We start from the raw sequence: 71,172 nt of genomic DNA on the forward strand, positions 1-71,172 counted from the left end.
GAGGAAAAGGTTTACTTGAGTTACAATTCTCAGGTCTCACTCTGTAGTACATTGAATTGTCCCCATCATCTCAGGGAGTGGCACTATTCGGAGATGTGGGTTTGTTGGAGTGGGTACGGCCTTGTTGGAGGAGTGTGTCACTGTGGGAGTGGGCTTTGAGGCTTCCTATGCTCAGGAAACTTCCCAATGAGTCAGGCGACTTCCTGTTGGGGGCAAGATGTACGACTCTCAGTTCCTCCAGCACCATGTCTGCCTGCACCCCGCCATGCGCCCCATCATGATAAGAATGGATGAAACTATAAGAGAGACATCCTCGGTGAAATGTTTCCTTTGTAGGAGTTGCCATGGTTATGATGTCTCAGTGAGTTGACTAAGTTGAACTTCCAACCCTCCTGCCTCGAGCCCCAAGTAGCTGGCATTACAAGCGTGAACCAAACCCTCACGGTCTTCTAATGGTTTTCTTATCTGCATGGGACGATTTGGGAGTCAGTTGGCTCTGGGAAATATGGGTGCCTCGTGCCCTCCCCTGGAAGTGATGCTGAACACAGAATGCCACCTGTCTAGACAGCAGACTAGAGGAAGGCCTAGGCAGAGAGGGTTGAGAAGGGCAGGTAGCAATGCTGTGTTCTTGGCTCAGTAGCACCCCAAAATCATGTCCTTCCAAGACCTTAGAACTTGGCTTCATTTGTGAAGTAGGGTTGTTGCCAGTGTGATTAAGATGAAGCTACACAGGAGCACAATGGGCCCTCAGCTCCATAAGACTGGCGTCCTTATCTTAAAAAAAGGAGATGCTGGGCCGCTGAGCTGGCTCAGTGGCAAAGTCGCTTGCTGCCCAGCCTGATGACCTGAGTTCAGTCCCCATGACCAACACTGTGGAAGGCGAGAACTGACTTCAGCAAGCTGTCCTCTGACCTCCACACACATGCTGCTGTGGCATACACATCCTCCCTACACACTAAATAAGCAAACAAAAGAATGTGGTGAAAAGAAAAGGCGTTGCTGAGGGAAGGCGGCTATGGGAAGATGGGGTTGGTGTGACTGGATTTCCACCCAAGATAACACATAGATCGCTGGCAGGCACCATAGCTGGCGTAGTATCACAGCACTTTTCCTGGGCCTTCCTGAGGAGCCAGGGAAGCATGCACCCTTTTAAAGGCTGGCCTCCAGAATTGGAAGAGTATCTCTATTGTAAGCCACCTAGCTTGCGGCAGCTTGTTATGGTAGTTTGCCACTTGTGGTGGCAAAGAGCAGAAGTCAACAGCGCTTCTGAGAGTCTGAAGTCCCCTGTGTCACCAGATACCAGCCACTGCAAAGGCTGGGCCTCTTTGGGTCAGAGTCCAGTACTGTGTCCTATGTCCCACGCTCCTTGGAGGCTGTGCTCACTCAGGTGTGCAGACAGCTCCCAGCTGGAGAGACTTCCCCTCATGAAGAGCCAAACCAAACATGCTCCCCTCCTAGGCCTCAAGTCACCTGCCACTTGGCAGTGAGAGGACCTCAGCCCAGTTCCTGGCTGGCAGCACTGACAGGCGCCCATCTGCTCCGGAAGAGCGTGCCCTGGATAAACAGAGCGTGTTCTGCCTCCCACAGCCACCCCAGCTTGGCGGGGCGGAAGCCCTGGGCCTCGGGCTGCGGGCTCCACGCCCTCTCCATCACTTTCCACTCCAATCCAGCCACGGCTGGTTGCTGCAGCAGCGCCAAGCTTCCTTGGGAATGGGGGTCAGACAAGAGAAAGAAAGAGCTGGTCTTAGTGGGACTTGGCCCACTTCCTGTCACTTCTGAATCCCTGCTGGGTTGAAGGCCACTGCCCCCTCCATCTGCCTCTCTCCCACCCCCCACTCCACTCATGCCCTCAGAGAGCCATCTGTCACTCTCACCCCCTGGCAGGCACCATGGCCTTATGACTCAGCACCCAGCCTGAGCTGCTCTGTGGGTGGCCACTCTGGAACTTTGAACGGGGGGGGGGGGGGGTGGAGGGGGTTAGGAAGGGGGGTGAGCTGGGAGTGGGCAACGGGAGAAGGCACGTGCAGACCCCAGGTGGCCTTTCCCAGAGCGTCAGGTCCTGACAGTACTGGCTTCATCCAGTTTTTAAGGCATACCACGTAGCCTTGCCTCAAATGCTAGAACCTAAGGAGGTGCACTCAATTCTCGCCTCCCCACCTCTCTACCCCAGCCCACCTCTGCCAGATTCTACCACCTGACCCCAGGCTAGACCGTGCTTCTCTCCAGGGATTCAATTTGGGTTTCTTCCTGTGTCCTCAGGTCCTGAGCATAGCCGCCCCATCCCCACCCCTGCCCTGACCGAGTCTCACTGAGTAGCTCCGACTGGCCTCAAACTTACAGAGATCTGCTAGGGCGAAAGCTGCCCACCACAATATCCAGATCACCCACACGTGTTTCGAGAGGACATAGAGATTCCGCGTTACCTCTAATGAGACACTTCACCCCCAGGGCTCACTTCAGTGGATTTGGGGGGAGTGATGAGGTTTCAGGCAGCCTTCTGGGAAAAGGAGAGCGTGCCACCATCACCCCAGAGGAAGCACAGGGTCTAGTCCCCCAACCTGGCATCCTGGGGAAGTGGCTCCAGGTTTGTCCTGAGTCAGAAGTGCCTTGCGTCTGTCCGTTGCTCCTAGTCAGGGTGTTTGCCTTTCCAGGAAACCCCACAGGCTGGGTTTGTCCTACAGTTGGAAGATCAGGAATTGAGGTCAGGCCCCAAGCCCAGCGTGAGGACAGTCTCTGCCCTGCAGGAACCTCCCTGAGACAATGGCTCCATTTTGCTCCTGCTGAGGCCTCTCAAGCCAGAGACCCAGTCCCTCCACTGTCTGGCTTCAGAATAGTTCAAGATTTGTCCTGCTTGTCTCCCTTCCTGGGTGACCCTTATGCAGTCCATTTTAGATTCCTTCATGACATTAGTGGCCCTGCGTCTTCCTAACCCCACTGTCCCCAAACCAACCCTCAACACCATCTCTTTTCTTTGTGGTTGTTTTATTTTTGGCAACCACAAAGAAACAGGGCAGGGCTAACCGAAAATAAGAATCCTAGGAGGGTCCTAGAAGCCTCAAAACTGTAGCCAGCAAACCTAGCTACACTTGCATCTGAGCCCTGCAGCTGAGTGAGACCTCGGCAAGATCCCTTCCTGCACCCAGGTTCCCTCAACCAGAGGAAGGGCATGGCAGGAATATTTGCCCAGCGGGCAGAGCTGGCACATACCTGTAGTCTCAGCTACTTGGGAAGCTGAGGTGAAAGCATTGTCTGAGCCCAAGGGTTCAAGATCATCTTGGTAACACAGCTAGACCTTGTCACAGGCAGGGAGGCGGAGGTAAGTGAATCAGCCCAAAGGTTTGTTATAGAAGGTAAATGAGGCAGAGAATTCAGTCTAAGGTAGTCTGGCTTGTTCCATTGGAACAAATCCTATGTATGCCCTCTATGGTATGATCTTGGCGACCATTCACCTACGCCCTCTGTGTGCACACAGTGAGTTTGAGCATGGGGCTGAGGCTTCCACCTGTACCAACTTCCCTGTTTGTCTTCCCTGGCCCAGTCTTTCACCTTCTTCTAGGTCATCTCTCCCAAAAGCATCCCTCTCCTTCCTCTCCATCTCCCACTTCCCCCTTCCCAGGCACTGGGCTATTTTCCTGGCCAACCCTCTCTCCAGGGAGAGCCGTTCCCAAGAACAAGTATTGCTTCCCAGAACAGGAAGGTGGGCAGGAGACAGCCCCCGCTGGAAAGCCAGAGAACGTGCTTCTGCACCGTTTTAGAATAACAGAGTTGGTAGCAAAATCGCTACTGCTACCCACAGCTTGCCCTGTTTCCCTGCTTCAGAGCATGTGATGTCTCCCCCAGAGGCACACAAGTAAGTGGCTGAGATTCTGCTGACATGGAGCACCTGCTGAGTGCTCTACAGGCTCACCACCCATGCCAGTGACATTCTGTCCAGGCACGGGTCGGGGCCTGGAACACCGGAGAGATTAAAGCTAACAGTGCCCCAGGGCCTCCAGCATTGGCATTCTAAAGGAAGAGATGAGAATTCCAATAAGACAACCAAGGGGCTCTGAGTGGCAGCTGGATTTAGGGAAGGAGCATTCTCTACACCAGCATCACCAGGGAGGTTTCTCTGAAAGGTGACTTTCATCTGGGAGCAAGATGGTGAGGTACACTTATAAGGAGAAGAGCGGAGAGGCATCCAACTCCTGGGAGCAGGGGATGCAAAGACTCCAGGGGAGGGAGTGGGCTTGGCTCCTCTGGGGCAGGGACAAGGCAAAGATGGTTAGAGTAGACAGATGACAGGGAGCAGGGGCTGAAGAAGTGGATCAGGGTCAGACCAGGCGTCTTTGTCAGGGTGTTAAGTTTGGATTTTAGTTTAAGAGCAGCGACCTATGGGTGGTACTTTCTTTCCTTTCCTTCCCTTCCTCCCTCTTTCCTCCTTCCCTTTCTTCTATATAATTGCTCATGTAGTCCAGGCTATTCCCTAACTCAAAGATGACTTTGGACTCTTGGTCTTCCTGTCTCCATCTCCCAAGCAAGTCCTGGCATTGCAGGTATTCCCCACCTGAATTGCCACTTTTTTTTTGGTCTGATTGCTTATTTGTTTGTTTTGAGACAGGGTTTCCTTTGTAGCCCAGAATGGCCTTCGACCTGAAGATCACCCCCGCCTCCATCTTCCCAGTCCTAAGATTATAGGTATGTGCTTCTATGCCCAGTTTGATCAGGAATTAAGCACTGACCCTTAACTACTTACAACTGAGATAGCTCGCTCTGGCATCTGTGTGAAGAACGGACAGAAGCAACAAACATTTGTTAGGCCGCTCTGGTGGCTGTGAGGAAGTAAGAAGGCAAAGCCAGAGGCCGGTGTATGAAAATGCCGCAGCATGTGGCACGGCCTGAGGAGAGTTAGCAGAGCTGGAGCCTGAGAAGGGGGCTGGGGGCTGTATGTGGCCACAGTGAGTTTCAGTGACTGGCTTTCCTGCCTTAAAGTCACGGGAAACTTCTTTTGGAGGCACACTCACCGGCACCATCTGTGAGTACACATCCTTGCTTGGTTCCCAGAAGTGTGTGGTAAATTTCCATTCTCCATAGGTCACTGTCAGAGCTGCTATCTCTGTCACACGAGTGTTCTAGAAATAAACGGGGGGGGGGGGAGTCAGAACAGAAATAACATACGTGCTTTTCCTTCCCTTTTTAAAATATTGGTTTGTTTGTGAGACGGGTTCTCCAAAATGTAGCCCAGGCGGGCCTTGAACTCTCCTCCTCTGGCCTCCTCCACCTCATGGGTGTTGGTATGATCACATGGGTATGATTACAGACATACACCAGCACACCAGACCTGTTTACCCTCTTTCTTCATTTCAAAATTTTGCTTACACTGCGTATATTTGCATGATAAAAGTTTCAAGGTACAAGGGCACACAGTTTAACACTCTTCTACCCTGTGTCCTCTCCCTAGGAAACATTCTCTGATTTCTGTTTATTTTTCAGTTGTTTCCAGAAATAATCTCAGGGTGTGTGTGAGTCGGTAGCTGTGCAGGCATCACGACCTGTGCTCACCACTGGGACAGCGACTTGCTCATCCTATCAGAAGGGACAGAACAGTTTCTGCTATGCCATTAACACTGTAGCAACAAAGATATGTGGGCCTTTGTTCTCCCTCCTGGCTAAATTCCTAGAAGTAGAATTCCCTGCTCCGGGATAATTATACCGTACTTTCTGCTTTGATAAGTGTGGATCCATTGCTCTTTCGTGAGGCCTGGAGTCTGTTTTCTCCCTTCCCTGCCCCAGCTCGCTGACAGAAGCCTTTGCTGTGTCAGTAGGAGCCCTGAATTTCTATTTTACCTGTGCCGCTCCCATAACCTTACACTGGCACTTCTTAATGTAAGCACGCGCACATCAGCGCTGTGAGCATCGCCACCTCAACCCTGCCACTCAGAAACAGCAGGACTTGAAGCGACAGAGAGAAGACAGAAGCCACAAGCTGGAAGACCACAGGAACAGAACAAACAGGCAATGCAGGAAGGAGTGGCTGTCTCCGACTCTCAGACCCTGGCGGCCCGGATGAGCCAAGGGTACACAAGCCACAAACCAAGAGTCAGGGCAGGTCTGTGAAACCACCACACCAGGACCACTGACAAGGTGCTGCCTGTCTGTTCATTCTTCTGCCTGGGCCAGCCAGAGGTCTGGATGTGAGTGTCCAAGAGTCAGATTAGGGTCACGGGAAGTCGGCCACACACTGGAGGAGCAGGAGCAGAGATAAGAATGGATGCTGATGTTAGCATCCAAAGCCAAGTTTCCATTCCCCATAAGCAGGACAATGCAGGAGAGAGAGAGACAGAGAGAGAGGGAGGGATGGAGGGAGGGAGGATAAGATAAACTGCGGTGGCTAATGAGACCAGGTTCAGCAGCACTCTGAGTCGGTTGGAAATCTCCTGACTGCCCATTCTTCTAATGGGGCTTCACTTCCGCACACTCGAAGGTAATGGAACAGGCATCAGCCAAAAGAATGTTCTAAATAAAGACACTCAATCAAAGCTGCTGACCTTACACAGAAAATTCTTACAGGCCGGAGAGAAAGAATGGGAAGAATGTGTCTTGAGAGGGGTGGGGTAACATGCTTGTTCTTCTCTCTTTGTATGTGTGTGTGTGTACACGCATGCGTGTGCATGTGTGTGTGCATGTGTGTGTGTGTCTAAGGCATGAGTGTTAACAGTGAGAAACTCATACCACACAACTAAGAGCTGCTCCTTTAAAACACAGCTACTAAAAGGATTTGGTACATGTGAATACTCATAGCACCCAGGAGGCTGAGGCTGGAGGATCAAGAGTTTGAGACCAACCTAGACTAAACAGGGAGACCGTCTGGGGTTAAGGGACAAGGAAATAAGAAGTTTCTTTTTTTTTCTTTTTGGTTTTTCGAGACAGGGTTTTTCTGTAGCTTTTGGCGCCTGTACTGGAACTAGCTCTTGTAGACCAGGTTGGTCTTGAGCTCAAAGAGTTCCGCCTGCATCTTGCCTCCTGAGTGCTGGGATTAAAGGCGTGCATGACTGCCCAGCTAAAATGGACATTTTCTAAGGAAATCATACAAATGGTTTTAAAACTTTTTACACCAAGAAATAATGTACGAAAAACACTTAGACAATGGTCTGGTATATCGAGATCTTGGGCTGCATAGTGTTAAACGTCCCACCTCCAACCCCTCAGACAGGGTCTTACTGTGTAGCCCAAAATCTTGGCAGTCCTCCTGCCTTAACTGTCCAACTGCTGAGATGAAAAGTTTGACCAACAATGCCAAATTTTTCTTATTGGTCACTGTGGTGGTTTGAATAAAGTGGTCCCTATAGGCTCATGGGAAGTGGCTTTATTAGGAGGTGTGGCCTTGTTGGAGGAAGTGTGTCACTGGGGGTGGGCTTTGAAGTTTCAGAGCTCAAGCCAATAGTGTGGCTCAGTTTCTGCTGCTTGCTGATCCAGATGCGGAACTTTCAGTTCCTTCTCCAGCACCACATCTGCCTGCATGCACCATGTCTGCCTGCATGCACCATGCTGCCTGTATGCACCATGTCTGCCTGCATGCACCATGTCTGCTTGCATGCACTGTGCTGCCTGTATGCACTGTGCTGCCTACCATGACAACAAGGGACTTCTGAACAGTAAGTGTCTTAGTTAGGGCTTTTTATTGCTGTGAAGAGACACCATGACCACAGCAACCCTCATAAAGAAAACATTCATTTGAGGTGGTGGCTCCCATTTTCAGAGGTTCAGCTCATCAGCACCATAAATGGGAGCATGGAGGTGTACAGGCAGGCATGGTGCTGGCTACATCTTGACCAGAAGGCAACAGGAAGTTGCTTGGTTGTCACAGTGAGGGAAGTTCAAACAAAAGAGACCTCAAAGGCCACCCCCACAGGGACACACTTCTTCTAAAAAGGTCATACCTCCTAATAGTGCCATTCCCTTTGGGGCCACCACAGTAAGCCAGCCCCACTTAAACATTTTCCTTTATAAGAGTTACCACGGTCATGGTGTCTCTTCACAGCAATAAAACGCCAAGACAATTACCTATTTCATACCCAAAACCACAATTTCTGGGCATAGCGGCACAGACCTGTTATGCCCATGCTTAGGAAGTAGAGGCAGGAGGGGCTTCAAAGTGAGACCCTGTCTCAAAACAGACTGAAAAAACAAAAGAAATTTAACACAGACCTATGAAAACAATAAAAGGACCATCTTAAAGACTTGCTTCACGACTCCTGCTCTGAAGGGGAGGAGAAGACTTCTGCCTCAAACACATTCGGTGTGTCTTCACACAAGATCCCTGCCCATGATGGGGCATGCTGGGACTAGTGACTGCAAGTGACAGGCACCAAAGACTAGTCCAAGCGACAGTAACAAGTCGGTGAGTGACTAAGAGGAATGGCATCACGGATGAAAAAAAAAACTCTAAAATGAGTTGCTTACATTTTCACTCTTTCTGTCTCTCTTTTTGTGTCTGCTTCAGTTTTTCCCAGGATGATAGCAGTCCCTCCCCGGCAAGGAGAAAGGACGAGCAGCCTGTATCCTGTAATTTATCAAATCCAAAGGAATGACATAGACCTATTTTTGTCCCTAGGGTCCTTTATACAAACCCCAGGCCAGTTCTGATTGGCCAGTATGAGTCACGTGTCTCTTTCTGGGCCAATCACGATGGCTGAAAGAAAATGCGTTGTGTGATTGGTGACCCCGCCTAATCTCAGGAAGTTAAGGCTGAGCAGGGTCTCAGGGCCACTAAGTGCAGCCTTTAGAGAAGGTGGCAGGGATGCTGGGCCAGCTGACGCATGTGTTCCCTAGTAGTTCAGACAGCTCGGTGGAGTCTGGATGGTGTCTTCTGTGGAAGAAAAGATCTTAAGAGTGAAGCCGAAGGAGGGCTTGAAGCCTTTGGGAATAAAGAAGGAGGTCCTTGTCAGACACTGGAGGCGGGAGAATGTGTGACGCAGAGAGGGCTCTGGGTACCTCAGGGGAGCCATTTTAATTGTTCTGTGCGCTGTTTGGCTCCCGGGTGAAAAAAAGAAAAGAAGAAAAACGATCCTTGATGGGAGGAATTCCTGGGAATGGAAAATAGGTATGCAGAAGGCAGAACACAGGATGTTGCCGAAGACCAGCGGACGCCCCCACGCAGGCCTTGGGCTGACTCAGGCGGAAGTCTGGGCTGTGGAGGGGGCAGACTGGAGGCAGCATGGGAACAGAACACAGCTCTGGGCCAGGAACTCTTCCTTCTGGCACAAATTGCCCAGCTGAGCTGCTGTGGCTCACCACCCTCGGCAGTCCACACTCAGCAGTCAGACAGGCTAGTGGGGGCCGCTCACGGTGGGAACCAGCAGCCAGAAGGCCTAGCGGGCGTCTCATGGCCTAAGGGTACGCTGTGACCTCCAGACCCAATAGTTCGTGCAGTGGCGTGGGAGAATGGGTAAGAATGGCAAATTATATCAAACCAAGCCTATCGTGTATCAACTGACTATTGGAAGGAGGTGGTTTGCCCTGAACTCAAATTTGCATTACTCAGAGTCAGCATGGTCCCAGTCAGTAAAATTCTGTGAGGGTTAATCTTTACTGTCAATCTAACAAGGTTTAGAATCTCTGAGGAAGCAGCCTGTGGGGCGTCTGTGTGAGCGTTTCCAGAGAGATTTAACTGCGGTGGGAAGAACTGGTCTCGGTGTGAACAGCTATGAACCCTGTGGCTGGGGTTCCAGTCTCAATAAAGGAAGTGGGGGGCTGGAGTGTGGCTCCGCTGGGGTCACCAGCATAAACAGGTCCTTGGATTGGATCCCCAGCACCACACAGAACCGCATACTTCAGCAATACCCGCTCTGCAGAGGTAGGCACAGGCAGGAGGTTCTGATGTTCAGGTTATTCTTGGCTACATAGCTAGCTGTAGCAAGTCTGGGGCTAGCCTAGGCTACATCTAAAGACGAAAGAACAGAACACTGTGATACTCAAGCGAGACAGAGTTGGGTGTTGGTGTGTTGTTCCACTGAAGCTTGCCACACTCACAAGCACTATTTTATGATTACAGAGCCTCTGAGTTAGAGCTGCGGGCCCTTAGGCGATGCACACAGGTACAAAGGGACACAGTTACCTCTTGCTCAGGAGTATCTTCCTACTTCAGCACCTCTGGGGCCGGATCCTCAAACTCAGGCTTAGCTTAAAGAGATTAAAAAAGAGAAACAAGAAAGTAGAAAAGGCCCTACTGGGGGCGATGAGAAGGGACCTAGTGGGATTGGGATGGAGCTGAGAGGGGGATGGGTGGTATGATCAGAGTACAATTTATACATGTGCGATAATATGTCAAAATCCATAATTCCATATTAATAATTATGCTAAAAATATCCAGGGGCAAAACAGGGAGACCAGAGAGATGGAGATTACCTTTGGCTACCTGAGATCTGTGAGACGCTGTCTCAAAAGAAAAGGAGAATACACGCCATATATATATATATATATATATATATATATATATATATATATATATACTATTAGTAAAAGAAATTCAAATAAGCGTTGTGTAAGAATAAAAAATCTTAAACCAGGTGTGGTGGTGCATGCCTTTAATCCCAGCACGCCTTTAATCCCAGGGGCAAGGGCAGAAGCAGGTGGATCTCTGTGAGTTCAAGGCCAGCCTGACCTACAAAGTGAGTTCGAGGACAGCCAGAACTATTTGGAGAGATCTTGTCTCAAAAAAAAAAAAGAATGATAATAATAAAAATTTTAAAGCGAAAAAGGAAAAAGAAAAGGTGTGGTCCCCAGTGCTCCCTGCCCCCGCCCTATTACTCAGTTCTGTCTCTTTCATCATCTCTGAAACTAATTCTGTATTTTGCCTATTGTCTGACCTCCCCAGTACAGACTTCCCATTGCAGCCCTTGTCTGGCTGGGCCCATGGTAGTTGCTTAATTACTTGTTTTGTTTGTCTCTACAAAGCTGTGACCACAAAGCTGAAACTCCTTGCTGTCAGGGCATATATAAGTACTTACTGAGTAAACAGCATTGGCCTGTAACGAGCAGGCCCTGCATTTCAAGCCAGGGACAGTCTATTCAGGCTGTAGAACCACCCCTCATCCCCAACACACACATACACACACGTGCACGCGCACACACACACGCACACACACTTGCGCACATTTCCCGTGGCCTCCTTTGCATCTGAATTCTCTAGGCTCCAGGTTATGAATTCCCTATTCCAGTCATGCCACGGAGAAACAGAGCTGGGAACCACCTCCTAGACCCCCATTCTACGCAATCCTCTGGTTCGTGTGGACAATTTATACCCTTTCTGTGGGGTTCAGTCTAGCCAGCTGCAGGGGTTGGCTGGAAAAATCCTCCTGTACATCAGGACATTTGTTATAGGGAGCCTCTTCCAGGTTCACCCCAGGCCTAAAGATGAAGAGAGGGTGCTTGGCATTGGTGGTTGGAGAATATCTGGTATGGCCTGGCAGAGACATGGCCTGTAGGATGGACGCCCCCTTCGGTTGTGCTGTCTTCTTCATGGCACTTACAGAGTGGCTTGATGTCTCAGTGTCTAACCTCCCATGGTCGTTAGAATGAGAATGGCCCCTACTGGTTCATATATTTGAAGGCTTGGTTCCCTAGTTGATAGAACTTTGGGGGAAGAACTAGGGGGTGCGGCCTTGTTGGAGGAGCTGTATCACTGGGGGCAGACTTGGAGGTTTCAGAAGCCCACAGTGTCATTCACAGATAGCTCTCTGTCTTTCTCTCTGCATCAGGGTTGCTGTCTCAACATGCCTGCTTGCCTCTCTGCTGCCATGCTCCCTGTCGTGATGGTCATGGACTCTCCTACCCTCTGGAACCATGAGCCCCAAAAGAAATGCTTTCTTGTGTGAGTTCCTAGGTCATGGTGTTTTGTCACAGTGCTAGAAAGGAACTAAGACACCTCCAGGAACACCTTCTGATTTCACAGGCAGTGTGATAGCCCAGTTTGACCATCTCTGCCTGGTGGTCATTGGTTTTCAACATGTGCTCTACAGACCTACAGACCTTAAGCAAGTAACCCTTAAGATTCTTGTAAAAATGCCAATTCTTAACCAGCCCTGACTTGCCAGACCAGAACCTTGGCACTTAGCAGATAGTAAGTAAACATTTCTGTCTCTCTGGTTTCACCTTCCCCAGTGGGGCAGCTAAGACGGCGTGGTGAGGTCTCCTATGCTCAAAGACTGGAGCCCACCTGATATTTCACTTTCACCTCTGCCCCAGGGCCTGATCCTGTAGAAGGCTATTCGGCTCAGGCCCAACTCTAGTCCACCTGGAGAACACAGAATCCCGAGAGTGATTGGCAGCCCATTTCAAGCCAGTTCCCATTGTATGCACATGAGTCTAGAGTTCCAGCCTCACAGTGTCCCTGGGGCTAAGGGCAACAACTCTCCACGTGGGTACCTGTTTCCTATCTACTGTAATAAGGCCAGGAACTTACTGTCTTAAAACAACATCAACACAGTATCTTACAGTCCTGCAAGTCCAGAATAGATTGTACTGGATTAAAAGGGAAGGGGCCAGAAGGAGTATCCTTCTGCAGGTTCTTGCCAGCTCTTGGATGTCTGCTTCCCTGCCTATGGCTCCTTTCCTTTACCTTGTCTTTAGACATGGGCTCATCAAGCCGGCTGGCTGGCAGGCCTCAGACTATGGATCCTCCCACCTAAATCTCCAAAGTGCTGAGATTACAGCTGTGCTCCGCCACACCTGGCTTTCCTCCTTCTATCTTAAGTAAACGCAAAACCAAGCCAAGTGCAATCCTTCTCTCATCAAACCCCTCTGACTCTGTCCCTCCCTCTCTGGTTTTAAAAGTCCCTTGTGCTTACAGTGACTCACTGAGATAATCCAAGATAATTTCCTGCTCTCAAAATTCTTTGTTTAATCGCATCTGCAAAGTCCCTTTCTCTAGGTAAGGCCACATGCTAGAGAGAGGCACCGTTGGGCCCTTGTGCAGCCTGTCACTGTCAACATGAGCACACTGGAACTCTTGACCTTTCTCCCCCTCATTCTGCTCTTGCCTTATTTTCGCAGTCTCAGGAAATTTTACTCCCACGAAGCCCTTGATCTTGGAGATTTGCTTGATTCCCCCCTCCTGGGTGCCCCTGCCTGTCATTGCGGCCTGAAAGGCTTGCAGGCTGCTGCTCTCAAATTCTTCCACTACTTCTCTCCAAACCACCATCAGGCCTCATCCAGACGGGGACAGTGGCCTCCTGCCTGTTCTCCGCTTCCACAACTTCCTCTCTCCTGCCGCTGTCCTGAGCAGCTTGTGAGGTCCCACCACCATTCTTTCTGTTTTCCTTTGCTTTGCTTTGTTTGTTTTCTTGTAGCCCAAGCTGACCTCAAACTCTCTATATTAACACAAAAATTACTTTGGGCTCATTGTTCCTCCCTCCCCGACTACTTCCCAAGTGCTGGGATTACAGACCTGGGCCACCGTACCAGTCTTATGCCTTGCTGAGACTGATCCCCACCTTCAGGCGTGCTAGGCAGGTGTTCTATGGACAGGACTGCACCCCTAGCTCATGGCTCTGCCTTTCAAACTTCTCTAACGACTTCCCGGCTTGGTCAGGAAGTCTGGTCTCTTTGCTATGTCCTTCAAGGAAGACCCCATACAATCCTACCTGGCAAACATCTCCTGGTTCCTCCTCCCCATCCCTTAATTCCTGAGCCGTAGCCATATCAACATACATAAATCCTAAGCATGGCCCAGACCTAAGGACCTGCTAGCTCATCTTGGTCAACCCATGGCTGATGTGGGATTCTTCTCTGTATGCTGTGAATATGTTTTATTACTATTGGTTAATGAATAAAGCTGTTTCAGCCAATGGCTTAGCAAAGCAAAGCCAGGTGGGAAATCTGAAAAGAGATATAGAGAGAAAGTAAGTGGAGTGGAGGAGACAGACACCGGATCCTTACCAGTAAGCCACAGCTCATGCCGACACACAGTTATGAGTTAGCCAAGAATAAGCCTAAACTATTGGCCAAGCAGTGTTGTAATTAATATAGTTTCTGTGCTATTATTCGGGTCTGGGTAGCCGGAAAATGAACAAGCAGTCTCCTTCTACATATGGCCATTTCAGAAGCTGACTCCTTAGAAAGGTCTCTGTGGCCTCCAGTTCTAATGCACCTTCTGGACCCAGACCCAGAAGCTGGTTTTGCTGAGTATGTTCCTCTGTCTTTCCCACCACACAGAAGCACCAAGACACTTAGCTCTTAACAAATTAAATACAAATAAATTTAAGTCAGAGAAAGAATATGTGTGTGTGTTTGTGTATTCATTGATTTATGTTCACAAAAGTCTGGAGTCCTTTTTGAAGGGTGGTGGGTTTATGTGTGTTTACAAAAGTTTGGGCCTATGTATGCATGTGAGGAGGTCAGAGGTCAATTCCTTAGTTTTTGTCTTCTTCTGAATCTGGGCTCACCAACTTGACTAGCCTGGCCAGTGTGCCTGAGAGTCTGCCTGCTCCCACCTCCTCAGTCAGGGCTGGGATCGCAGTCATGTGTCACCACATCTGACTTTCTCTGTGGGATCTGAACTCAGGTGCCCATGTTTGCACAGAAAGGGCTTTACTTACCGAGCCCTCTCTGCAGCTCCCAAGTCTTAATACTTAGGAGTCGGCGCGCCGTGAGCCTACAGTGTGCTCTGCGGGGACAGCTCTGGGCCAGCTTGGAAGGAAAGGACTTGTCAAAAGGAAGGGAGACCTGGGCATTCACATGCCAGAACCCCAGAAAGTTTCATAGAAGCTCCACAGGGCAGAGGACTTAGGGGCTCTCAGTCCAGTTGTCTTTCTGGGCGACAATCCCAGCCCATTCAAGAAGCTTTGATCTGAAGAATACAACCACGAACTCTACTTTTGCCAAAGTAGTTTGAATATAAAGGCTAGGATAAACAATAGAAAGTGAACAGTTCAACAAGATCAAAGTAACTCAGGGAAGGGCCAGAGAGCTTGGGATTGGGGTCAGATGAACCTGTCTCTCCGCACTCCACAGGCCTGATTTCCTTACAGGAACTTTAATTTCTTCATCAGCTTGTTTTAAAACTTAAGGAAAAGCAATAAAGGTAAAATTATCAACCTGGAACATTCCAGCATATGGCTAAAATGCACAGATGTGACACTAGACTGAACACCTGATATTTCTGTAAATCTAGGGGCTTGAGGCTGGGGCAGTGCGGCCAAAGGTGGGTGACTCCACCACGGACTAGGACTATCGGAAGGCCCAGTTCAGCCCACAGCCCAGCCCCCATCCAGGAAGCTGTGAATCAAAGGGGAGTGGTGGGGTTCGCACGTAAGTACTGTAAGAGGCTCCTCCGGTCATACCTGAGTCACACGTGTGTGATGTGGTCGTGCTTAGCAAGGCAGCTTCTTCAGGGGTTTGCTTTCGGCTCTGGGATTTCTTTCTCTTGGAAGAGCCATGCAAGGCTGGGTGTCCTAGACCTGGGCTTTGTAATGTGTGACCAGAGCACCTGGCTTTGCAAGTCTCGAGGCTGTGAAGCATGCCCTGTTAGCACTAGATCTAGGCCTTCCGCATAAACGTGACAATTTGCTAACAAAACAGTTTTGTTTATTTATTTGTTTGAGGCAAGGTCTCATGTAGTCCAAAATGACTCGGAACTTATTATGCAGCCAAGGATGACTTTGTGTTTCTGATCCTTCCGCCTCCAGAGACCTCCCAAGATTTGGGATTACAGTCGTGCACACCCAGCTATTTCAGTGCTGATGCTGAACAGGCACCCAATATGCAGTCCCTGCCATAGGTGGATGGATGTGACTGACAGCCCCCCCCATGTGACTGACAGCCCCCCCCCCCCCACTTCTGATGCTCCCTGGCAAGAGAGAAAACAAACTCCTGTCCATTCTTCGGTCTTCCCAAAGACTCCCACAGTGGGAGTCAAGACTGCCTACTGGCTCTTTATTGCCTGCAATAGCAGTGTTTCTCTTAATTGTCTTTCTGGAGAGTAGAGTGGTTTTCACAGCTCCCGTGCGGTCCTTCTTTCCAGCTCTTTCCTTTTCCCTCTTTTTAGTGTAGTATTAAGGAGCAAAGCTATTGCCTTGTGCACACGAGACAAGCGCTCCACTGGTCTACATCACACCCCTTGTCTATGTTTCTGTGTGTGCATGTATGAAGGTGAGAGCACACACATGCACACACACGCACACACACACACACACACACACGTGAGGATGTAGAGGTCAGAAGCCAGTGACGGCTATCTTCCTCAATTGCTCTTCACCTCATTTTTTGAGACCGATTCTTTCATTGAATCTGGGGAATATTGATTTGTAGAAACTGAGTGTGTATGTCTTAGTCACTATTCTACTACTATGAAGAGAAACCTGACCAAGGCAACTATTAAAAAAGAGAGCATTAGCCGGGCGATGGTGGCGCACGCCTTTAATCCCAGCACTCGGGAGGCAGAGGCAGGTGGATCTCTGTGAGTTCGAGACCAGCCTGGTCTACAGAGCTAGTTCCAGGACAGGCTCCAAAGCCACAGAGAAACCCTGTCGCAAAAAAGCAAAAAAAAAAAAAAAAAAAAAAAAAAAAAAAAAAAAAAAGAGAGAGAGAGAGAGAGCATTTTGGGCTGGAGAGACAATTCAGTGGTTAAGAGCGCTCATTGCTTTTGCACAGGTCCTGAGTTCCATTTCCAGCGCACATGGCAAGCACCCACGTGGCAGCTCACAACTGTCTGATGCCGTCTTCTGGTGTGCAGATGTACATGCAGACAAAGTACCCATGTGCATAAAATGCATAAATAAACCTAAAATAATAAGTAAGTAAGAAAAACAAAATACACTGAAAAAAAGAAAGCAAGCAAGCACACATTGAATTGGGGGCTTGCTTACAGTTTTCAAGGACTAGCCCATGATCATCATTGCAGAAAGCCCAAAGGCATGGTGCTGGAGCATGGAGTTGCTGAGTGTTTTACATCCTGATTCTTGGGCAGCAGGCAGAGAGAGAGACACTGGGCCTTGTATGGGCTTTTGAAACTTCCAAGCCCACCTCCAGTGACACACCTCCTCTAACAAGGCCATACCTACACCAGCAAGACCACACCTCCTAATCCTTCCCCAACAGTTCCACTATCCTAGGACCAAGCATTCAAGCCTATCAGCCTTTGGGGGCTGTTCTCATTCAAACTCCTACCCACGTGTCAGACACACATTTGCAGGTGCCAGATGTTGATGCCTGGGGTCTTCTGCAATTGCTCTCCACTTTATGTACTGAGGTAGAGCTTTTCCCTGGACCCATAGCTAGCTGATTAGCTAGCAGCTTGCCCTGAGGATCTCCTGTCTGCTTCCCGAGACCTAGGATTGCAGGCAGGCACTCGACCCACCCAGCAATACCTGGGTGCTGGGGATCCTTACTGCAGTCCTTGAGCTTGTATGGCAAGCACATTGTCCATTAAACCGTCTCCCTCCTCCTAAAGCTTTTGATATCTGGTCTCACTGTGTAGTCCAAGTTGACCCCTCACTATTCATCCTCCTGCCTCCACCTCCCACACGCTAGGATTACAGGCATATGCTGCCATGCTATACAGCCCGGCTATACAAGTAATATTCAGTCCACTTTTGAGTGTTTACTGAGTGGCAAACACTGTGCTGGTGTCCAGCTCCAGATTCTCCTCGTCGGCCTGACAAACAACCTCACGGGGTCAGTTTTATCATTGCTGTCGTCTTCCTTTGTTCCGTACAGTCCAGGCACTGATCGCACAGCTACACTCTAGGTTGTGAATGAGTGAGTTTATTAAGTACACAGCCAGCCAGAATAAAAGAACAAATAAAAAGGGATAGATAGATGGATGGGTGGATAGATAGCAAAACATCTGCAGATATCGAGTGGGAAAACTGGAGCCCTCCCCTCCCCCCCTCCGCCCAGAGATCCAGGGCAGAGGGAATTGTCCCGTCTGGTGAGGTCTCCATGAGCAAGAACAAAAAGGGACAGATAGAGATGTTATCATCAAATCAGGTACTCATAATACCCAGCAGACTGACTGGGGAAGCTGAGGCAGTCTACTGGGCTTCCCACTGGGTTTGCTCTCCATGGCTCTGCTCCTGTGCCTGAAGTTCTGGCTTTGCTTTCTTGCTACAGGCACTTGTACAACATGGGATAAACAACAGTCACATCTGCTGCAAGGGATTTACCTTCTGGCTGTTTTCATGAATGCAGTGTGGGTTTTCTTTTTAATTTCTTCTTTGTTGCTGTTAAAATTTTACCTTTATTTTTTTAATCATGTGTATGTGTGTGGGCAGTGGTGTGTGACCCTCAGAGGCCAGAGGCATCAAATTCCCTAGAAATGAAGTTTAAAGGTAAAATTGTGAACTGTCAGGTAGGTGCTGGGAATTGAACCTGGGTCCTCTGGAAGAGCAGCCAGTGCTCTCATCCAATGAACCATCACTCCAGCCTCCCCTTTTTTGTCTTTAAGATAAAATTTTCAATATGAAACTCAGCTGGCCTCACACTCCAGGCAATCCTCCTGCCTCACCCTCCCAAGGGAATACAGGTGTGCGACACCCAGCTTTTGATTCCAATAACACATCTTGAACATAGTCTTTAAGGTTCACTGAGTTGATGCCTTTCTTCTTGGGGACAGACTGGTGTTCTGGCTGCTGATGCTAAGCGGAAGAGATCGGAGTAAGATAAAAATGAAAAGGAGATGGGACACAATGTCCTGGCCAGCAGAGAAGCAGGACAGGTTTGGACTTTCGTTTGTTTAGGAACTGCCTTCAAAAAAGTGTTTGCTTATGGTCGGTTTTGTCTTTTTGCTTATGTGGCTTCAAGCTGCCATCTCATAGACTGAGAAATGAGAAGGCTTTCCAGCCTGGACCAGAGGTTCTCAGACAGAGCTCTCCTCGGGGATAAAGGAAGGCAACAAGGCTTCCTTCCTAGGACACATGGATTGAACCCATGACTCATCATTAGTCTCCGATGTAGACAGGGTTGACTAGACACCCAATGGCAGTGCATTTACTCCATACAACCTTATCAGGTAGCTTCCACGAGCCCTGCCCATAGACGAGAAACTGGCTTGCCCAAGATCACACAGCCAGTTGGACCCCCAACTCCAGTCCTTTCCTTCACATAATTGAAACAGCAGCGCATGGCCCCCAACAAAGCTGGCTGCAGGCCACAGGGCAGGTGTAAGGAATTGGCTGAGGTTCCCGGGTTTTCAAATGACATTTGCTTTTAAAACATCTCCAGGGAAAGAGAGGAAGTGAATGAAGTGGAATCACATTTGCATCCTGGTGCCCTGTGGGCAGCAGAGTAACTGTCTTTCTGAAGAGGATTTGCCCAAAGCTAAACAGAATCAAGCTGCTTAGCCGGGTGTGGAGGTACCACGCTAATCCCAGTGCTAGGGAGGCCGAGGAGGACTGCCAGGAGTTCCAGCCAGCCTGGGTTGTGTTTGGAGCATCAAACCTTGAAGGTCAAGAAAAAGGGCTAGGGGTGTAGATCAATGGTAGTTTACCTAGCGTACTCTAGTTTGTGTGATGCTTGGTGTTACCATTACGTACACATGCATGCATACCCACAAGTGTATGCACATACATGTATGCATGTCCACGAGTGTACACACATGCACGCATGCATGCCCACAAGTGTATACATATCCACGAGGGCTCACACACACACACATGCATACTCACAAGTATATACACACATGTATGCATGCCCACAAATGTACACACATATATGCATAGCCACAAGTGTATAAACATACATGTATGCACGCCCACGAGTATACACACACATATGCATACCCACAAGTGTATACATACATTATGCATGCTCACAAGTATACACACACATTGCATACCCACAAATGTATACACACACATGTATGCATGCCCATTAGTGTACACACACATGTATGTATTCCACGAGTGTACACACACATATGCATACCCACAAGTGTATACATACATTATGCATGCTCACAAGTATACACACACATTGCATACCCACAAATGTATACACACACATGTATGCATGCCCATTAGTGTACACACAGACATATGCATACCCACAAATGTATACACACACATGTATGCATGCCCATTAGTGTACACACAGACATATGCATACCCACAAGTGTATACACATACATGTATGCGTGCCCATGAGTGTACACACACATGTATTTATTCCACGAGTGTACACACACATATGCATACCCACAAATGTATACACAAATGTATGGATATTCACGAGTATACACACACATGTATGCATAGCCACAGTGTACACACACACGTATGTATACCCACAAGTATATATACACACACGTATGCATGCCCACGAGTGTACACACATATGCATAGCCACAAGTGTGTACACACATGTATGCACGCCCAGGAGTGTACACATACCACACACACGCACATACACGCCAGAACCACATGCTAATATCAGTCAAGGGGTGGCTGTCAGAGATGGGATGGGGGTATCCAATCTCTAACTTCCCTCAAGGAGAAAAGCCCTAGACATGCCCTGGTGAGTTCACCTGTAGGGGTGTTCTGAGGGGAAAGGTGAGGAATAGGTGGGAGGGGGATATGCTGAGAAGCTGCTGCCTTAACCACATCCTCACCTTTGTTGGATCCTGGCAGTAACTCCAGGGCCTTCGTGTAGCACTGATGCACCCCAGACCACCATTTTAACAATGGCAATCATCTTTTCCCATGTGGGTCCAGCAGTGAACTTTCTGCACCCTCAATCTGTGAAAGCCCGTCTTTTCTCTGAAAAGCGAATACTTTGTTTCTAAAGGAGGCTAGCCCGGACTACTTGAGACCTTGTTTCAAAAACCCAAAATAAACCAATTAAAAAGTTAGAAACCTCAATGTCCTTCAAGGTAAATAAATTCTGCCAAATCCACACTTGAAACAGCCCGTGTTTCCCCTAAACTCCTCCCACAAAAAAGGTCAAAAGCATTGGAAGAGGATAACTTCACCAAGACCTGCAGGAAAGGAAAAGCAAAGCGAACTGCAGACTGACAAGCACAGTGGACAACTGAAAATCGGGAAAAGACACAGAAGATATCACAGTTCCATTAGGAAAATTTTAGAAAAATTGAGCTAGCGAGATGGCTTAGGGGTTAAAAGCAGCTGCTGTACAAGTCTGAGGACATGAGTTCGATTCCCCTGAACCTAGATAAAGGTGGGGGAACCAAGTCACTGAGCTGTCCTCTGACCTCCACACACACACTGCACCATCTGCTTTCCTCTCTGAATAATAAGAAATAAAGCTTTAAAGAAACTAATTTAGAAAATGAAGAAAATTCGGGTGTGTGGGGGAAACTGTACTTCCTTTATCTAAGAAAGAACCATTGCTGTAGTTGATCCCTTCCCCTCCCCCGTGAGGGCGGGGGTGGTCTTGCCGCTTCTGGGCCTAACACAGAAGGTAACAGTGGAAACACACTGTTGGAAATTCTCAGGCTCAATCCACTGTGTGCATCCCCTACCTGGGTGAGCCTCCGTCTCTAAATCCGTGACGTACGAAAGGTCCCACCCTCTCTGGGGTGTGAGTGGACAGTCGACGGAAAGCCCCCGTCAGTGCAGTAGACAGCAATAGCCAACAAAGGGCCGCTACTGTTTTGCAGGCTGTCAGTTCCCTTACCGTGTTAGCGTGATTGATCGGGAGCATGGTGCCGTTTCTGAAGGTGGCTTCTGAATATACTATTTGCCTTTCTTTGAGATATGTTGGCTGCTTCCAATTTTATTCTTATAAATAGCTCTCTGATAAACACTCTTGTGGATATACTTACTTCCCCCTCCCCCGGATTTAGATTTTAAGATTAGTTCCCAGAAGTGGAATTACTAGGTGAAAAGAGAATAAACATTTTTAGCCCTGGTATGCGTGATGCTTGGTGTCACACAGCAGGTGCTATGTCTTCTGTCTCACCTCCCCCACCTTCTCAGCATTCTGGAACCTCCCTGCCCCCCACCAAGGAGGTTTCATCCTCCCAGGAAATGACACAGGACTGCTTCCTTCCTCCCACTCCCTGTGGGACAGTATCTCCTTCAGTTACAGCCTTTCCCCTCTTTCTGCAGGAGCAAATCCTCCCCGCCCAACCCTTCTTCTAGCCTTCCCAGGTCAGGACGGAAGTCTACCGGTCCCACTCAGCACAGGGTGCTAAGACTCAGTCCTCAGGCAGCGCTTTTCTTGGGTAAACTGTCTTCTCAGGGCCAAAATAGACTATGTGAGCTGTGGCAAAGAAGCTTATCAGCTGACTCCTTGGGCAGTGGGAGAGTGGAGTCTAATGGTGACTGTGAAGGACAGGGCCTTTGGCACAATTTCCTGACAGGAGCGAGAAGGCACTCAACTGGCTGGTGTTAGTTCTCGGGGTTGCACTTGTCCAACGTTCTATGAGACAGTGAGCAGGCCACTCTGGCTCTAAGAAAATGAACCGTTTCACATTGGTGACATCGCTGTCTCTTTCCTGGATTGAGTATTAGCTTTGTTGGGTTCTAAGATCCTGGGAAGGAGAGGTGGGAGTGGCCACAGGGAGAGAAAGGCATATACACTATAAATAGTACTGATGTGCTGCGGGGCAGCAGAGACTCCATATCAGCGATCCAGACCTTTGATTCCTAACAGTTCCCTTTCCTTCCTCTAAGGTCAAAGCAAGGTTAGCTCTAGATCTGTCAGCTGAAAGAAGCTGCACCCTAAAAAACAAAACAAAGGCTGGAGAGATGGCACAGCTGGTCAAGGTGCTTGCCACCAACCCTGACAACCTGAGCTCTGCCCCCAAGAACTCCACACGCATGCTGCGACATGCTTGTGCCCACCCCCACCGGTAAACACATAAATGTAATAAAGAGTTTTTAAAAATCCCATCCATTTTTCACTTCTTTGCATTTTCTACCTCATCACTGAAAATGCTGTCGTCGGCAAACACACATTTCTCTTACAGTGCAGAGCAAACCAGTGAATCGCGGAGGAATGGGGCAAGATGCATCCTTCCAGGAGGACTGGGCCTGGGCTCATCATGGATTTGCTCTGAGCTCTGTACTGTGGACACTCGTTAATCCACCCCCTCCATCTGCCTGGCCCACAGAGGGACAGGCAAGAGCCCCAGGGGCTCCTGCAGAGGATGCCATGAGCCCATACTCACCACAGTCCATGAGCTCTCTGGAAGTGTTAGCTAAATACAGTGTGTGCTGTGTTCCAGAGAGAGACCCAGGGTTGACAGGGGCCTTCCAAGTGCAAGACACCCATGAACAAAGCATGAGGCTCAAACACAAGTCGGAAACCCTCAGAAAATAGGAGCTTACTCTGGAGATAACTGGCCGAGGGGAGAAAATAACAAATGAGACAAGATCCTGCCTTGTGGCTTCGTCATAGTAAATTCCACTTTTGTCTTTAGTCCACCTTCATCCCATTCCAAATTGGGGGTGGGGCATGATTATTATGCCATTAAGTATCGCCTGACTGAGACACCTCTTCCTCTTCCACTGAGACTTGTGGCTGTGGACGATGGATCTTCCACCTTGCTTCCTTCCCAGCGTCTCCAGCTCTGATTCCTGTTGCCGCCAACTTGCTCTCCGGGTGCCTCCCACAGGGTCAGCTGCTCCACGTCTCTCAGCAAGCAGCGAATTCCATTCCATCAGCACTGGCTGGCCGGCACCATGTGAGGGACACTCAGACGTCAGACAGGCCCTGAGTGTGGCAGGAGAGATAACACTCAATCAGGCTGGGAGAGGGGAAAGCTGAGCTGTGGCTGCAGCTGTGTGGAGGGGAAGCATCCTTGCACAGGGACGGGAGGAGAAAGGAGGTTACGTGGCATCTGGACTTGTTTATTTGAGACCAGCCTCACTGCAAACTCACAGACACTTGTCTGCCTCTGCATCCCACCCTGCCCAGTGGAACTGGATTTTTATCTGTGCACCACGGAAGGTTGTGAGGCACCTTAGGTGCCCCCCCCCCCCCGTTCAAATTCCTTCTTAAAACCCTGCCAGAGAATAAGCATCCAAAAGGCTTGGAGAGTGAGGCACAGAATGCTAGTCCTGTGGGGTGGGGGGAGGACGGTAGTGGCCCAGCTCTGAGAAGCATCAGCCACATAACATGGGATTCAACTGCAAAAGAAAAATATGAGGTTCCTTGTACAAATCTTAAACATTTCAGAATGACAGCCTAGGGTTAAAACTCTGGGGCAAGCTTTTAGATACAAGACTGTATGGCAAACAAGCTGTGTTGGAGAAGCTAGCCGCAGTGACATGACAGAAGAGGACAGGTCTAAAGACAGACCTGCACAGCAGTTCCAGGACCCGACCAGGAGGAGAAGAAACAATATAGCAAGGCAGCTGACAGACCTTTGTACCTTGTTTCTCAGGCCACCCTACTGCTTACCAGACACCCCTACAGTAGCTGTGACAAGCTCTAACTTGTAACTATGTCTACATGGCAGCCCCCCCTTTCCCTCCAATCCCTCAGTCTGTGCTGTAGGTCTCTGTCTAATGGAACCACCATCCATCCAGTCATTTGATTAAACTCTGATGTCACCGTCCCAGGTGTGTCACCCACCCCTTGTGATAAAGATGATGAAGATCACACCCCCTTGGGCCATTTACGTTTTACTCTCTCATCTGTGTGACTTCTTTTTTCTTTTTCTTTTCTTTTCTTTTTTTTTTTTTTCGAGACAGGGTTTCTCTGTGGCTTTGGAGCCTGTCCTTGAACTAGCTCTGTAGACCAGGCAGGTCTCGAACTCACAGAGATCCACCTGCCTCTGCCTCCTGAGTGCTGGGATTAAAGGCGTGTGCCACCACCGCCCTGCTTCTGTGTGGCTTCTTCACAGCTATGATCATGGCCAAGTTTAAGAAAGTCCTTACCAATTCAATCAACTACCTATAGAAACCCCCGTCCCTCTCCCTGACCTCAGTCTGGATCCCACTTCCCTTTCTCAGATAAACCCTCCACCCTCCAGTGCTGCTTCACTGCTAACCCCAAATGCTAACCCACTCAGCTCACTACAGCCAATGAAGTCAATACCCGAAGCTTATGTCAAGAGGCCTGTGGATGCCTTCTTACATTAGGAGGTATGGTTTAAGGTATGTAATTCATGCCTCTTGAAGGAGGGCAGTCCAGATTGGCTGGTGTGAATTCTAGATCTTAGTGTGAGCCACCAGGAATTTAACTTTCAGCTGAGCCATCTCTGCTGTACAAATCTGAGTGGCAATGAGTGAGGGGCTCAGGGCTCCAGGCTGCAGCTCTGTGGGGCCAGTCCAACCTGGCCTGGCCTTCATCATGATCTCCAGGGTACCCTGAACTTTGTAAGGAGAAGCGCCACCTAAAATATGTTTTCATGGGCTGAGGAGATGGGGGGTGAAGGCTTAGAGGCAGAGTTTGATCTCTAGGTGGAAGGGAAGAAAGGTTACCTTGTAAGTTGTCATCTGACCTCCACACAGGCACCGTGACACACATACAAAGCAACTAAGTAAAGAAATAGAATAAAATACAAACGAAAGCATGTATTTACAGAGTCAGTGTTGGGTGGGGCCCGGAGGATCCTGAAATCCAGGGAAGCTGGAAAGCAACAGCTTGATCTTTCCTCCCTGTCGGGAAGTGGGAGTGGGGGAGGACAGGAACAGAACTGCCAATCAAATGATAAATGAGACCCTGCCTCAACAACACAAATTATAATAATACTAAACACAATTAGCAAATAATAAACAATGTAAACAAAAATCAGGGAAAGGAAATGAATCAAAGAGAAGGAAAAAACAGGATTCCTGCCATCAACCAAGCAATTCCAGCTGTTTTCTTTTCCCTTTTTTTGTCTGCTTGGTTGTTTTGTTGTTTCCTTAACGTCAAGTGGTTTCTATTCATTCTTGGAAGTTTGTCTTAGCTGTCATCTCTGAGAAACTTTCTTTGCCTCCACCCTAGCCCACCCACCGTGGGTGAACAGACACAGACACCTAGAGACTTGAGACTAGACCAGGCCTCTCTGGGGCTCTTGGAGTGAGTCCTGCCTACAGTGGTGTTATCAAGCTCCTCACAGAGTCTGGGCCCTGTGGCTGCTCCACATTATCTGTGAGGCCCTAGAATGAAATGCCTGGGGGTGGAGATGCTGGTTACACAGACAGAACCCTCTGGAAGAAGAGCAGGTTATGGGGGAAGCTGTTGTAGATAACCCCAGACAAAAGCCATCCTATGGCATGAGTGTGACCCCACTACCAGGGTTAGGCCAGCCATCTTTTGTTTGCTTGCTTTGGTTTTATCAGACAGGGTCTATGTCATTTAGACTGGCCTTAGTTCTGTGATACTTTTATTCTCGACCCACCCCCAAATGCTGGGATCTCAGGCAGGGTCTCATTTATCATTTTCAGGACAGGGCTTTTGGTTGAATAAAGCTATGACCCAGAAACAATGTCAGCTATTCCTGTTGTTGGGATGGATTGATTTGATCTCAGAAATTGATTTCTGCTTTCTCTTAAAAAATCTCCTTCCCTTATGTCCGTTGTAAATAAACCCCTCTCTAATGGCCGGGCGGTGGTGGCGCAGGCCTTTAATCCCAGCACTTGGGAGGCAGAGGCAGGCGGATCTCTGTGAGTTCAAGACCAGTCTGGTCTACAAGAGCTAGTTCCAGGTCAGGCTCCAAAACCACAGAGAAACCCTGTCTCAAAAAAACCAAAAACAAAAAAAAAAAAAAACAAAAAAAAAACCTCTCTAATGGACAGACGTTTTCTCATCAAAAGATAACAGTAAAATGGTTGGCAAAGGGCTTAGAGATGCATTTGCAGCCCACGTGTCCTGGGATCTAGCAGAGTCCTCAATAGACACTTGCAGAGGGGAGGGGCGAATCACACCTAGCCTCCCCCCACCCCCACCCCCGCCCCATGGAGGCGGGCGCAGGAAGCTCCAGAGAGAAGGGCAGGGGTAGACAGCCTGGGATTACACTGATCCACCATAATCCCCCAAATCCAGAAGCCACCTGGACAAGTTTACGGGACTGATCCCCTCTGTTGGATCCCTGTGGACAGTGTTGCTACTGGGTTCAAGACAGGTTTCCCAGAACAGCTCCTAAATTGTTGCGTTGTTCTTGTTTGTTAGCTCTGACGGTAGATTGTTCTTAGCTATGGAGAGAGACAACAGAAGAGGGCGGTCAATCCTTATGAGACAGAATCCGTTTGATTCTGACAACTTCCCCCTTTGGGTTGGTTTGTTTACTTTCCGGAACTTTTTTATTAAGGAAAATGAAAACGTAACAGAAGTGGGGAAAACGTGTTAGAAGCCTCGATTAAGAGGATCAAACCATGCCCCACCTCGGCTCATCTCAGATGCCACCTCCTTAGACTGGAGTCCGCTCGGGATCCACCCGGAGGCCCCAGAGGTTCCAGAGCGCGGCCCTCGGGTTCCGACCGAATTTTCTTCCTCCTCTTCCCGCACAGCGTGGGTCACCTCGGCCGGCTGGCGTTCCTGACAGCCCACCGGCAATGCCGGGTGATGTGTGAGTGAGTCTCTCCGCGCTGGGCCCCCCCGAGAGGGAGCAGGCGCCCGCCACTTCCTCTTTCTTGCTCTGACTAAGACACCCTCCCTCCATCCCGCTTTCGGGGTGGAGGCGGGTGCCCGCAAGCCCGCCCAGAAGGCGTGGCCAACGCAGAGGGGCGGAGAAACACCCATATTTGGCCTTATATGGGCAGTCACGTCACAGGACGCGCACTCATTCACATAAAGCGCTGCGCTGCCGGCGGAATCCCCGGCTTTCTGGGCAGCGAGTGGCAGGGTCTGGTGCGGAGCTCGCGGGGCGTGAAGAACAACGTCGCGCGGCCCCTCGCGCAGGCCGGGCTCGGTCTTTGCAAGGCCACAAGCCCCGCCGGGGGTGCTCCGCTCGTCCACGCCGGCCTTGGGCCGCTGGGTGGCAGCGGCATGAAGGTCACGTCGCTCGACGGGCGCCAGCTGCGCAAGATGCTCCGGCAGGAGGCCGAGGCGCGCTGCGTGGTGCTCGACTGCCGGCCCTACCTGGACTTCGCCGCGTCGAGCGTGCGCGGCTCGCTCAACGTCAACCTCAACTCGGTGGTGCTGCGGCGGGCCCGGGGCGGCGCGGTGTCGGCGCGCTACGTGTTGCCCGACGAGGCGGCGCGCGCTCGGCTGCTGCAGGAGGGCGGCGGCGGCGTGGCGGCGGTGGTCGTGCTGGACCAGGGCAGCCGCCACTGGCAGAAGCTGCGGAAGGAGAGCGCCGCGCGCGTCGTGCTCACCTCGCTGCTGGCCTGCCTGCCCGCCGGCCCGCGGGTCTACTTCCTTAAAGGTGAGTTCGTGCGGGGAGCCGCTGGACCCTTGCCGTCTGCCCTCCTTCCCCTGAACCCTGGGCCGGGACACCGGGGCCCCAGGTTCCCTCGCTGCGTGGGAACTCTGGCCCGGGGAAAGTCACAACTCGAGGGAATGTGCGCCCCGGGGTTTCGCGTGCGCTTGGGAGGTCCTTGCGAACGTCAGCGTCCGGGGCTTCCTTCTCCCCACCCCCGTTTTCCTCGAAAGCGTCTGGCAACCAGTCTGTCCCCTGGGCTGGGTGGTCTGGGAAGGTGCGGCGGGCCGTGCCCCTTAGTTCCGGGGGCCGAGGGCCCGTGCTGGCCTCTGGCGCCGTTTGCAGACCACGGGGGTCGGAATGTTTCTAACAGACCTGGCGCGATCAAGCAAGTCGAGACCCTCCTCCGGGAGAGTGGCGCCGCGGTGTCCCCTTTCTTTCCCGCCTAGACAATTACTGTACGTTCGGCTGTGTCTTGGTGGGCCTCTTGCCTTTTTGACCCTGGCAAGTCCCTCCCCTTCCTCTCCCTCTATTGCTTTTTATTGTTTTCCTCCAGCCTCCTTCTCCCACCCTAGGCCTTTCTCGAGCTTAATTTGGAGCTGACAGCTTTCCCACCCCTTTTATCCTCTCTTCCCCGGCAGGGATTAGCCCTGGGACCGTCTCAGAGACGGCCAACCGGCCAGCCTGGTTAGGAGAGGTGCCGCAGGGGCTGTGAGATGTGGTGGAGATTCTGTGGCCTTTGATTTTAGGCCTTCAAGGGCTGCCTCCAGGCCCGACCATTTCACCTGCTGGCGAGATAACTTTGGCTTCCGGTTGTGGGTGGGTGATTTATTCTCAAACCCCACATCATTGATTTCTGGGTCATTTCCTGTGACTGCTCTTGCAAGCCTTCTAACCTCAAACGTGTGGGAACCCTGGCCGTAGTGCAGAAGTGATAGCTGATCGGATAGGGCCCCACAGCTCTGTTGACTGAGTGCGTGGCGCGGGAAGCCTGATGTGCTTCAGAATTCGGGTGCAGTGAGCTAAGACCCTGTTTCAAAGCCATGCAACCTGAAATTTCACACACCGCAGGCCAGGAGGATTCCAAAGCTCCTTATCTATTAACACCTCTTGCCAACTGTCCTTTGTTGATCCCATTGGGAGATAACAGCTGCAGGGTATGGAACAGTGGCCTTCTCTAGGCTCTGCAGAGGTCTCTCACTTTTTAAAAATGAAGTAATGTGTACTCAGGTGAACATGAGCAGCACAAAGTGTGTATAAAGAGATGCATGGCTTCCTCACACCCTAAAACAAGTTCCCTCGTGGATAGCTTTTAAACCAACTGGAACCATCCCTTTCCCCAGTCGGCCTCTTTTACCCAGCTAGTTCGGGACACATCCATGCTGCTTGGTGATAGACGGTGCCCGGGGGTTGCGTGTGAGGGAGAGGGGAGATGTCGTCGTAAGGTGCTCTGGCTTGTGCAGTCTTGTCTTTCATTCAGACCATAAAAACGCTAAGATCAAAAGTGATGTGCATTTGGGATTTCAGTGGAAATTGCTACCCTTATAACTGCTGAATTCAAACTGTTGCAGGGGAGAATGCCTTTCTCTTACATAGCACGTGTCCAAATGGGCATTCGGGGTTTGACCTGATGGCATCCAGATGTTGGCGCCAGGCCTGCCACACTTCCTCCAGTCGCCTCTCGCGCTGATGAGGCCGTGAGGACCAGTTGGGTGGTTGGAGCTCACACGCAGCGTCTGTGTGTGCTGTTCCCTGCAGTGCAGGGATGTCTGAAGGAGGTCGAAGCAGCTGGAGGAATTGCTAGCACTCTTGCAATTGGAGTGAGGCGAGACAGCACAGAGGAATGTTGTCTCCACACCTCCGGTGGGAGTGGGTGGAGGGCAGAGACCTAATCTCCTGACCCCAGTGTGAAGAGACAAGCCCTGTTGTTTATCTGTCCTTCAGCTACACGGAGACACTTTGCCGGTTTTATTTTTTTAACTGGCAAGCTGTCTCCCACCCTAACCAGCACTTCTCTCTACTTTCCTGCCTACCAGCTCTTAAATGGTCTATTCAAGGCCTAGAGATGAGGTGGCCAGAAGGCTTCTCTTCCCCGAAGCCTTGTCCTCAACTTTGGGAGTGCCTGGGCTATTCTTTGTCCAGATGCCCACAAACCTGTCATTTTGTTTCCGGGAACCCAAACTGTAGAAGCCAGGCCCACCCCCCGTGATTTATTGACTATGAAATGCAACCCCCTCCTCCACCGCCCCCAAGGCTGTGTGGGTTGGTATAACATTCACTCTGCCTCCTAGAAGGAAGGGGCTGCCAGGGGAAGCTAAGCCACCAAAGCCTTCACCTCTACTCCCTTCCCCTTCTAGCCAAGCCCCCTGTTTCCATGGCAGAGAACATGACCATTTGTGGAGGACCAGCAGTTTCTCCAGGGCGCTAGTGAGCTCTTTGAGTGATCACAGGGGAGGTTTGGGGGTACTAAATGGGGGCAGGGGCAGAAGCTGAGAGGAAGCCAGAATGACAAGATGACTCATTCTAGGAATGGGCTGCAGCTCCCAAGAGGGTGTAGGAGAATGCCATCTAATCCATTAACCCTCTGCTGACTGCAGGAGGGAGCCCTCTTACTGGGCTGCTCATCTAGCACCCAGAGACCAAGCACGAAGGGAGCTCCTTGGGAAGGGCCTTGTCGCAGTGTGCTCGTGTTACTGGTGGCTTGAACCCTTGAGGCTAGTGAAAGATAGGTGGTTTTTCTGGAGGCTCTCAGAAGTACCTCGGGTTGCTGTTGGTGAAACGGAAGGGTTCCTAAGCAAGATGTTCTGTCTACCTACAATGCATTGGCTTTCTGTGGGCCTCCAGGCCAGATTTACTCGTTCTTCCCCACTGGTCTTGAGACTATTGATGTGGATACGCTTCTGTTACTGGTCATTTTTATACCTTGGGGTGGGGGCAGAGTCTTGCATATAGCTCAGGCTGACCTTCGACTCATGACCCTCCTAACCACCTGCTCAGATTGAAGGCATGTGCTGCCATGCTCGGCTCTACAGGATGCCCTTTGACCTCACGGGAGCCTTCTGGAGGAATTGAAATGTAATACCAGCATCCTCCCATGCCCAGAAGTCTGCGTTTTTCCATTTGGTTTAGAGTGTATTAACTTGATGTGTGACTAAATTGGACCTATAGAAGGGGTTGTCAGTGACCTTAGGAGTGAGAAAGGGCACGCTTCTATGAATGGAGGCGGGTACAGCTATGATTTTTGCCTAGAGCAAATGGGCTAGGGAAAAAGCCAGTTTAGGAGTCTTCTTAGAAATCAATGAAACTTCACATAATCATGCCTTTGTTTTAGGTAAACAAGAGAAGAAAATTGCTTTTGTTTTCTGAGAGGATATGGTTAATATTTACCAAATGCCAGATAAGCTGCTTCTGATAGACACAGAAAGTTAATTATTGCCTCTCTTTGAGAGACCTTTAAAAACTTGACGTATTTATTTATGTGTGTATGTGTGGGTATGTGTGCACCATGTGTGTACAGGATCCCGAGGAGGGAGAATAAGGTGTTTGACTCCTCCTGGAACTTCATTACAGGTGTTGTGAGATGTCATGTGGGTATATGTGCACCATGTGTGTACAGGATCCCGAGGAGGGAAGAATAAGGTGTTAGACTCCTCCTGGAACTTGCATTACAGGTGTTGTGAGATGGCATGTGGGTGCTCCAAGCTGAACCCCAGGTTCTCTACAAGAGCAATAAGTGCTCTTAACTGCTATCCATCCCTCTAGCCCCAGATGACAGGCTTTTAGGAGTGTGTGTATGTAAGGGGTGTGTATGTATACAAGTGAGGGAAGCCCACTTTTTTATTCTAGAGGTGGTGGTTTTGTTCGGTTTTCTTAAAATACATTTATTTAATTATGTTTTTATTGAGCATGCTTGTGTCATGGCACACATGTGGGGGCCGGAGAACAACTTGCAGGAATTGATTCTCTCCCTCTGTTCTGTGGCTCTTGGGTGGTATCAGTCGTCAGGTTTGGGGGCAGGTGGCTCTACCCACGGAGAAGTTGCTTTGCCTTAGCGGGCTTGTAGCGCTCACGTAGTCGTGATGGATGTTTTCTGACAGTCCGAGAACCCAGTGCCTTTGCCTCACGTTTGTTTGTTTGTTTGCTTTTGAAGGGGGGTACGAGACCTTCTACTCACAATATCCCGAGTGCTGTGTGGATGTGAAGCCCGTTTCCCAAGAGAAGACTGAGAGTGAGAGGGGCCTCCTCAGCCAGTGCGGAAAGCCCATCCTCAGTGTCACCCTCAGGCCAGCTTATGACCAGGTATGTGACTTCCGACTCCTGACTCGGGCTGCTGCTTTGTACCGGGGAACTGACGCTGTGCTGACGGAGCTGCTGTGGCTTGTGCACACGGGTTCCCATCGCAGAGCGAGTGGGCAGTCTCCCAGCACACACAGCTCACTAGGGTCCCTGGGCTACAGGATGCTGGGCAGCTTCTGAAGAAGAGAGGAAGTGAGAGAGAACATTGTTATTAGCTGGCTTGGGCAGTTTGGGGAAGCTTGAAAATACTGGTTTAGGTTTCCCTGAAGACATTCAGAGCTGACTCTGAGGCTTCCTGTGTTGTTTTGTTTCGTTTTGCTTTTTAGATTTGTTTTATTTTATGTGTATGAGTGTTTTGCTTGCATGTGTGCATTTGTACCACGTGCAGACAGCAGAGGTCAGAAACTAGAGTTACAGAGGCTTGTGAGTCACCGTGTGGTTCTGGGAATCAAACCCAGGTCCTTTGCAAGAACAAGTGTTCTTAGCTGCCGAGCCAACTCCCTAGCCCCATTCTCTTTTGTTTTGGGAGGACAGGCTTGCTGTGTATGTGTAGCCCAGGGCAGCCTTGACTTAACTCCTTGAGCCTGGCAAAGGCTGAGTTTGTAGGCTTGTGTCCCATCCTTGGCCAACTCCTGAAGGTTTCTGGTACTTATTTTCATACATTCTGGTGCCAGAGGAAATGGAGATTCTAGAAGGCTAGATGTTTCTGTAAGCATATGGGGTTTTGTTGGTTGTTGTTGTTGTTGTTGTTTTTGCTTTAAAAAGGTATACTTTATACACCTCACTGACAAGAGGCTAGGAACCTATAAAATGATGGGGGAGGGTGGGGAAAAAGCAGGCGAAAGTCCGGGCCTGACAGAAACTAGAGTACAGGCGCCACTTTGCCATCTCAACAGAGGGCAAGGTTCTTATCATTGGCCAATGGAATGTCTGACATTTGCAAAGACTCCAGCCACTGGTCCACAGCAGCCCCAGACATAGGTGGCCCTTCTTCAATCCCCTGTTCTGGTTCCTTCAGGATCTCTGTATCCATCCCATCTGCCCTTTGGCCTACACATCTGACATGGAAGTTTTTCAGCCTTTGCTCAAAACAAAGAACATAGCAAAGCCTAATAAAGATATGGCTGAAAAAAATGCCAGCTCCCTGCCATGGGCAAAACTCAGGCCCTGGAATTCTAAATACGAATGGGTGACCTTGCTTCTAATGGGACTCTTGGTCACTGGAAGCCTTAGCCTGGCCAAATGCCAGTCATAGGTTATGTTTGTCTTCTTTCAAGAAAAATCAGCATGTGGGGTGAGCCTGAAGCCCCAGCACGTATCTAAGCTGGATGCGGCGGGTGTGTGTGTGTGTGTGTGTGTGTGTGTGTGTGTGTGTGTGGTGTTGTGTTCTGCCTTTCTCAGAAAGTGAAAGAGAAGTAGGAATTGACAACAGGTTGTGAAAGCGCTGTAGACCTTTGGCCCACTGAGGGTGGGGTGCTCTGATGTGTCCTCAGCCCTCATCTGGGAAACCCCCGTACACTGAGAGAGGCCAGGCAAGCTGTCATAGCCCGGGTTTTCTGACAGCTTTGGTGTCTTCCTCTTGAGTTGAACAGAAGATTCGGAAAAGGAGAGAAATAGAATTTCAGGGGTGTGATGGGCCAGCTGCAGGGAACGTTGGATGGTGTCCCAGGCTGGTGTATCAGCATTTTCTAGGCACTCAAGGGAGTTTTTGGCAGTGTCCAGCCTGCTTCTTTGAGGGGGTGGCTATTGGTGCCGTGGGGATGGGGTGGGTCTATATCTGATCAAAGGTAGAATGGAATTAGACTTGAGTCTCAGGCCTCTTTCCCAAACAGAGTCTACCATCTCTCCCGTTTTTCTAGTTTCTAACCAGTGGGGTGCTTGCGCTGGGCTGGGTGCAGGGACAGTCTGCTCTCAGGCCAAGACCAGAGCTGTTGGGATTGCTGGGCTTCAGGATCTGCTCTGTGTCTTCCCCAGGATTCTAAAGATGGTAGTCGCATAATATACAAGTTAATAATGCAGCCATTATTCCTTTTCTGTCTTACCAGTTATCCTCAGAGGATAGAAATTGTCCCCAGTCTTCATTCAGGGGTTAGAGAAGCTGCTGGAGCTCTGATCACCGAGGAGCTAGCCCTCTGCCCGAGCTCTTCTCTCATAAATGTCGAGTCCGTGTCCCTAACCTCTGCACCACACTGCCTCTAGAAGGCTGCTGTGTGTGTGTGTGTAGGGGTGCAAGTGGACTTATTCCTAGAGACTCTCTAGAGAAATGCAAGAAAGAAGGAAAATATTTACTTCTCATTTTTACCTGAAATAGGTCCCACTCTACCTCTGACTGTCTCTGGCATTATTTAATCCCATCTGAGCCTCAGGAAATGGTCTGTGGGCAGGGCGGTAGTGGCGCACGCCTTTAATCCCAATTCTAGGGAGGCAGAGGTAGGTGGCCTTGTGAGTTCAAGGCCAGCCTGGTTTACAAGAGCTATTTCCAAAACAGCTAGGACTTTTACACACACACATACACACACACAAAACTGTCTCGAAAAACAAACAAACCAAAAAAAAGCGAAAGAAAGTGTCTGTAAAAGGCACTATTACCTATCTTACAGATCTGTTTTAAGATTAGTACCTATGGGTATCTGAAGCCCCCTGAAATGCGGGTGCAAATAAAAATGCTGGTGTAGATATGTGTGTAACTCGGTTGGTACAGTGCTTGCTTACACACTGGACCTGGCGTTCAGTTTAATACCACAGAAACTGGGTGCGGAGGCACATGCCTATAATGCCAATATTTGGGAGACAGAGGCAGGAATATCAAGCTACACCCTGTGCCCAGCCCAGCTATGTGTAGAGTTTGAGACAAGCCTGAGTTACATGAGACCCCAACTCAAAAAGTGTGTGTATGTCCGCTTTGCCCCTTTGATAAATTCTGTTACTTTCCTCTGTGTAGTTGAATTGGCTTTTGCTTAAATACCTCAAGTGCTGGGTGGGTTGCCTGCTGCTGATCCCCATCTCTTGGTCCCTTACCTTTCTCCTTACTATGGGTCTGGCTAAGAATTTCCATCTACCGTTTCTGGGGCAGGAAATGGGGGGGGGTGTCTGCAACAGTCAGTGGCCTTTCCTTGGCAGCTTAGAACCCTGTATATTCATGCAGATTACTGAGCCTGTCTAGCCTAGAGCTCTGTTTCACCTGGGGGTAGATGGTCTTTGGCTCTGCCTCTGTAGGAGCTTCTGAACTAGAAGCCTGGGGTGTGGGCGATGACCTCACCCTGTCTAACTCCTGCACTCCTTGTGAAGGTCGGGGGTGGGGAAGCCCCTCTGCTGTGGTCTAACAGCTTTCCTGAGTCTAGATTCTGGGTAGGTAGGGGTTATTTTTAATTCTAAGAAACATACTTTTTTCGGGGAGAGGGGGAACGGCACCTTTGCCATTCCTAAAATGAAGATGGCCGTGTGTCAGGGTTTATGCAGTACGTGATATAAAGCGCTGTAAAGGGAGGATACTTTGCCAAACCATTTTCCATGTTCGCTATGGCTTAGGAAGTTGCCCTGCAGGGCCCACTGGCTTTCCCTGGTTGCTTCAGGGGAGTTTGAACTTAAACAAGAGCCCTTTCAGTTCCGACCACTTCCCACCCCAGAAGTTAGCATCGGAAGGCTGCTGTGTGACTTCTAAGCTCCTGGTCTCTGAGAATTTTGCTGTCACTGAGTCACAAGGGTAGAGGGCTTGCCAAGATGGAGGTGCCACCCACTCTTGGCTGACTTGCCCTGGCTCTGAACTCTACCTGGGAACCAGAAAGGGAACCTCCCACTTAAACAAATAGGTCAGGGCTTTTGTTTGCCTTCTCCCAAATGAATGAGCTAATCTAATGTCTCCTGGTTGTCCTCTGTCCCTGCTTCCAGGGTGGCCCAGTTGAAATCCTTCCCTTCCTCTACCTTGGAAGTGCCTACCATGCATCCAAGTGCGAGTTCCTCGCCAACCTGCACATCACCGCCCTGCTGAATGTTTCCCGCCGGACCTCCGAGGCCTGCACCACCCACCTGCACTACAAATGGATCCCTGTGGAGGACAGCCACACAGCTGACATCAGCTCCCACTTCCAAGAAGCAATAGATTTTATTGGTAGGTTCAGCCCCCCCCCTCCATTGTTTTGGGAGTCTCCTTGGAGTGGAATATGTATTCTTTTCTTTTGATATCTTGGTATGGTTACCTTCTTGGAAAGAAAGGAATCTGTTTTTTGGAAACAGCAACTTCTGTAGCCCTAGGTGGCCTCAAATGTGCTACACAACCAAGACTGGCTTTGAATCCCTGATCTTCTCCCAGCTCTCAAGTGGTGGGGTCAGGAACCCACCACCAAGCCCAGTTTAAGAAGAGTCTTGTCTATGCAGCCCGAAGAGTTGGGGCAAAGAGCAGGCGTTTTAGCCATCACAAAGGCAAGGGGAGGAGCCGAGTTACTCTTGTTAGGAGTTTTAGTTTACAAGATAAATGAATTAATATCATTTTATGGCAGTACTTTCCTGCTCTTGTTATTGTTTCAGCAGTCAGGAGCAGAGTGCAGCCATGTGTAATGTTCCACAGGGGGGGAGCCTCCTTCTACGTAGGTTAGGCTATTTTTAAAGCAAACAGAAGGATGGAGGGAGCACTCCTTACGCACCAAGCCTTGAAGGCCCCAGCAGCTTTGCATAGCTCTGGCAAACAGCTTTGGAGGCAATTGATTTTGCATTTTCAGCTAACTCTGGATTAAAGATAGCACTTGACTCAAAACCCCGTGCCTTGTGCACAGAAAACTTGGCATCTTTTGCATCCCTGTATCCTGCGAAGCAGTTATTGTCTTCCCATCGTACAAGCCTTGGCCTCTAGTCCCTCTGCCCAGACAGCTTGGGCCCTCAAGTTGCCTTGATTGCCCTCACATTCCAGATCGCTTCCCCCATTGTGTTTAGCCTGACTTCTCTGTCTCCGATGTACAAACACACCCAGGATCCTGCCCCCCTTTTCTCTTCCTTCTTTCTCTTTAACATGCATAGTTGCTGGGATTGAGACATCATTTTCCTATGTCTTGTTAAAGGCAGGTGTTAGGCACAAGGGTAATTACTTAGTGCAGGCAGCAATTAAAGGCTCCCTTCAGCCACGTGGAAGGGCCTGCTTACCACACACGGTGTCATGAGAAATCTTGACAAGCTCGTCAAAGGCACAGACTGAGGCTTTCCTTGTCGTCCAAGTCTCTAGGCTGAGAATCCTCTTGCAGCCTGAGAAGCAGCCAAGAATGGTGGGTTCTAGATGGGAACTCTTGACTTTTCTTCATGCCCTTGGGAGGGTTCCTTCTCAGCCTGTTACTTAATTACCTGGATAGCTACCGAATGAGGTCATGCAACCTGCCCCCGTCCAGTTCTGAGAAACCTCCCTCCACATCCTGTGTGTATGTTGTGTCTATATTTGTGGACACAGTCCCACAGGGTTTCAAAAGCCTTGTACCCAAATAAGCACTGACATCCAGGGGAGGATGATGCTGTGGGTAGCAGGAGCCTGAGGTTTGGAAAGAGTTCCGGAAACGATGCACTCCATATCCTTTGGGTCCTTGAATGTGGCAGTAGTCCACTAAACGCTCACAGACAGCGGAGGGGAAGTGAGGCACAACTCTGTAATTGCCCTTGACCCCATAATCCCAAGGACTGGGAGTCTGGGCTTTGAACCGACTTTCAGGGACTCTTGTTGGGGACCAGATCTTTATTATTCCCTTTGTATTCATGTGTTGCTGTACCTCCAGTGAGTTCCTCTGGGCATGCTCTGAGGTTTGTTGTTCGGATTGGAAATCTCAAAGGTTCCTCCCTGACCCATTAGAAATTTGATCTTTTAGATACAGAGTCATTTTCAGACTTCTTGAACTTTAAGCATATGGATAGAAGGTGGTAAAGGAAGTAACATTTTCCCCTTCATTTTCTGAATACTGTGGTCTTCCAGAGTACCAGTTACAGCTACATCTAACTTCCCGTGAGGTGTTTACTTCCTCACTATCAAGAGAGGGAATTGGGGAGACTTGTGTGATTTTGATTTGACATATATTCACCTTCCCTATTTTTAGCAGGGTTTTTTTGGGGTGGGGGGAGAGCAGAACAAAGGACCCTTCATGCACGCGCACACACATGCACACTTGGTCATAGTAAGCAAGAGACTGCTAACTGATGGTGACTCTAGCAGTGCCTCCCCTTTGTTGAGCAAGGTAGGGTTTGCAGAAGCCATTTATATCCATCCAGTAAGCGTCACTTAGCCAGGACTGTAATTAGTGGCCGGGCACTGTTTGTTGTATGTTTGGTGGTGAGAACCCTGGAACCTCACCAAGCATCCCGCCCTGTCACAGCAAGACAGGGTGCTCAGGGAATCCAGAAGACCTCTTCCAGTATGGGCCTGTGTCTCACCATTAGAATCAGAACTGGAGAGGCTAAGTCCCTGAGCCTTAGACACTCAGGGAATGACATACGCCCAACAAAGAAACCTGCATGTGATTTTAAGGATTTTCCCATGCCCCTTTGAACCGAACCTAGAACACAGATTGAGAGGCTGTGTCTAGAGAGGACATTTCCGGGTCTAGCCCTGCCAGTGAAAGGATCTGTGCAAGGACCCTGGGAAACAGTTTTACATGAGGATAAAAGTCCTACCTGGGGACATGTATTGTTGGGATTTCAAGCTCTATTATAGTCTCATTTTGTAGCCCAAGCTTGCCTTAAACTTGTGGTCCTCCCATCCATCCCTCACTTGCTGGGACTGTAGATACATGCCGTGCTCAGCTTGAGGACCATGGCCCTTGAACTTGCACTGTGGAGGACTGTCAGGTCGCACAGGTTGTCCCTCGTGTGTCCTGTAGTTGGTGTTCCCTTTAGATCCTAGTTCTGACCAACCGTCCTTCTCTTCGCTCCCTTCCAGACTGTGTCAGGGAAGAAGGAGGAAAGGTCCTTGTCCACTGTGAGGCTGGGGTCTCCCGGTCACCCACCATCTGCATGGCATACCTCATGAAGACCAAGCAGTTTCGCCTGAAGGAGGCCTTTGACTACGTCAAGCAGAGGAGGAGCGTGATCTCTCCCAACTTTGGCTTCATGGGACAGCTTCTTCAGTATGAGTCAGAGACCCTGCCTTCCACCCCCACCCCCCAGCCTCCCTCCTGCCAAGGGGAGGCAGCCAGCTCCTCGTTTATAGACCATTTACAGACACTGAGCCCTGACATGCAGGGTGCTTACTGCACATTTCCTACCTCAGTGCTGGCACCGGTGCCCACCCACTCCACAGTCGCGGAGCTCCACAGGAGCCCTGTGGCCACGGCCACGTCCTGCTGAGACTGGGATTGGCTGCCAGTGAATCCCCAAGAGCAACTGTGATTTTTGTTTTTTTTAAACTTGTGGACATTTCATACCTGTGCGATACTGCAGCCCTCTCTCTGTCCGCTGCCCCACTGAGACAGTGGTGGTCACCAGGCTTGCAGGTGCACTTCGGACTGACCCCGAGCATAGCTTCTCGGGACTGTAGGAAGGCCAAGCCATGCCTCCAGCGGGGCACTTGCTGACCGCTGTGCTCCCAGAGCCCCTGCCCACTCAGGACCTCCCAGTCCGTGCATCTCAGAAGTTCGCCTTTTCATTTCAAGCACAAGGCAATAAATCCCCACAGCCCAGTGGGAGCAAGACACCGCTGGACCAGGAGAGAAGGCAGTGACGAGGCCCATTCATTTTGAAGGAAGCACAATTTTCACTCTGTTTTTTGAACGTTGGCAAACTTTTTGTCTGTGTCTGTCACTTCAGGGAATAAAGCAGGTCACCACCCAGTCACAAAAGTTAACCCTGCTAGATTTGTCAAGACAGAAGTACCTGCCGGTCTGAACCCAGAAGTGTTGTTGAGATTCTGTCTTGGGTTCCATGAAAGCTGTTGGCTGAAGAAGATGCTGGAAAGTCAGGGTTTCTTTCTCACCAAGGGTTCTGTGACCATGGACTCCGGCATAGTTTCTGTGCATACTTGAACCTGTTCCGTTGAATCTCTCTTTAAAGCCACTCTGCTGTCATCCAGAAAGTTTGCAGACCCTAGACCAAAAATCACCCCTTTGAGGAGGTGGCAGTAAGTGCCTGGAGAAAGGGGGCACGCGCTGTGTTCTGGGGCGGTGACAGGACTTGTTCAGTTTAGCGTCCTTTGTGTACTGAGTCGTTGTCCCTCGTGACTTTGTTTCCCTCCCTGCTCCTGGGGGGTTGTCTTCAAGCTACTGATTCTGGGGTTTGTATTTTTTGCAATGTGGTACTACTTATGTTCTTTGATAGGTTATTTCTCCGGGGGAAAGGCAATAAGTCCCCAAAAATCCATGTGAATGTGAAGAAAAGCAGTGTGTTGCTGGTTGTTGTTTTTTACGTAGTGCAAAATAAAAATAACTTAAAAGTGCTGTTCCTGTTAGTGGTGACTTGAGTAGGAGGGAATGCTTTTCAGGCGGAGATTTAAGCCCGCCTTACTGTTTTGTGTGTTTATTTTTAATTTTTTGTTTTATATGAGTGGGTGTTTGGCCTGTACATCATATGCACACCCAGTACCTGCAGAGGCCAGAAGAGACACTGGAGTTAGAGACAGTGGTGAGCTGCTGCGTGGGTGCTGGAAATCAAACCCAGGTCCTGAAAGAGCAGCCAGTGTTCTCTCAACTGTTGAGCCTCTCTCCACCTCCATTTATTTCCAGATAGATGGCAGGGTGGGGTGGTGGGTGTGAAGCGCTCTGTGTTTGCTCTTGACTGGTTTTAACAAGGACACAGAATGTTGCTAGAAAAGTCCTCGAGGTGGGCAGACCTCCCGCCTAGGCTCTCCTTAAACAGCCTGCTTGAACTTTCGCTTCTTCCCTGAAGTGGACTTGAAAGGGAGCTTGATGCTCTGCAAAGTTCCTGGAAAGACAACGCCCTTCTTTCTGGAAAACCCAGATGCCAGGCTTGTGGCAGCCCCCTCTGCCCTGCCTGGCATATGGTAGACTCAAGAAAGGCTGGCTCGGATAGCTGAGGGATAAAGGTTCCCCTTAATGGCCTGCCCCCCTCTTTTTACTCTTGTAAGTAATTCTTTCAGATAACTCCCTCCGGAGTTCCCAGGTCAATCCCTTAGTGAGTGGGTTTCAAATCCAACTGAAGCTTAACTTGCCTTCTGAGTAATTTCCTCTGCGTCAGTGCAGGAAGGAAGAAGCGGAATCAACTGTGTGGCTGGTACAGACTAAGTTCCAGACTCGGGGCCTGGTCCCTAACCAGACCAACAGGAAAATGCTGGCTTTTGTACCATCCCGCTCAGCTGATGCTTCCAGCCAAACCTCTCGCTTCAGAAGGGCCCAAAGGTCTCCAGCTACCCCAATGTGCACTTTGCTGGCAGACAGCAAGACAGCCGCTGACTAGCCCTAAGACTGCATGGGACCTTGTTATCTTCCTTTCCTTTCCCCAAATCGAGCTCCAGGGGCCCCAGGAAAGGCTACAGGTGGGAAGGCCACCCAGACCAAGAAGACCTAATCACTTTGAGTCAGTCCCTTAACGCATCCAAGTCTTACTCTGTGTAGAGCAATGGACAGGGACGAAGAATTCCTCACCTTCCCCTAACTCCTGTTTTGAAGCCAATCTGCAGCCAGCCTGGGGCTTGGCTTGCATGACCGCTTCCAAGGCCCATATCCCTTAAGCCTCTGCTCAGTCTGGAGTATCACCTGGTAACTTACTGTGCAGGTGCTAGAGGACCTTGGAGGGAGAACTGGGGAATAGGCAGCCAGCTGCAGGCTGGACTGCTGTGCTAAGCTGCATCCCACTTGCTGTCGTTCGCTTTATTGCATTAAAGTCTGTCTCTAAAGGGTGAGTAAGTCCTCTAAATCAGGCATATGAGGATTGCTCATAAGCCCCGTGAGTCATGGGGCAGAGGGGGGCAGAAGTGAAGCCCCACAGCTGGGGAAGGCTCCGGGACTACTGCTCCATTTGCTGGTCTGTTAATCTCACCTCCATTTCTGCTGAGGTCAACCATGCGGGTGTCCAGCACCAGGTGGAGAAGTCAAGCTAGTGTTATTGTCAGTTGAACTTCAGGGTTTGGGAGAGCACACTCTGTTGGTCTCTAGTGAAGATGCATCTGAGCCTGAGAGAATAGGAGCTCATTTCCCAACTACAGAGATACACAAACTGTCTCAGGTTCACCCTAATTTCTGAGTTGGGATTAATTGATGGGAGGGTGGGGTCACATGACTACCCAGAGTGTGTCAGGAGCCCTGTGCACCCATGGCAAGGACCCTAAGGAAATGTCTCCCCAACTTCAACAGCCTGAACAGGGGTACCTCTCAGAACTCCTGCTGATTCATCTTGTGAACAACCTGAAACTCATGACTGCCTGTCTCTCTCTCTTTGCTCAGGCTATGTGAGTTCAGAATTAAACTTTTAACCTACAGGAGCCCATAGCACACTGTGCCTTTAGTTTAGTCTTACCTTTGTTTGGTGACAGGACCTGCTATGTAACGCAGACTGGCCTCAGACTCAGTCCATCTGCCTGGATTTTCTGAGTGTGGAGGTCAGGGAGCACACCACCACGCCCAGTGCTGAGATCGGGGAGCACACCACCATGCCCAGTGCTGAGATCAGGGAGCACACCACCACGCCCAGTGCTGAGATCGGGGAGCACACCACCATGCCCAGTGCTGAGATCAGGGAGCACACCACCACGCCCAGTGCTGAGATCAGGGAGCACACCACCACGCCCAGTGCTGAGATCAGGGAGCACACCACCACGCCCAGTGCTGAGATCGGGGAGCACACCACCATGCCCAGTGTGGAGAATATATTCCTTGTTATCAACTCAACTTCAGGTCCATAAAAAAATAATAATGCAATTTTCTTTTTCTTTTACTTCCATTTTCTCAGAGACTTAAAGTAACCACAAAGCCTTTAAATCCCATTTGAGAGACTAAATGTACCATCTATGGGATGAAGTGGGGACTATGTACCTAGAGTGGCCTGTGAGTTGCTGTTTCGCATTTGAACCTGAAATGTTCCCCGCCCCCCGACAGGCTCCTGTTTCAAATGCATATTCCCAAGACAGTGGACGTGCTTTAGGAGGCTGTGGAACCTGTAGGAGATTGGGTCTAATTGTCTGAAATAGATCTTAGGGTGGGCTTTGGCTGCATGGGCCTCTGGGTCCTGTCTGTTCTCTACTTCCTGGTTCCCCCTACTTCTTCCCAAGACCTGAGTTGATGCACCACGCCTTCCTCTGTTATGGCTTCCCTACTGCGATGGACCTAAGCCGTGAAGCAAGGTGAATCTTCCCTCCTGTAAGGTCTGTCAGGGATTGTGGTTCAGAATACAGAAATAACAGATGCCCTGTCCGCCATCTCATTCGGAAGGACTCATTGATGGGACTGGCTAAGTTCTCTAGAGTGGGATCAAAATGATGTAACTATATTATTCAAAAGCTACTTATTAGCTGGGTTCACTTGATAGGGTGGAGTAGTCCAATCGTGGCTGCCTTAGGGTTTCTGTTGCTGGGATGAAACGCCATGACTCAAAGCAAATTGGAGAAGAAAGGGCTTGTTTCAGCTTCCACTTCCACTTTGTAACCCATCACTGAAGGAAGTCAGGACAGAAACTCAACAGGGCAGGAACCTGGAGTCAGGAGGGAATGCAGAGGCCATGGAGGGGCGCTGCTCACTGGCTTGCTCAGCCTGCTTTCTTATGGACCACCATCACATGGGTGGCCCCACCCACAATGGGCTGGACCCTCCCCCATCAATCACTAATTAAGAAAATGCCTTACAGCCGGATCTTAATGGAGGCATTTTGCCAATTGATGTCTGCCCCTCATCGGATAACTCTGGCTTCTGTCGAGCTGACACAAAACTCGCCAACACAGGCTGGTTTAGGGTGGATTTTATGTGGACATTTTCTGGGTTTTCTTACGAGACATGGAAACATGGCTCATTTAAATGGACATCCTAGAAGACAAGTTGCTCACGGCTTCTAGCTGGAACCCGCTTATTGTGAGCCCTGCTCATTGGATCTGAGTAGATAGGTCTTGGAACTGAAGGAAACTGATTGATCCCAAGGTGGACACCTGACTCAAAGGCAGCCCACCCATAGACTGATAAGACACCAATGAGTGCTGTGGTGTTATGGGTTCTGAGTTTTGTCTCTGTTACTTCCCAGCTGTGTGGATATGGACTAATTGTTTCATTTCTAAGTCCAAAGGGGATTTTGCTTTGGTTTCGGTATTTTTGTTGCTGTTTTTGTTTTGAGACAGGGTTTTTCTGTGTAGCCCTGGCTGTCCTGGAACTCACCCTATAGACCAGGCTGGCCTCAAACTCAGAGATTCACCTGACTCTGCCTCTGCCTCCCAAGTGCTAGGATTAAAGGTGTGTGCCACTGTGTTTAGCCAATGGGTTGGTTTTATTATTTATTATTGTTGTTGTTGTTGTTGTTGTTTTGAGACAGTCTCGCTGTGCATCTCTGACTGGTCACTGTATAGACACTATGTAGACCTCACAGAGATCTGTCTGTCTGTCTTGGTAATGCTGAGATTAAAGGTGTGTGTCATCAAGTCTGGCTGTGGACTGCTTTTTTTTTTTTCAATACAGGGTTTCTCTGTGGCTTTGGAGTCTGTCCTGGAACTAGCTCTTGTAGACCAGGCTGGTCTTGAACTCACAGAGATCCGCCTGCCTCTGCCTCCCAAGTGCTGGGATTAAAGGCGTGCGCCACCACCGCCTGGCTAGACTGCTTTTTAAATACTGATCAAATCTTATTTCTGGGGAAAACCTCCATTGTGCTGTATTTTTGTAAACCTATGGCTGCCTTTAATTTGCTAATATTTTGTTAAAGATTTTGTGGTTATGAAGGATATTCATCTCTAATCTTTTCTAGGGATGCATTTGTCTTGCTTTGGTATCAGAAATGATGCTTCCCTCCCTAAATTCTTAGGGAGGGGTTGGTGAGATGGCTTGTCAGGTAGAGGTACTGCCCAAGCCTGACACCTAGGTTCAATCCCCAGGCCCCACTTGGTGGAAGGAAAGAATGGATTCTTGCAAAATTGTTCTCTGACCTACGATTGAGCTTGCCACATACACTGAAATAAACGTAACTTGTTTTTACTGTTGTGTGTGTGTGGCCCCAGATGTGGTCTCGGTGGCCACTGCATGCACATGGGAAATGTGCAATCTGCTGCTCAAAACTGGAGTGACAAGTATCAGTTAGGTCCAGTTGATTGATAATGCTGCTTAACTCTTCATCCACACTGGCTTTCTGTCCGCTGTTCTATCAATCATTGAGACATGAGTGTGCTCAACTAAATTGGAACTTTACCTCTCTTTTGGTTCTATCGGTGTTTGCTTCATCAATACTGAAATTCTGCTTAGAATCAGTATGTTCACTGGATAAATTCATCCCTTTATTATTAGGACATGTTCCTGCAGTGTTTCTTTCTTCATATGCTGCGTATCATGCTCAATATTGTTCCCCTTGCTTCTTTATATTAGTGTTTCATGGTGTACACACATACACAAATATTATATACATATATATATATATAATATATGTATGTATAAATACAGACGTGTTGGGGGACAGAATCTTGCTATGTTGTTCAAGCTGGATAAACTTGTAATCCTCCTGTCTCAACCTGAGTAGTTAGATTACAGACATGTCCTACCATACCTGGCATGGTATTAACTTCAATTTTATCTTTTTTTTTATTTTCTCTTTAATGATATTTTCATTTTATGTGTGTAGGTGTTTTGTATGTATGTATGTGTGTGTGTGTATGTATGTATGTATGTATACCACATGCATTCAGTGCCTGCAGAGGCCATCAGATACCCTGGAACTGGAGTTACAGAGAGTTGTTAGCCTCTCTGTGTGTGGTAGTTTGAATGTAATCGGCCCCCATAATAGAAAGGGTCACTATTAGGAGGTGTGACCTTGTTATAGGGAATGTGTCACTGTCAGGGTGGGCTTTGCGGTTTCCTATGCTCAGGAGTCAGTCAACTTCCTGTTGCCTGCAATAGGTGGGACTCTCAGCTCTTCTTCCAGCACCGTGTCTGCCTGCACACTGCCATGTTCCCCGCCATGACAATAATGGACTGAACCTCTGAAAGTGTAAGCCAGCCCCCTCAATTAAATGTGTCTCTTGTAAGAGTTATCACAATCATGATTCTCTTCACAGCAATAAAAACCCTAAGGCAATGTGGGTGCCGGGATTTGAACCCCTGCCCTCCGAAGTACAGCTGTGCTCGTTCATTGCTTAGCCATCTCCCCAGCCCCTTTGCTTTTCCTTTGTGGTTTTTTGGGGGAGGGTTGTTTGTTTTTGAGACAGGGTCTCTCACTATAGGCCTGGCTGTGCTGGAACTTGCTGTTATAGACCAGGGTGGCCTAGAACTCACTAGTCCTTGCCTCCCTCCAGAGTGCTGGGACTAATGGCGTGTGCCATCGTTTCTCTCTGTTCTGTATGCAAGTCTGGTGTGACGAAAGCATACATACTGTCAGAGCCCTAGATGGGGAGTCGGGGCTTCGTTTCTCAGCCCAGCTTCTCTGGGGACTCTCCCTATTCTCTATTCTGTTTTTCTGTTTGATTTCTTTCTAATTATGTGTATGTCTGCTACGCAGATGTGCACGAGAGAGGTGCCTGTGGAGGCCAGAGACAACAGATCACCCAAGAGTTGGAGTCACATGCCGTTGTGAGTCTCTTGACGTGGGTGATGGGAACTGATCTCGGGTCCTCTAGAAGAGCATTGTGTGCTCTGTGCCATCTCTCCAGCACCCTTCTCTTCTTCTCTTTTTTATCTTGTCTTTTCTGTCTTCTTTTTCTCCACCTCCTCCTTCCTCCTTTTCCTCCTCTTCTTCCTCCTCTTCCTCTTCCCCCTCCTCCTTCTGTTTTTAACACCGAGGGTTGAATCCAAGCCTCATGCTTGCTTGGCAAACACTCTTTCATTATACTATAACCCCAGCCCCACCTTTTCTTTCTGAGTCAGGGTTTCACTAAATGCCCCAACTGGCCTCAAACTCACTCCATAGCCTAGACAGGCCCTGAAGCTGTGACTCTCCTCCCACAGCCCCGAGTGGCTGGGACAGCAAGCTGCAGGCCTGTGCCACCACTCCTGTGGCATCCGTCAAGGTATACTATTTAATGGTCTCGGGCTTGTGGCTTCTCAGTAGGGAGGTAAGGGGATTGAACGAGATGACCTCAGTGGCTCCGTCAAGACCCACTCACCGTTGCGGGAGTCTTCATCTGTGGCCTTGCTCACAAACCTAATGAGTACCTGAGCCTGGCAGCACGGCTAGGATTTATTTACTTTAATAATATTTATCAAAACCACAGAGCTCACTTCACACTCATACATCACTCCTGCCTTCCTGTTTATCCCACGGGTTATCTTTTCAAACCGCCCTTTGGGCTTATAAAAGCACCTCTGCGTTCCTCACATGCGATTAAGTGAACAAAGAGCCGGCTATAAAACTAGGTCTCAGTTAAGGCATCTGTGGCCGTGAGGAGACCATGGCCACGGCAACTCATCTAAAGGAAACGTTTAACTGGAGCTGGCTCATAGTCCAGAGGTTCAGTCCATCCTCGTCATAGTGGGAAACATGGCGGCATGCAGGTGGGCACGGTGCTGAGCGGTAGGTGAGAGCCCTGCATCTGAGTCTGCAGGCAACGGTAGAGTCCGCTCCTTAGAGACACACTTCTCCGACAAAGCCATACCTCCTAATAGTGCCACTCCCTATGAGCCTGTGGGAGCCATTTTTATTCAAACCACCACAAACTAACAACAGTATTTATGTATATTTGTATAAATTTACTTTACTTATTGATTTATTTTTAGTTTTTTGAGACAGGGTTTCTCTGTGTATCCCTAGACATCCTGGAACTCACGCTGTAGACCAGGCTGGCCTTGAACTCACTGACCTCTGTCTGCCTCTGCTGGGATTAAAGGCATGCACTACCACTACCCAGTTTGTTGTATTTTTAATTTAGATTATATATATATGTGTGTGTGTGTGTGTATAGAATACATTATTTTCATGTGACTACAGTTTATAAATATAAGTATGTGTGATTATAATTATATAGTCTGAAAGGTTCTATACTTGAATATTAAAATAGCTTTTCCTTTCTCTTTGAGACAGTCCTTTAAAGGACACATAGCACATGGACAGAGCAGTCTCATCCCTGGAGAGGCCCCAGTTTTCCAGCCACCCTCACTGCCCTCATGTAGCCCAGATGGGTGGCCTCACACATACCATGTAACCAAGAACAACCCTGAACTCTTGGTCCTCCTGCCTCCACCTCCTCAGTACTCGAATTACAGGTAAACATAATCTCACTTGCTCTAGGCCATGCTGGGGCCCAGATGCAGAACTTTGCACACGCTGGGCCAATACTCTACCAACTGAGCTAGACCCCAGTTCCTTTATCTGGATGGTGAAATACCTGTTTATTCCCCTCCACACCCCACCCCTACCCCAGGTACTGGGGATCCATCCTCAGGCCTCATGTGTTTGGGGAAGCACTCTGTCACTGAGATAGGTTCCCTTAGTCTGTTTTTGTTTGTTTTGTGAAACAGCGTCTCACTAAGTTGCTCAGGCTGGCCTTGAATTCACTAAGTAGCTTAGCCAATGAAGGCCTTGAACTTGTGATCCGACCCTCTGCCCCTCCGCCCTTCTGCCCCTACTTTTGCCCCCATTTCTGCTCCTCTGCTTCTGCCCCTGCCTCTCTGCCTTTGCCTTTGCAAAGGAGCTGGGATTATAGGTCTGTAGCACCAGACACAGCTCTTTTGTCAGTGTTTGAAATAGTTTCATTATCATGCCAAGGTTGGACTTAAAATTTGTGTTTTATTTTATTATTACGTATGTATATGTGTATGGTATGTTCACATGGGTGCTGGTGTCCTCAGAGGCTTCAGATCCAGCATTACAGGTGGTGGTAAGCCTGGATGGATTCTGGGAACGGAACTCAGGTCTTCTGCAGAATTAGAGTGTGCTCCCAACTGCTGGGCCATCTCTCCAGTCCACCAAGGTTGGGTTTGAACTTGGGAGCTGAAATGACCCATGCACCTCAGCCTACTGAGTAGCTGGGATTAAAGTATACCGTCATACTCAACTTTGGTTTATTTGTTTATTTATGCATTTTTTGTCCTTTGTATACTAATTTTTGTTCAGGGAGACTGGTTGTTTTCTTAGAAATGGGAAACTCACATAGACCAATAAGTACTGTTTCACTGGATCCAGAATCTTGGTGCCCCTTCAGCTTCATCCCTGATCCCAGGTTGCCTGTGTGCTTTTTCTTAAATCTTAAATAGCAAGACAATGGCAGAGGGAACACATAGCACATGGACAAAGCAGTCTAATCCCTGGGGAGTTAGCCTCGGCTTTCCAGACACCCTCTTTCCCTCATCTGCATTCACTTGGCCCCCTGTTTTTCTGTCTTTTGCGGTCATGAAAACCAACATCATCCTCAGCTGCCCTGCCGACCTCTGATCCCCACCCCCACCCCCGTAGTCAATCTTGTTCACCAGCATTCATTCATTTCTCATAGAGACCGAATCAGAGGGAATTGTCATGGCCAAGACTCCGAGATCCCATGGGAAGACCATGCCCAAAGTGCTTACAGTTGTCGGGGAGGGTAGAGGCTGCGTGTGCAGGGGCTGGGAGGGAAAGAGAAACCACACATCCAAGCGAAGAGATTGCCAGATCCCACACAGGGGCATGAGTCAAGCATCACCATGGGGCCTGGGGCCCTGGGACAGAAATAGTGATGCCATCATTCCAGTTATCAATCTATGTATTCATTCCACAAATACACTCACAGCATCTGCCATTAGCTTGTCACAGGTGCCGGAGAGGCAACAGTGAACAAAACAAGATAATGATCCCCCACCTACCCTATTTTGTTTATGTTCCGTGGGACACAGGAGCAAAGGAAGTCAGCGTGTGTATAAATGATCCTTGCTGAGGGTGTTAAGGGCCATGAAAATAAAACTGGCTAGTGTGTCAGAGGGCACCAGGGGAGGTGACGTCGGTGCTGATGTATCACCAGTTAAAATAGAAGTTGGGAGGGTTGGAGAGGGAAGGCAACGTGATTCGCCTCCTGGCACATCTTCTCCCCCCACCCCCTGGCTTGCATCGTAGCAACACAGCCTCCTATGGCTCAGAGACTTTACGGGGGTGGGGGTGTCTCTGGAGTCTTCTGGGCAAATCCTAGGTCTTTAACTTGGCACTTCACGGCCTCTATAGTCCCGCGCACCCTGCCTACCTGTTCGCAAGCCCCCCCCCACCCATCCTCTCGGGAACCTTCCATTCTGACCCGGATGGGCTGTCTTCCTAAGGTTCACTTCAGCTGCATGCCTTTGGGCCTCCACACCTGGAGCCTGGGACAGCTTCCGGACTTCTCCAGTTCAGAGCACAGGCCAGTCCTAACTGTTCCCTTAGGTGGTTAAGTCAGTCTTCTTGGGGGAGGGGCTGGAGCCTTCAAGGTCCTCTCTTATTAGGGGTGGCATTATACCTATAATTCCAGCACTCAGCGAACAGAGGCAAGAGGACGGAAAGTTTAGGTCAGCCTGGTCTTTAATGCAAGACCCTCTCTGAAAAAGAAGGAAAGAAATTTTAATTAAAATACGTTTTTTTAAAAACGTATATAAAAACCTGGTACGGTGGTGCACACCTGTAATCCCGGAGCATGGAGGCAAGGTCAGGAACTCGAGGCCAGTTGGCCAGCTACCTATCAAATTCAAGGATAGTCTGGGGGCTTCATGAGCCCTTGTTCTAAAAAACCAAAATCAAAACAAAATTTAAATTCAGCCAGGCATGGTGTTGAACGCCTTTAATCCCAGTCCTGGGGAGGAGGAAGCAGATCTCTGGAGTTCAAAGCCAGCCTGGTACAAAAGCAAGAGCTACACAAAGAGACCCTGTCTCAACTAATAAATAAACCAAAGACCTCCCCCGACATTGGATCCACTCTGTCTACCTGGCTAGAAGAACTTCACAAGGCTTTACAGCTCGTTTGTCATCTTGCATGAAATGAAGATGGAAAGGCAAAAAAAGACTTAGCGAGAAAATCAGAGTTCTCCAGCAGGGAGGAGTAACAGGACCCCGTCTTCTCAGTATTCAGAAGCTGTCAGCAAAGAGTCAGTGCAGTTTGCAGGAGGAAGACATTGCCGCGGCCTCCACCTGATGTCAGCATGTGGGTGCGAGCTGCCTAGCACTGGCGAGAACATTCTAGAATTCCTCCCATTCCTCAACTCTAAAGAGAGTTAAAGTTCAGGGTTCTAGGCTGACATGAATGAGGACTACCTTGGAATTTCCCATAACCCCTCTCTGCAAGCCTCGGTTCCCTAGCCTTGCTGAAGTCCTACCCTTTAACCTGGGAGAACCGAACACCTGGATAACACAGGATGCCTGACACCTGTCGCAAATCCTTCCCTTCCTCCTCCATTATCTCTCCCCCTCACTCCTCCCCCCTCCGGTGCTGATTCAATTCTGAAGCTTGAACTTTGACACTTTGAGGCAGGATGTCCAGGCAGTGGGAGGCTACGGGAGGGACACGTGATTGTTATGTCGGATGTTTAGGATGAAAGTCAGTACCGTAAACATGTATTCATCATGAGTCTCCTTCTGCTGGGTCTTTCATCTGGGGAATCTCAAAGTTCCTGACAAATGGTAATTAATTTTCACAACAGCTTCCATGGGAGGATGGGAACAGCCGAAGGCCAGGGGCATTTTCTCACATCCTTTCCCAAGCCTTCTACTCAGCACCAGTGGGCTGGCCGCCCCAAGGGGACAGTGCCACTTAGGTAGGAGGCCTAGGTCTTAGACTCCTTCGAGCCAGAAGGCTCCAGGCTCCTTCCAACTAGCTTCCTGCCCCTGCCCCCTGCTCTGATGTCCGGAGGATGACTAAGAATGACCTAGGCAACAGTGGAAGCTTTTCTCGCCTCCACTGGGCAGCTGAGGCTCAGTGGTGTCAGGTGACTCAGCAGAAACCTCCTGGCCCCAGGACTAAGACAGCCTCTGCCCTGCCCCACCTTTCTGTCCACTCTGTGCACACAGTCGCTTGTCCGCCCCTACCCTGGAGGGGAGAAGTTACCTGAAATGATTTTTGTCCTTAATGGCACATTATAGAGGAAATACACTCTGGTTGTGTAAAGCTTAGAAAATACTGGAAAATATTAGGCCAGATGTGGTGGTGCACACCTGTAATCCCAGCACTTGAGAGGCAGGAACAATATAAACAGTATTTCAATAATTCCACTATTGCCAGCAGAACCACTACTGAGATATCGTTACTTTATTTTTGTCTATTTGTTGTTGTTGCTATTTTTGTCTTTTTGTTTTGTTTGAGGCAGGTCTCTATGTAACTCTGGCTATCCTGGAAGGAACTTACTATGTAGACCAGGCTGGCCTCAGACTCACAGATCCACCTGCCTTTGCCGCTGGAGTGCTGGGTTACAGTGTACACTACCATACCGAGCTGTCTGTTTCTTGGTGTTCATGGAGATATTAACATACACTCACAGTGGAGCTGGAAAGCAGACTCCACTAGCAAAGCCTTTGCTGCTCAGTCGTGAGGAGCCTGGCTGGGATCCTCAGCTCTCACCAGGCATGGTGGTGTCTTATATAATCTGAGGCTAGAAAGTGAAAAGTCAAGTTCTCCCCGCCAATTTCCACAGAAGGAAATCTCTTAGAGTTTCTTGTAGACTCCTCCAGAAGTTGTCAATTACATATAACATACGTAAATTTAGCTCCTTTTCCATCTCATGGAAATACACATTTTCTATGCCATTGGAAAAACATACTGATCGAACTTTTTATCAACTACTAATATGTTCTTGTCTCGCTGGTGGCTCTAGTGTAGCTAACCTTTTCCTCATTTCTGGACTTTTACTCAGGTGAGGAACAGGAAGGAGTAACTGAGTCAGAAGGAAGCGTGGGAGGAGGAAGTAGACCAGGCTGGCCTGAGGGCCCGCGACACAGGCCCTTCAGCAGCTTTTCTGTCCCACTCTCCAGGTGAGGAAACTAGGCACAGGGGAGTCCGCTTGTGGGTTAGAGGCCAGGGCTCCAAGCAAAGTCTATCAGTGCTAAAGGCCAGGGCGACTTGTTGAGAAACCCTAGTTTAATGGTGGCACGCTGCTCGGCTGGAGATGGGGAGAGCCCTTTGGTCACTCACCTCCCATTCACTCTGACAACGTTTGTGACAGGGATTCAGGGTGGAAAAGGCCCAGTCTTTGTCCTGTGGACATTAACAGTCACATGGGGGTGGACATGGACACAAGCTACCTCTATCCAGCATAGGAGAGGGACGTGCAAGGGGCCGTGGGGGCCCAATCCACCGGGGCTTCCTCTCTCAGACTCCAAAGGTCAAGAAAGGCAGGGAGGAGGCCTATACTGAATCAGGCCTCTGGTGCCAGGCAGGATATGCCAGGGAGGCTGACCCAGCCCTGCACCCTCTCCATCCTCTGCATCAGCTCCCTCCCCCAACCCACCCCATTCTGGGTTTACCCCAGCCTCCTGCCCTTCACAACATGGTTTTCCCCGTTCCCACAGCAGGAGAGTGCAAGGTAGGCTTTCAGCTTCTGGAAATGTTTTCAAGAAAACGATTCCGGTTTATTTTCTAGAAATTCAGGAAATTTCCATCACACTTAGGACAGGAGTGGCAGGCACAGGGGGCTTATGTGCATAGGGTGTGATAAGTATGTCTGCTTGGATCCTGGAAAGTGGCAGATAGGGATCAGGAGGTTGGCAAGGCATAGAAACACAGCCTGGCAATCTTTTTTTAAATATAAATCTTTTAGAATGTCAACAGCATATCACAAATCTTAAACTAACAGTTGTCACAAATATCACAAAATCCAGAAATCATATTACATTTGTCTTAAGTAGATTAGGTGCATTAATAAAATATCGAGGATTGATAAACAGAGGGAAGGGAGGCTGATGTTTTCCTGTATCTATCTTAAATTTTCACGTTATACTTATTTATCATGGGAGGGGTGTTGTGTCATGGAATGCGTGTGGCGGTCAGAGTCATCTCTCAGGAGGTTCTCTCCTTCCACCAGAACGGCTTGGCAACCGTAAACAGCAAGAGGGTCCGCTGCCTAGAACTGGCCATCCTGGAAATAAGCCTTAAGTTAAAGCATCCGTAGGCCCAGAGCAGAAGGCCATAAAAGTGAGTGTGCTCAGGAAGAGGTCACCACAGTGGAGAGCACAGTGAAGCTGGTGGCAGCCAAAGGCCCTTGGGGGCCAGGAGCCAGGCCTTGGGCTGCAAAGGATGACCTGACTGACTGCGGTCTGCACCAGGCTTGCCACCCTTGGCCTTGGACAGGAGGAGATGGGGCACAAGGGGAAGGCCAGCCTGCTAGACAGAGGGCTTTGAATCTTGTTCCCCCTCAGAGATGTGAGTATCTCAGCGGTGCACAGAGATTTAAAGGGAAACGTAAGTAAAGTAAAATGCAGATCGTTTTCACTCTAGATAACAAAAAGAACACACATCACTTGTGCCCGCAGTAAACCCGTCAACACTGGATGTCTAAAGTCTGGTTTCTGGGCCTTAGATTTAGTCTTCCTCGGGCACCTCCTTCCCTCCATCTCTACTCCCTTCTCCTTGGCAGGAGAGGATGCGGCACTCCATTCCCAAGCCTTTGAGCAGGTGGGATGGTCTGTGTACAAGCTGGGCACCCTACCTGGTAGTGTTTGAACTTCCCTATATTAACACTCCGGGTCACCATTCCTTAACAGCTGGATTTGGGGGGGCAAGGAGTGGGATGTGTGTAAATTACGAATATCCTTTAACAAAAAAACCCATTTCAGATGCAGGAATTATTGTTTGAAATACTGATACTTAATTGACATTTGACCCCGACTAATGAATTTTATCCCTAGGGGCTTTGGGGGAAGTTGTTTCCTTCAGTTCCCAGAATTCAGAGTAGGTAGGAGGGGAATGCAAGTGGGCTCCCCATCTCTCTCTTCCTCTTCCAGGGGTCCTTGTGATGCCACCAACAGAAGGCGTGTCCACGGGCCCAGTGTCATCTTGATTAGTCTGCCCACTGCTTTCTCACGTTCTCAATATGCTCAGCCACTGATTAGGCCAGAGTGGTTTTTCCGGCCTGTGAAATTACCTGCCATCAGTGGAAAGTGTCCCAGCCTTGTCTCTTGCCAGGTTAGGACTTCGGGCAATTTTCTTAGATTTCTCAACCTGTTTTGGTAAAATAAAGAGTCGTGTACGTCTGCTGGGATTAAAGAGAAGCACGCCACACCCCGATGCTAAGTATTTCTACACTGTCTTCCACTCTCGTCTCCTCTCCCCAAAAGGCCCCTCAACCTCCACCCACCCCCGACCTGCCTAGGCCCCCTGTTTTTGCGGTTGCAGGCTGGGTTGCAGGCTGGGTTCCGGGAAGTGGCTCTGCCTGAGTCTGCCTAGGAACAGCTGTGGAGTCAGGTGACCCGGCTCCCCATGGGGTGACTAAAATACCAGCCGTGCCGATTATTTGAACTTCCTGGGCAGGGCCCGCCACCGCTGTGACTGGTGGGACCTTGGAAGCAACAGTAATTAATATTTTGCCAGGTGTCATTCCAATGGCCCCCGCCAAGCAAGGGCTCCCACCCTGAGCAGGGAGCCCGTGGGAACTGCCCGGGCTGCATTCCCCGCCCCGTGATTGTGCCACGTGCTGAGGTTCCCGACTGCAGGCAGGCAGGTGTCCTTAGCCTTGCCCCCAGGGCTCGGATGCCCAACAGAGTGGAGCATCCACCTCCTGGAGCCGCCAGCCTCCAGGAGTGTGCTCTGAAGGAGTTCCCTCCTAATTCACTGGAACCTGTCCCTATAGCCCCCAGGGTAGGCGTCAGGATGACCATGGTAGAGCTCTCATGGGAGATGGGGACAGGGTTGGGGTCTCATTCATTCCCACACACACCTTCCAAAGTTACATCTGAGCTAGAGACATGTGGAGGGCTCAGGGGCCACACTCCCCATCATCCTCTTTTTATAGAGGAGGACACCAAGCTCCCTAAAAGTGGATTGTTCTACTCAGGATTCTATGAGAAATGACCAAATGAGTGACTTGAAGTTGCTTTTTTAATATCTTTTTTTAAAAAATAAAATGTGTTTGAATGCTTTGCCAGTATGTATGTTTGTGCACCACCTGTGTTCCTGGTGGCCATAGAAGGCAGAAGAGGCCTTCAGATCCTCTGGAGCTGGAGTTATGGATGACTGTGAGCCACCATGTGGGTGCCTGGAATAGAACCCAGGTCCTCAGGAAGAGCAACAAAGTGTTCAGCTGCTGGGCCACCTCTCCAGCCGCTGGCTGAGGTTTTGAAAGAGTCGTTGTTTTCAATGAAGTAGAAAGCCCTCCATCCCTAAGGTCTATTATCCCCAGTGCCTGGAACCTAGCCCTGAACTCACACCCCTCCTGCCTCTGTCTTTTTAATGCTAGAATTACAGGCATGGTGTACCCTACCATACCCAGGCTAAACTACCACCCCCAACTAAACTTCAAGGCTTTGCTGCCAATTAGAAGGAAGCTTCTCCTGGCAGGGACCACTTTCCACATCAGTTAGAAGTGGGGTTTCCGGAAGGGAAGGTGTGAACATGTACCCAGCCAGGGCTGGCAGGAATCCTGTGGTAGTTCTCCATCCATGAAGGCTGATTAAGATTACATAGAAATCTGCCATCTTGCAATGACAGGGAGCTATTGGTGTTGGTCCTGGGCAGCAGAAGGTTTAGTAACCTTCAGAGGACATACAGCTAGCTAGGAAGTGCCCCCACAGGCCTGGAATCCTAGCAGGGAGCTGCAGCCACAGCCCAGCACCCTGCTGTAGCTAGTATTCATATGTTTAGTGGCTGGTTTAAAAGAAATAGTAAAACAATTCCATCTTTGAATGTGGGAGGGGTCTTAGGGTAGACTGTGCGTAACACTTATCTTTTCTCGGCAAACGTCACAACAGTGCCCAAACCCCCAATGTGTCGGGGAGAAATGCCTAAGTTCCCTCAAAGGTGAGCATTGTGTGCCAACATTTTCCTGGGGAGATGAAGCAAGTGTGCTGTGTCTACTGGCTCCACGTAGAGAACCCGTGAGAGACCAGAGTACAGATAGCATCAATGAGACTTACTGGGGTTACTTAGGGGAGCAGAAATGACTCAAAGACAATTGCATCACCAAGGCTCAGCAAACCTGGAGCGCACTGCACAGCCTACCGGCAGCTCAACAGGTTGCAGAGTGCCCTTTCCCAATGCTGTAGTTTGTCTAAATCTCTTCGAGGCAGACAGCTGATCCAGTGCCAGTCTTCTCTGCAGGTTTTCTCCTGAGTCTTCTTTGTTGCCTCAGCTCTTCTTCCTCTGAGGCAGACTCCAGGCTTTGTTTACTCTGGTAGGCAGTGGCCTAGTGAATCTGGTCAGTTTCAGGGAGTTCTTGAAGCTATTTTTTAATTGTTTACCTCCCGGTTTAAGGAGCTCCCCTGCAGGATGGATAGTTATAATCTCAGAGGAGACTTACACAACAGTGAGCGGCTGCCGGGGCGAGGAGCCAACTGGTGTCCATCTCTCCGTGTTTGATCCACTACTGCATCTATGGGTGTTACATACAGTGTATGCAGCAAGCATAATCCAATGCGTTTTGCATACAAGAAAACTGAGGCTGACAGCATAAATAATGGTAGAACCGAGACTAGATAATAGGTTTTCTGTACCTGGACATGCAGGAAACCAGACCAAACCTAACTGAAAAAGTAGAACAGGTTTATTTGAGCAAAGCAACTCCCAGGTAGGTTCTCCAGGCCCAGAGATTCAGGCCAAAGAAGCCACACACCTGAACTAAAGCAGGGAGATTATATAGCTTGCAGGCAAGGGGTGATGGTGCACTCACCACAAGTGGGGTTTGTGCCCAAGCATGGTCAAAAGCTGAGTGCTTTAGGTAGGTTCTTGGGCTGCTGGCAACTCCACGGGAGGAGCTGCTGTAGCTAACAAGAATGCAGAACTGGGCTTTTTGGTGCCTTCTTTTTGTTCTGAGATTCTCTGAGTGGGTGGGGTTTGGAGAGACAGGAATGGGGCTTTCTGGATCACGCAGGGACGAGCTGGAGGTTCCAACCGAACACTAGAGAGCCCCACATTCCCCGGCTGGAGTCTTTTCCACTTCCATCTATTCATCCAACTGGGAAAACAGACCTAGCACGCATTGGACTCTGGTGATGCAAAGAAGTAAACCAAGGACCAAGGTGGAGCAAGTGGAGCACTTGCTTAGGGCACACAATCTCCTTGTAGGGTACTCCCCCCCCCAGGAATCAAGGTAGGTAATACTCGGTTATTTCTTCTTGTTTATACAGGAGCTTTGTCTATCTGTATGTCTGTGCACATCCTGTGGAGACCGGAACACAGCATCAGAATCCCTGCAACTAGAGTTACAGATGATTGTGAGCCACGCTGTGAGTGTTGGGACTCGAACCCTGGTCCTGGAAGAGGAACCGTTCTCTGAAAGTTTGAGCCATCTCTTGAGCCCTGTTTTTGTTTTTGCTGAAGAGATGGCTCAAATGATGGGGGGCTTTGCTGACAAGTTTTGTTTGCTTTTTTGAGACAGGGTTTCTCTGTAGCTTTTTTGTTTTGTTTTGTTTTGTTTTTCGAGACAGGGTTTCTCTGTAGCTTTGGAGCCTGTCCTGGAACTCCCTTTGTAGACCAGGCTGGTCTCGAACTCACAGAGATCCGCCTGCCTCTGCCTCCCGAGTGCTGGGATTAAAGGCGTGCGCCACCACCGCCCGGCCTCTCTGTAGCTTTGAAGCATGTCCTGGAACTCGTTCTATAGATCAGGTTGGCCTCAAACTCACAGAGATCCACCTGTCTCTGCCTCCCGAGTGCTGGGCTTCAAGGTGTGCACCTCCACCACCCAGCGTGCTGATGAGTTTTTTGTCAACTTGACACAAACTAGAGACATCAGAGAGGACAGAGAAGCTATGCCCCTCAGATTGGACCATAGGCAAGTCTGTTGTGTTTTCTTGATTAGTGATGTGGGAGGAACCGGCTCACTGTGGCTGCTGCCGCACCTGGGTAGACAACAGCAGGCGGAGTGAGCCGGGGAGAGCAAGTGAGTAGGCGGCACCCCCCTCCAGGGTCTCTTCACAGTTCCCGACCGTAAGATGAAAGAAACCCTTTCCTCTCCGAGTTGCTTTTCGTGTTTATCATAGCAATAGTAAGCAAACTAAGATAGGGTCTCACGTGACCAGCTGGCCTAAATCCTCTATCATCCTCCACTTCCCAAGTACTAGAGTTGCAGGCAGGCATTACAATGCCTAACTTCAAAATATAGTTTTGTGTGTGTATTCATGTGTGTATGCACTTGTATGTAGGCACATGTGAGTGTGTATTTATGTGTGTTCATGTGGAGGCCAGAGCAACATAATTGGGTGTCTTTTTCAATGGGTTTCCATATTATTACTATTTTTTTAAAGATTTGTGTATATATATATAAAATATTCTTCTTGCATGTATGCCTACTTGCCAGAAGAGGGCATCAGATTGCATTATGCATGGTTGTAAGTCACCCTGTGGTTGCTGGGAATTGAACTTGGGACCTCTGGAAAAACAACCAGGGACCTCTGGAAGAAAAACCAATGCTCTTAATCTCTGAGCCATCTCTCCAGGACCCTCCACATTATTTTTTTGAGATAGAGTGAGTCTCTTACTGTTCCTGAAAGGCACTGTTTCTGCTATACTGGCTGGCCAGGCAGCCCCACAATAACTGTATTTGAGAAGTTCAGCCTGTGCCTGGGATCCTGTCCCAAGCTGCACATACCTTGCCTGAGCTATTTGAAGTCAGGGGAAGTCCAGGGAGCATGGCAGCTGAGGAGGAATTTTCCATGCCTCCCGGGAAAAAGATAAAGATGTTTCATGGACAACTCTTAGAGGCGAGCCTGACATAAATCAAGGAAGCCATGGCTGCTTAGAATTAAATTACTTTATAATTTTTGACATGGTTATGATTTGAAGGATCCTCCTATGGGCTAGAAGGATACTGTCTTTCCGTCTTTTTCCGCAAGTGTTTATTGGTTGCTGGTTGTTGAACTTGCTAGAGAAGACTGTGTGCAAAGGGCTGGTGTTTGTGTGGTGGATCGGTGTCCTGGGAGGAGACTGCATCTCAGAAGACTGCCCCGGAGGTGGGCTGGAGATGAGGAACTGCGGAGTCTTGCTGCCATTAGGATGAAGTCTTCCCTTGTTGTCCTGATTGACCTCAGCCTCCTGAACAGCTGGACCACAGGCATGAGCTGCTGTGCCCAGCTGGAAACAGCTCTCAACAGGACAATGAGCGATGGAAGCATTTTGAATGGCATGGAAGTCTAGAGACGGAGCCACTTTGCAAATCTTGTCTGGGATTAGCTGACATCACATACATAGGTGATGACCACTCTATAGTAAGACAGACAAGGGCAGAGTAGGGAAAAACAGGCAGAAAGGGCCAGAGCTGTTCTTAGGTCCAGCTGTGCTTCTGTTTCACTCCCTGGAACATCACAAACCTTTCATATTTCAGATTGTTTTCCCCCTGAAAAGTGATTTCGACCAAGGTGTCCACTTCTGAGAGTCTCTGATTATAATAACGCAATGACTGCCACTGTATACTACTTCCACCCACCGTAAATCCTTATTTCGGGGTGGGTGTATGTGCATGCACATGCCTGTGTGTTATCTGATTTTCACAACAACCTATTAGTAGCTACAGATTTGGTGTCCCTAAAATATATACACATAATATATATATAACATATATTTATCATATTAGATATGTATAAGGCACACACACTATATATACATATACATATATATGTGTGTGTGTGTGTATATATATATACATATATATATATGTAGAGAGAGAGAGAAAGAGAGAGAGAGAGAGAGAGAGAGAGAGAGAGAGAGAGAAGTAAAGTGACCTGCTAAACAGTAACTTTGTCAATAAGATCTGCAGTTCAGGAAAGCAATGAGAAGCTACCTTTTAAGGATCATCCTTCTCTTTAGAGAGGTATTTCCACCGTGACTGAGGCTGAGGCTGGTCCCAAGGTCCTGGAGATGCCCACACAGCAGGAGGCTGTACTGCTTCCCGGTTCCACTGCTGAGTTTCCCCCATCCACCCACTCTCCAGTTCCTGCACAGTGAATTTCTCCAAAGACTGTGTCACTCTTGATAGTGACACTGCAAGAAAAGCTTGTGGTGAATCATGGTGACCACTTCCTGTCCCATTTGGGGTCCCTTGTTCTCGAACGCTCTTATTTTGCCACTTAGTAATAAGTACCACAGTGATTATGGCCTCCGGATGGCTCTGGAGGTCTGGTCAGTCCTTCTACAATCTCATACATACGCTGAGTGCCACTACTCAATCATGTCAACAGAGGGCCCGGTGGGACTCTGGCTGTCCCAGGAGGCTGGTGGTGGAGATGACCTCAGCCATGAAGTAAGGGAGGTCATCACTGACTGTGGGTTCCCTATGGGTGCCTGCTCACTGAATCCTCTTGCTTCTAGCATCTGTGTCAGAACATGCGTGGCTTCCCAAAGGATTTGGGGGAAACCCCGATTCCCTTCCAGTTGCTCAGAAATTCGGGCTTCCTAGAAGCTGAGAACCACCCTGATGATGGAGCCCGAGAGGCAAGGGAGCCATGAGTAGCTGAGAGTCAGCTGAGAAGGAGACTTCCCCTGCCTGGGTAGATGGGTCAGGGAGAATCTAAGACCATTGAGCTGCACGGAAACCTCCAAGTCTTTTGTTGCTTTGAGACAGGGTTTTCTGTAGCCCAGGCTGGCCTTCAGCTCACTCTGTAGCTGTGGGTGACACTCAATTCCTTCTGATCCTCCTGCCTGCACCTCCCAAGGCTGGGATTGCAGTCTGCGGCACTGCACCCTGCTGAGAGCTCTTAAAGGTTAAGGTATTTCTGTTCTAGAGCCACCCTCACAGACAAAATGAAACAATCCAAATCCTAACACACATGCACCCCCTAGACATGCCCTCCCCCATACCACACATGCACCCCACACGACTACACACATACCCCCACATGCATCACACACACAACTACAAGTGCACCCACACAAACACACATGCATCACACACACAACTACACGTACAACTTCCTCCCTCCCTCCCTCCCTCCCTCCCTCCCTCCCTCCCTCCCTCCTTCCCTCCCTCTCTCTCTTTCGTTTTCTTTCTCTCTCCCTGCTATCCGCCCCCCCCACGCCTTTCTTTCTTTTTGATACAGAATCTCATTATGTAGCCCTGACTGTCTTGGAACTATGTAGACTAAGCTCAAGCTCTAACTTACAGAGATCCACCTGCCTCTTCTTCCTGAGTACTGGAATTAAAGGAGAGCATCACCCGTAGAACCCCGTACTTTAATCTGATCCTCACAACAACACGGCAAGCTAGGCACTGTCCCTCTTTCTGCTTTGTGGATTAGGGAACTGAGGTGGGTGCTGGTTAAGCCCCTTTCTTTTCAGTGATCAATAGAAATTTTATTTATGCAAGAATAGAGTCATTGTTGCCAAACTTAATAGGAGACGTTAAATGTTCAGCCCAGTTTTCCTTTCTGGATAAGTCTTGCCTTTCTGTCCCTGTCTGTTTTGAAAACATACCAGAAGATGAGGGGCCCAAATGCTGCTTCAGCTCCTAAAAGTGAGTTTTGGGAGTGAGTCTAAAATTAGGATAAATATTTGCTGATCTTGCATAGGTCCAACGAATCAAGGTAGTTTGTGTGCTCGGTGTTTGGGGCCCTTGTGCTGAGCAGATGCTCCTGCTTAAGCGGTCCCTTTGGGGTCTCTGGAGACCCAGCTGGGTCGAGGGTACAGGGGAAAGTGTCCAGGGGCACAGGGTTATACTTGGAACTCGACACCTTAGCTCTGGGCTCACATTTGCTCTTCTTGTTGCTGGAGCCAAGAATCCAGCCTAAAGTGCAGAGGATACAGGTACACACATACACATATATATGTAATATCTATTTATACACTGTGTATTTATATATTATTCCTAACTATCCACAAAATACATTCATGTGTATGTATTGTATATGCATGTGTACCTATATAATACAAAGATGCCCATGGATTCTGACAAATTTGCATAAGTAGGCAAAGGTAAGTAACAGTAGAAACAGTCTCTCCCGGGTTCCTCACATTTAGGGGCAAAGGCTTGTTACCTGGGTATTTCTGTGGTCAAGGATGAATTCATTCCACGTTGGATGGTTCTAGGCCAAACACTGTACAAAGTGGTATGGGTACCAACTCTAGACTGGCATGTCTCTCATTGGTTACTTCACAATGGAAACTGATGTTTATCCCAGGGTCCTAGGTTGGCCTATGCTGGAAAAGGGGGGAGGTGTCACCCAAGTACTGGTATTCACAGAAGGGAAAGCTTTATTTCCAGTGACCTACCTTCTAGGAGGCAGGGTGAAGGAGGCTCACAGGAAAGCAGTCAGGACAGCCAGCCAGAGCCTGCGAGTTTTGCCCCCGGGGCCTGGAGCCATGCTAGGGTACCAGCTTCCCTCAGTGCCCCCAGTCCTAGTCATGTATCACGAGATCAGTTTACTCTGGCTTATCAACAAGAATGGGAGCAGCGAACAGGAAATAGATGTGCTGATTTCCAAGATCAGTCCTCAAGTTCAGGGGCCCCACAATGACTGTCATAGCTTTGTCCCTTCTCTGGTAGGAAGGCAAGTCACGGATACTGAACACACAGAAGGTGGCCGATTCACACCTGTACTCCTACACTGGGGAGGCCGAGGCAGGAGGCTTGCTGTGAGTTCTAGGCCAGCCTGGATGATGTATTCAATTCAAGGACATCCAGGGCTCTAAAGCGAGACTGCCTCAAATGGCCTCCACCCCCCCATTTCCACACCCCTCCCCCGAAGTTGCCTAGATCAAATCCCAGGACACTGGGGAATTCTGTAGAAGGACGGAGTGGCTGGACTTAGCTGGGAATGCTTGGCTCCGGCCCTTGGGAACCGTGAGGTCATAGGTGAGCTACCTGGTGTCGGTGTCCGTTCCACATAGTGAAGCGTGGCTGGGAACCTCCCTACAGGGCTCTGGAAAGAGGACAGCCGGAAAGACCTAGTCACAGAGCGGGTGTCGCTAGTGTTCACTTCCCTTTAATCATTTTTACAGACGATTTGCTTTTATCATGTTAGTTATTAAACTGGAAAATATTTGGTAAACCAAATGAAAAACACTGAGGCTTCCTCCAACCCCATGGGCTAGAGACAATCATCAGGGGTATTTTATGATATGTCTTTTCAGACTTTTTAATGTATTGTTTTTCTTAAAAATGGAATCTCAGGACTGAAGAAATGGCTAAGTGGTTAAGAGAAGGTGGGGGAACTGGGGTTGGTATATAAAAACAAACAAACAAAAACAAAATATAAAACAAATCAGAATATTTTTAAAACTTGTGTCTGAAGCAGAGTGTGGTGGCACACACCTTTAATCCCAGCATTCAGGAGGCAGAGGCAGGTGGATCTCTGTGAGTTCAAGGCCAGCCTGGTCTACACAGCAAGTTCAGGACAGCAGGACTACATAGAGACCCTGTCCCAAACAACAACAACCTGTGTCTGAGATAGGTGTTGTAACAGACTCCTGAAAGTCCAGCACTTACGAGGGCAAAGCAAGAGGATCACCTTTAGTTAGAGGCCAGTGTAGTCTAACTTGGTCATAGCAAGTTCCAGACCAAGCAAAGCTACACAGCAAGACCCTGACTCAACAACCAAAACATAAACAAACAAACAAACAAAAAGCCACCTGTGTCTGTCCTGAACATTTGCTAAACAATACCGAAGAACTATATAATATCTATGTTGTCATAGGCATCTAGAGATGATTTAAAGTCCATAAGAGGATGAACATAGTTCTAAAGCAAACGCTATTCCACTTTCTATAAGAGATTCAAGCCTTCATAGATTTGAGGTGTTCAAAAGAGAGGGCTGAGTCCCTTCAAAACCCAGCCTCAATATGCCTCCTTGGCCAGGCTAATCTGCACACACAGCTCCCCGGAGGACTGGCATGCTGCAGTTCCCATCTCACTCACCAGGGCTTATCTTCTGAAGGGCCCCAGCTGTATCCCTCGACCGTAGGCTGCTTTCCCTAGATCTCATCAGCCTTGCCCAAAGGTGACCTCTTGCCAAAGGTTCCCACTTGGCTTTCTGACTACACCCTGACATCTGCTGCCAAGGCAAGGGCCTCTGACCTGTCACTAAAAACAGGAGGGGGAGGAGGGCATTTTATCAAAGGGAATTAGCAAACTTTGCCTGGGACAAAGAGCAGGAAAACAAGGGCTCAGATTAGAAGGGTGTGTAGAGAGAGCGGAGGTCCTAGTCACACACACACACACACACACACACACACACACACACACACACGCCCTGGCTCCTTGGTGCACACCACCCCAACTCCAACACTCTTGTCTCCTTCTCTCTCACAAGGAACTTGTCATGACCTTGAACCCATCCTGATAAGCTGAGATAGTCTTCTTTGTTCAAAATCTTTTTTTTTTTTTTTTTTTTGGTTTTTTGAGACAAGGTTTCTCTGTGGTTTTGGAGCCTGTCCTGGAACTAGCTCTTGTAGACCAGGCTGGTCTCGAACTCACAGAGATCCGCCTGCCTCTGCCTCCCAAGTGCTGGGATTAAAGGCGTGCGCCACCACCACCTGGCTTTGTTCAAAATCTTTAAGTGTCACCTCAGCAAAGTCCCTCTGATATATAACATCAGATACCCATAGATTCTAGAGCTTGGAATATGCACACGCTTGTGTATTATTATTACAACTACTATTATTATTATTATTTTATGTGCACTGGTGTTTTGTCTGAGTAAGGGTGTCAGATTCCCTGGAACTGTAGTTACAGACAGTTGTGAGCTGCCATGTAGGTGCTGGGAATTGAACCCAGGTCCTCTGGAAGAGGAGCCAGTGCTCTGAACCACTGAGCCACCTCTCCAGTCCTGTGTTTGGGTATCATCATTCTACCTCCTAGCTTGGCAACTACTTTTTCTCTCTGGTTTGAGTTTCTTGACCTGCAAACCAAGAGTCTTCGATGAAAAGTTCTTCCAGGTGTGACAGTTGGGACTACTTTCAGTGACAGGCAGGTGAGCCGAGTGTAGGGACTGCACTCGGTTGCTCATGTTCTCTGTTTCCTCCGCTCGAAAGTCACTTTCCTGTCTGAATGCTGCCCTGGCTTTATTAATTAAACAAGTATGTACAGAGAACCTCCCATGAGCCTCGTCTCATTACCAGAACAAAGTCAGTTAGCATCCAGGGTAGCCCATGAGGGAAGTGGGATGGCCACTATTGTGTGGGAACACAGGAAGAGTAAGGACTATGCAAGATGACAAACCAGCAGGGCCTACAGAAATCTCAACTGCCCAGCTCTGTGTCTATACATATGTGTGCATGATGCAAGCTCATGCATGCATGCATATTTATGTGGGTGTGTGTGCATCTGTTGGGAGAGAGGGAGAGAGAGAGAGGTGAGTTCTGGGAGGTCAAACTCGGGTCTTCATGTTTACATGGCAAGAACTTTTTTGATTGACTCTCTCTCCAGTCCTGGAGTCTAGACTTTTAAGAGCTGACTAACTGGTTGTCCTGTGAGCACAACCTATCTCTTGCTTTTGTTGAAGTGAGGTCTCACATAGCACAGGGTGACATCATATTCCACAGAGAGCGGAGGATGGCCTTGAACTTATGGCCCTCCTGCCTCTACCTCCCAAATGCTGGGGGTTGCAGGCAGGTGCCACCATGGCCTGTTGTTGGGCTGTGCTGGGAACAGAACCCATGCTAAGCTAGCCCTTTAACAAACCGATCCACAGCCTCAGCCACTGTATTCCTTCTGCACTGTAAGGGATGGGAGAGCAAGAGTCTTGTTGAATCCTGTGAACGCCAGCTGTGATAACAGTCTGGCACACAAGTAAAAACATGAAGCAATTGATAAATAAATACCAGCATTACCGCTTATCTATTGGAGAGTCTCATTGATCAGAGCCATGGTTGCAAGACAAAAAAACAAAAAGAAAACAAATAATAAAAAAAAAACCAGATACTTAAGCCAGGCGTAGTGGCATGTGCTTATAATTCCAGCATTTCAGAGGATGAGGCTGGAAGATGCCATGGGCTTCAGGAGAGTCAGAGCTGCAGAGCAAGACCCTGTCTCAAAAATCCAAGGGGAAGAGAACACTTAGCAGATATTTTCAAAAGGAGCACAGGTTTCACACTGGCACTTAGAGGTGGTTACTACTATTCCCACTTTTTTTTTTTTTTTTTTTTGGTTTTTCGAGACAGGGTTTCTCTGTGGTTTTTTGAAGCCTGTCCTGGAACTAGCTCTTGTAGACCAGGCTGGTCTCGAACTCACAGAGATCTGTCTGCCTCTGCCTCCCAAGTGCTGGGATTAAAGGCGTGCACCACCACTGCCCGGCTATTCCCACTTTTTACAGACCAGCAAACTGCAGTATGCTTGCCCCTGGTCAGGGCCTCCACGTGGTGGGAATCTGCCTAGGTCCCTAGCCTGCGTCTGCTTAGGTCAGCTGCTGACCCTGGGGCCTGTGTGCTCAAGTTAGGACCTAGTTTGACTGGGGGTTGAGGGAAGAAGGAATGAAACAAAGAAACATTTTAAGTTCAAAAATTCTATACTAGGATTTGATGCCAAGAGTTTAACGTATCTCCTTTAGTCCTGGCAACAACCTTGCTACGTTTCACAGATTAGAAGAAGTTGCTGAAGACATGGGTAGAGCCAAGATTTCAAACGAGTTCTGTCTAACTGCTGTTTATTGCCTTTTGAAGCTGGGCCTCAGCTCTCTCGCTGAAGAATGAAGGAGTTAGAGGGCCCCTGGGCTCCTGCTCGGCTTGACTGTTAGCTGCCTATGGATTTACACCTTTGAAGTGCTGCCACCATTTCCTTTTTACAAATGGGGAAACTGAGGTTCAAAATCATAAAATTTGTAGTATCCAAAAATCACACAGCTACTTTTTGTTAGTTTCTTCAATCAAATCCTTGCTTGTGACCCCACACGGCTTCTGCGGTGTCCAACAGCTTTGGTGTGAGGCCTTTCTGTACACAGGCAGCTTTGGAACAAGGGCAGGGTGGCTGTAGGATGCGTTCTCAAGGCGTGGGCCTCTTGGTTTGGATTTCAGAGGTTCACTCAGTGAAGTTCTGCTGGAGTCGAAAGGCGACCCCGAGTGGATGATTAGCTGAGCCTCAGAGCTGGCCCTGGCACCACGAGGGTTGACTGTTTTCTCCCACTGGTGAGTGATCGAAGGTGGTGATGGGAGATACAGACAGTTGCTAGATCTTTCCTGCTCTCAATCAGAAAGAGGAATCTTGTAAGCATCTTGCCAGATGCCTGGAACAGAGGGAGAACTCAGAAAATATCGAATGCATGCATGCAGAAATAACAAGTCACGGAAGGAGCCTGCCATTTTCCTAGGCAGAGTAACAGGCTAAGGCCTGTGGTGGTAGACCAGTGGGATGGCTGTGGCTTAAGATGCTGCCGCCACCCTGCCAACCTGGGACCTGCTGGTGGAGAGAGAGAGCTGTGCTAATTCCTGAAGGTGACCTCCACATGTGGACTGTGACACTTATGGACCCAAACACGCATGCACACACACACACACACACACACACGTGCACGCGCAAGGGAGATGAAGGGTGGGGGGGGAGAAATCAAGTATAATTTTTGAGACAGGAGTCCTACTATGTAGCCATATCTAGCAAGGAACCCACTATGTAGATAAGGCTAGCCTTGAACTCAGCGATCTGCCTGTCTTGTCTCTAGACTACTGTGAAGAAAGGACTAGAAGCGGTGACCCCCCAGTGAAAAGGGGTGGGGGACATGGCTCAGCCAGTAGAGGGATTCTTGTCATCAAACCTGACTACCTGAATTCAATCCTGAAATGACTTGGTGGAAAGAGAACGGACCTCTTCATCCTCTCCAGGAGCAGTCTGTCTTCTGACCTCCATATGCATGCCTACATGCATTAATAAAATGCAATAAAAGTGTGTGTGTGTGTGTGTGTGTGTGTGTGTGTGTGAGAGAGAGAGAGAGAGAGAGAGAGAGAGAGAGAGAGTGTTATGCAAACGCATGCCTGTCGGCATGTAGAAAGCAGAAGCTTAGCTCACTCTTGAGATGCTGACCTATGTCCTGCTGCCTCTCATCTCCACACCTGTGAGCCACCGCTGCCCATGGAGGAGTTCCTGCCTACTCTGGACTTTGGGAATGGCGCACAAGTGTATCACTCATCCATTCTCTCTCGCCACATTATAAACTAGAAAAAACACACAACTTATCATGCTATTTTAAATGTACATCCCATGTCTGTTCTTGTGCAGCCAATAACCAGGACTCTCTGCTTGCAAGCTGCCTCTTTCACCTTGCACCCATTCTATTTGCCATGACCATGTTGGGTTTTAGACACAAGTACACAGTCACTGGGTTTAAAGTCTCCGATGAGTTTTTAATATTCATTCACTCGTTTGTTATTTGTGGGGCGGGGAAAGGCACATGGGATGTGTGCGCGGAGGTCAAATGACTCCAGCGGGAATAGGTCCTTTTCTTCTACCAATACCAATGTCTGTGTGTGTCCTAGGGGTTGAACTCGGGTCATCAGGCTCAGTGGCAAGCGCCTATTATTCAGAGCCATCTTTCCAACCGCAAAACCTTTATTGAGTCTTAGAATGGCACAAGATGGCATGAGTGTTCAGGAAATGATCATTGATCTTCATGTCCCTGTCCCCACCCCTTCTTGGTTTACGGGCACCCTAGCTCTGGAGTGCCTTCACAGTTATAAGTGTAAGAGTGCCCTCTAGTGGAAATGATGAAAACTGATGCTGAGAGCAACCTCCATTGCTCTCACATTGGGATCAGTTGAAAGTTGAGTCAAGTGTAGTGGTTCTGAAATCTTAGAACTTAGGGTGTGGAGGAAGAGGATTCCTGAGGGAGAGGATTCCTGAGAGCTATGTCGTGAGTTCCAGGCTCGGTTATGCTGCCTAGGGAGAGAGAGCCTGTTTCAGAAAACACAAACAGCTAGCTAGGTTCAAGCCCTTTAATCCCAGCACAAAAGCAGAGTCAAGAAGATCTCTGAGTTTGTACATGGTGAGTTCCAGGCCAGCCTGAGCTACATAGTGAACCCTTTGTTAAAAATAAAAACCCAACCCAAAACAAACCAAAAGGGTAAACATCCATGTCCACTTTACAGATACGGTAGATAGGACAGTGTTTTACAAATGTACTGGGAAGAGCTAGTGTTTTTTGTCTTTTGTTTTTTAGGGTTGCAAAGCGATTCAGTTATACAATCAAAGTGAATTACTGTGTAGATTATATCAAGATACAAAAGCATGTAAAATAAAAACCAAAATTTTAAGATAAGACTCAGCAGATAAAAGTACATTTCAACAAGAACAAACTTAGCCCTGGGAAAATAGAGTCCAAATTGGTACATCTCTATTGAATGTGCGTGTTCTTTATTGTTCTAGAGAATTGCATATTATGGTGCTCTGTTTTCACAACTAGATGAAAAAATCTGAGTAAAATTGTGTTTTCCTGCTTTTCACGAGCATTATATGTCTATCAACAGCCAGTGACTTTAGTGTGGAAAAATTCTTATGATTGCGTAAACTCTCCAGTCCAGGGAGAATGGACCCCAGTGATACACTGCAAGGTGCAATGGGTGTCAGAACTGTTCTGTTTCG

The 71,172-nt window shown here is 49.0% G+C and overlaps 1 protein-coding gene and 1 pseudogene across 1 annotated transcript; one reads left to right on the plus strand and one right to left on the minus strand.

Moving 5' to 3' along the window:
• The first annotated feature begins 27,544 nt into the window (after positions 1-27,544).
• On the plus strand, positions 27,545-40,922 carry Dusp5 (dual specificity phosphatase 5). The gene is made up of 4 exons (XM_075974383.1): positions 27,545-28,237; positions 32,382-32,530; positions 36,416-36,635; positions 39,432-40,922. The coding sequence occupies exons 1-4, from the start codon at positions 27,625-27,627 to the stop codon at positions 39,836-39,838; spliced, it is 1,389 nt and encodes a 462-aa protein (XP_075830498.1). The 5' UTR covers positions 27,545-27,624; the 3' UTR covers positions 39,839-40,922.
• A 22,079-nt stretch (positions 40,923-63,001) lies between these two features.
• On the minus strand, positions 63,002-63,973 carry LOC142851428 (NADH dehydrogenase [ubiquinone] 1 beta subcomplex subunit 4 pseudogene; annotated as a pseudogene).
• Positions 63,974-71,172: the final 7,199 nt, after the last annotated feature.

Source organism: Microtus pennsylvanicus, chromosome 5 (genome assembly GCF_037038515.1).
Source record: "Microtus pennsylvanicus isolate mMicPen1 chromosome 5, mMicPen1.hap1, whole genome shotgun sequence".
Classification (NCBI taxonomy): domain Eukaryota; kingdom Metazoa; phylum Chordata; class Mammalia; order Rodentia; family Cricetidae; genus Microtus; species Microtus pennsylvanicus.

What these genes read in the sequence shown, in the direction of transcription:
- Dusp5 (XM_075974383.1), top strand. Translation starts at nt 27,625, where the DNA reads ATGGGCAGTCACGTCACAGGACGCGCACTCATTCACATAAAGCGCTGC. An exon ending in TCAGGCCAGCTTATGACCAG is followed by an intron (nt 32,531 to 36,415) that starts GTATGTGACTTC and finishes CCCTGCTTCCAG; the next exon opens with GGTGGCCCAGTTGAAATCCT. An exon ending in AGAAGCAATAGATTTTATTG is followed by an intron (nt 36,636 to 39,431) that starts GTAGGTTCAGCC and finishes GCTCCCTTCCAG; the next exon opens with ACTGTGTCAGGGAAGAAGGA.